This window comes from Dreissena polymorpha, chromosome 3 (genome assembly GCF_020536995.1).
Source record: "Dreissena polymorpha isolate Duluth1 chromosome 3, UMN_Dpol_1.0, whole genome shotgun sequence".
In the NCBI taxonomy this organism is placed as follows: Eukaryota; Metazoa; Mollusca; class Bivalvia; order Myida; family Dreissenidae; genus Dreissena; species Dreissena polymorpha.
Genome location: NC_068357.1, coordinates 113,344,994 through 113,417,082, shown reverse-complemented (window position 1 = coordinate 113,417,082; position 72,089 = coordinate 113,344,994). Strand labels below are relative to the sequence as shown.

General features: G+C 37.1%; 1 protein-coding gene across 1 annotated transcript; it reads right to left on the bottom strand.

Annotated features, from left to right (window-relative positions):
* Positions 1 to 20,414: 20,414 nt before the first annotated feature.
* Positions 20,415 to 68,410, bottom strand: LOC127871080 (probable ATP-dependent RNA helicase DDX56). The gene is made up of 17 exons (XM_052413734.1): positions 68,249 to 68,410; positions 62,614 to 62,775; positions 62,300 to 62,380; positions 62,048 to 62,121; positions 60,893 to 61,063; positions 47,445 to 47,535; positions 46,274 to 46,338; positions 45,164 to 45,268; positions 44,890 to 44,961; positions 43,718 to 43,828; positions 42,434 to 42,553; positions 41,467 to 41,567; positions 37,358 to 37,431; positions 35,580 to 35,669; positions 32,433 to 32,538; positions 23,668 to 23,771; positions 20,415 to 21,601 (listed from the first exon to the last, which is right to left on the bottom strand). Exons 1-17 carry the CDS (start codon positions 68,315 to 68,317, stop codon positions 21,524 to 21,526), a joined length of 1,674 nt encoding a protein of 557 aa, XP_052269694.1. The 5' UTR covers positions 68,318 to 68,410; the 3' UTR covers positions 20,415 to 21,523.
* Between the last annotated feature and the right edge of the window lie 3,679 nt (positions 68,411 to 72,089).

The following is a 72,089-nucleotide window of genomic DNA, read 5'->3' as shown; positions in this document are numbered from 1 at the left end:
GACCGTGATTTTCAAGAATCTCTAACTACGTTTAATAAATTTATAATTTAAGGAACAACACCTTTCATATCACTATACATAATAACCTCTTTGATAATAAACAACAAACGAATGTTTTTTATATCCATTTTATTTGAAGTGTGCAAAGCCAAAAATATCAAGAGGGTCCGCTATATACAGTACGGGGTCTCATATAAAATTATCACCCTTTCAGTGTTTTAAACAAGAGCTGAAATCGTTAATTTATTAAGCTTCATTAAAAGTAAGATTTATTGATATGTTTCGTGAATAATATATTCGATAAAAAATATAATAATCCTGGCAACGGAAATTTAATGGTCGGTATCTAAACAAAAGTATAATAACCAAGACCGTAGCATCAGTTCGGAGCGTTATGACCGCGAGCTACTTTCGTACAAAGTCATTCCTTATTTACTTTCATTTTTAAACCCATTTTTTGTTCTATCGTATACGAAATTCTATTCTCCTAAGCAAGATGTAGTTTTAAAAACTGAACTTTGAATATTCACGTTACACATCGGTATAAAGTACGACCATGTTTACCGTAAATTCTAAAACGGTATGATATTTGCAAAAGTTAAAGTTATAACTCGCCGGGCTGCCCATATTAGAAGTAAAACTTCATATATATGTATATATCTGAAAACTACGAAATGTAGGCTTTCTAATGATATATGATTTGTCAAAGTCGGCCGAGAAATAAAAGTAAAATTAGAAAAAAGACGTTAGTGGGTACATCAAAATGTATAACCTCGGCGCTTCGATGTACGCTAATCGATAGCTACTAGTTACGTAACAAAGTATCGACAAGGTTAAACGCGCGTGGGTAAAACATATGTGTATTTCTCGTGTTTAACTCCATTAATAACAACGGAAATATACTAAAAGTTTGTTGTTGTTTTTTTGAAAGAGGAATTAATAAGCAACAAGATAAGGTATAAACCAATAAAATCGGATTATTAGTTTTTGCATAAATTTGAATTGACTACAGTAAGGGTCAAATACTCGTTTCAACTCCTGTCAATATACGCTCCGTGACAACCAAACAAATGATAAGAGATATAGGTCACACGACGAGTTGAGTATCATCGATAACGCGTCAATGCACTTGTAATAGATTGAAATCAGCGATATCCTTTCAAGGTTATTTATAAAGAATTTGAATACTCATAACAGGGAGTAGTTGTATGACACGGCAATTAATTTTAAAAGAAAACAAAAACGTTCAAAGAAAGTTTTAAATAAGGAAAAATTGCTGATGCATTCATTGAACATCCGTATAGGTTTTGTAATTGTCAGCGAAAATAAACGCTCAATTAGTATTGGCGACACACACACACGTTTGTCTCCAATGTAGATTTCAATGTTAAAGGGCCTTTTCACGTTTTGGTAAATTGACGGAATTAAAAAAATGTTTCAAATCTTCGTTGTAGTTATGATATTTGTGAGGAAACAGTAATACTGAACATTTGCCATGCTCTATAATATCCATTATATACATCTTTTGACGATTTAAAAACCTGAAAATTATAAATCGTTGCAAAAATGTACGAGTATGCTCCAGAGTGAGATTGGTACGTCACATGGAAGAAGGAGAACGCCAAAAGATTGAATAATTTGGATAGTTCTGTTGTTGTCGTTATATTTTGTGATACTACGAGGATTGCTTATATAAAGTATAAAATACATCACTGACTGTATTACTTCGGATGGCCGAGTGGTCTAAACGATAGACTTTTACTCCAGTGGTTCGAGTGGGTCAGTGGTTCGAGCCCAGTTGAGAATTACTTTTTTATTTTATTCTTTTTTTTACTGGAGCTTTTAGATCCAATGTTTACATTTATTAATATATAGCATTTAATGACAAACTTCGATATATGACAAAATCTGTGAATATGCCCCTTTTAATTAAAGTGGTATTTTACAATCCACAGGACACAACTCCTTATTCTCGTCGAAAACACAACAACAAAATTGCTGTAGATAAACCAAGCGGTACACTCAAATTGAATCTGCAGTTACGAAGTGGATGCATTTTTGTAATATTTCCTTCCACTTCGCTGAAAGTTTGGTTTATCGACGTAAAGAGGATGAGAATCATACGACGCACTGATTAGGGCGACAGTCAACGCATTTTCTGAACATCCTCCCGTCCCTCCTATATTTAGAATATTTCTTACAGATATTCCTTAAAGCAAACAGCGCAGACCCTGATCAGACGCCGCATTATGCGGCGTCTCATCTGGGTCTACGCTGTTTGCCAAGGCCTTTTTTCTAGACGCTAGGCATAAATGGGTTAAGACCCAACACATTTCCGGTCTTGAATTTTGAATCGCTTTGCGTTCCACTGAAACAATATGTTAAAATCGATATTATTACCCTTCGTATGATGTTTTGGCAATGGTTTAATGTTTGTTTTAACGAGCGCCAGGCTATTCGGCCTTTATGACTCAGCTGCCCTTAGCTTATGTTTATTTCGGCCAACGCCTTCGCTGGGCGTTTGATACTTGTCAACTAAGATCTGAGTTAAGTATGTTCTTCAATCAAGGCTAATTGCGTAATGAAGCAAGGCCGGTCGACGATTGACATATACTGTGTAGTGCTGTAAATTGGACACATGTATATGAAACTTACAAAAGCAACGTTACCTTGCGACATGTTTGATAATCTTTGTTCTTAACTTTGAAAGTTGTTGTAAACGCATTTATAAAGTTTTAATATATATGAACACAACGGGACTAAAACTTTCGGTATTGAGAACATTTACATCAGTCCGAGCTATATCGCCTTGATGCGCTTGTGTGCAAAGACATATTTCTTGACTAAAAATCAAACATAGCTACTGCATGATGTTTATTTTTGTAATTGAATGGTATGTTTACATCATACACTGCAGTTTCTTGTGTGACTTAAACTGACCAGGGCTCAAAAAGGTTCGACTATCGATGGCTGCAATTTCGAGACAGTATATCGTATTCTACTAGTCGTCTGTGTTATGCAACAGTGTTACCCGAATTAAAGCAACATTGTGATTATTTATTTCACTCAACACCAATGTCCAGTTACTCGCAGTATAATTGATTGTCTTGAAAAGGTTCACAATAATTAAGGCATTTCATGGCCTGTAACTATCTTTTAAAAAGACCTTTCCAAATATAGACATAAAGCTTTTAGTTGCGTTCAAGCGCTGCCTCTACGTCACATTGACGACAATCGACTGGTGTAGAAATAGATCTGCTTTCCCAGAAAGTTTTTTTTATCGGAAAATCGATCCGCACCAGGCTAACTAGTCGGCAATGCCCGGGCGCCTAGGCCAGATTTAGATTTTTCTACAGACCTAAATGCCACGTACATCAACGTTATACAAATGACGTTATTTTTTTGCAATAGACAAACGTTGAATATGTTGGCTTTCGTGAAAATGTCAAAGCAATTATGTTAAAGAAAGCTGTGGTATATTTATGATTATCGAAAATCGGAGTTTTTCGATTGACATTTGATAGTTCCCTGAAATTATCGGAGAAGAAGACATATATGGTCATACGTTGTGTGTTTTTTTTTTCGTTTTATTTCAGCGAGTACATGACTTTTTGTTTACTGTATAGATAAAGGGAAGCGGACAACGACAACGAGCGAGGCATGGTATTGTAATGCGCATGGGTGGGTTAGAGGGTTAGGGTAAGGGTTAGGGTTAGGGATAGGGGTCGGGTAGATGGATAAATCGAAATTCGAGACCCTTTATGTATGAACCGGTGACTGATATATATTAGTGCATGTTTGAATCATAGGGGCACGTGATGTATGCCTCCGATTAAGTGTTTTTATGTTAAAAATGTATTCAATCTAGACAATTTTACTGTCTACATGGGAACACTGTAATAGATATATAAATGGAAAACCAAATAAACGTGTGAACAGTGTTTCTAATAAACGTTTTTAACCTAAAATTTGAAATTATTGTTAAATATATTTATAACGTTACGATAAATATGTGTAAACCAAATATGGTCAAAATTTAAGTTTTAACTTGTCAATGATTGCTCTTATCGCAATACAACATAATATTACAATGTACTTATGTTCGTCCATGTTTAAATTTGTTAGAACCTCTCAATGTAAAATTGCGCGTTATTTATTGAACATTATAAAACAATCAAATATGAGTATATAATGTAACAAGTTGGTAAATACTGTATGGGTCTTACATTGAAAATGATGTGTAGGTAAAGAACAAACAATATAGTTAAATTAAATATGTAAACTCAAATATAATCGTATACAACGAATGTCTATAAAATGGATACGTCCTTGGATATGGCCAATGACTATGAATAGCTGCTATTCGTCCTTGCAGATATGACATAACGAGCGGTTTATTTCCGGACATAACGCCCTCAATATCACAACATGACACCACCCCCGCGCAGCTAGGCTCTCAGACTGTCTGAAACTCGAGCACTTAAATCGCACAAATGCGAGATACGTCCATATATGGCAATATGCACTCTCTGCAATGACCTCCATTCGAGAGCATTTCAATCTCTCAATAAAGTTGCGAGCTCCGCATCTATTCCGCGACCCACTTTCCAGCCATCCACGCAATTGCGCTATTTCGAGCAAACAATACAATATCATTAAATCCCCGGTGGACAATTGTTCGGTTAATTTCCACTTTATGTCAGATATATCGGTCCAACAAATCGAACTGCCTCCCCCAACTCGATTTCTATTGGTCGGAAGTGCAAAAGCATCGTCGGAGGTTCCAAATGTATCGTATTGATTGCTTTTAGCAGAGCAGCTATCTTTTTTCTTTTGTCTAGTCGCCGGAACCAGCTCGGTGCTCTGAGTTTGTATTACTGAAAATGCACTTGAGGCGTATTCGGTGTTACACGGGAAAACAGGATCATGTGCATAAACCCTTAACACTTTGATACGTATTTTGGTACTTTTGAAGTCCCTTAGTAAGTTATATTAAATTAAAGACCTTTCTTACTAGATTAAAGTTATATAGGCGTCATTTCCAGCCCTGAGCTACTGATGAGCAGCAAACAGCATAAAACCTGAACAGTCAAGAGTTACAGGCTGTTCTGGTTTTATGCTGGTTGCAACGCCATTGTCACGTTGTTTCTGAGAGGGAAAGGATTAAGTGGTACTCCGGGTGGGAAACAAAACGTTGTTTCGAAGCTATCGAGACTAACACCAAGCCTACCATACGGAACTACTTTATGACCATTTAACATGAACATTTAACTTTTTAAAAGTCTGAAAATTCGGTGTTAATGACTAAAGAATTCAACAACTCGTTTGAACCTTTTGAAGCACGAAACGCACACGCAGTGGAAATCAATTTATGTCTAGCGTCTAGAAAAAAAGACATTGGCAAACAGCGTACACCCAGATGGGACGCCGCATTATGCGGCGTCTCATCAGGGTCTGCGCTGTTTGCTTTGGAATTACTGTAAGACATATTCTAAATATAGAAATAAATATACTAGACATCCCTAATTTTGGAAATAAATTGATCCAATATAGAAGGATGGGAGAGTCCACTAGGCATAAATGGGTTAAAAGGGATCAAACATATTATGTTAGCTCTAGTGCTCGGTGCTCTGAGTTTGTATTACTGAAAATGCACTTGAGGCGTATTTGGTGTTACACGGGAAAACAGGATCATGTGCATAAACCCTTTACCACTTTGATACGTATTTTGGTACATTTGAAGTCCCTTAGTAAGTTATATTAAATTAAAGACCTTTCTTACTAGATTAAAGTTATATAGGCTTCATTTCCAGCCCTGAGCTACTGATGAGCAGCAAACAGCATAAAACCTGAACAGTCAAGAGTTACAGGCTGTTCTGGTTTTATGCTGGTTGCAACGCCATTGTCACGTTGTTTCTGAGAGGGAAAGGATTAAGTGGTACTCCGGGTGGGAAACAAAACGTTGTTTCGAAGCTATCGAGACTAACACCAAGCCTACCATACGGAACTACTTTATGACCATTTAACATGAACATTTAACTTTTTTAAAGTCTGAAAATTCGGTGTTAATGACTAAAGAATTCAACAACTCGTTTAAACCTTTTAAAGCACGAAACGCACACGCAGTGGAAATCAATTTATGTCTAGCGTCTAGAAAGAAGACATTGGCAAACAGCGTACACCCAGATGGGACGCCGCATTATGCGGCGTCTCATCAGGGTCTGCGCTGTTTGCTTTGGAATTTCTGTAAGACATATTCTAAATATAGTAATAAATATACTAGACATCTCTAATTTTGGAAATAAATTGATCCAATATAGAAGGATGGGAGAGTCCACTAGGCATAAATGGGTTAAAAGGGATCAAACATATTATGTTAGCTCTAGAATTTGAACCTCCCGCAAATGTAAATAGTTTGTACTTATGACCTGTATACATAATCCTGTCTCAGACAAACATGATACTAGTTATATTTGTACAAAGTTTTGGACATGTTGTATACATAGCCTTATTTGTTTAGCTGTAAAGTATGAACCATTTAATGGTTTCAATATATACCGGGTATCCCGGACGTTTTGAACTGTATTCAATTCAAGTAATTTGGCAATAGTTGTTTTGCAAAAGTTCTTAAGCTTGTATATTTGATTTAGTAAATGAAGTGTACTGGTGTTAGACTACGCTGGCTGCTCTATACTGGTGTTAGAGTACGCTGGCTGCTCTGTACTGGTGTTCAAGGACGCTGGAAGGTCTGTATTGGTGTTCGAGGACGCTAGAAGCTCTGTACTGGTGCTAAAGGACGCTGGAAGCTCTGTACTGGTGTAAGAGGATACTGGAAGGGGTGTACTGGTGTTAGAGGACGCTGGCTTCTCTGTACCGGTGTAAGAGGACGCTGGAAGCTCTGTACTGGTGTTAGAGGACGCTGGAAGCTCTGTACTGGTGTAAGAGGACGCTGGAAGCTCTGTACTGGGGTTAGAGGACGCTGGAAGCTCTGCACTGGTGTTAGAGGGCGCTGGAAGGTCTGTACTGGCGTATATAGGACGCTGGCTTCTCTGTACTGGTGTAAGAGGACGCTGGAAGCTCTGTACTGGTGTTAGAGGACAATGGAAGCTCTGTACTGGTGTTAGAGGATGCTGGAAGATCTGTACTGGTGTTAGAGGACAATGGAAGCTCTGTACTGGTGTTAGAGGAAGCTTGAATCTCTGTACTGGTGTTAGAGGACGCTTGAAGCTCTGTACTGGTGTTAGAGGACGCTGGAAGCTCTGTACTGGTGTTAAAGGACGCTGGAAGCTCTGTTCTGGTGTTAGAGGACGCTTGAAGCTCTGTACTGGTGTTAGAGGACGCTGGAAGCTCTGTACTGGTGTTAAAGGACGCTGGAAGCTCTGTACTGGTGTTAGAGGACGCTTGAAGCTCTGTTCTGGTGTTAGAGGACGCTGGAAGCTCTGTACTGGTGTTAGAGGACGCTGGAAGCTCTGTACTGGTGTTAGAGGACGCTTGAAGCTCTATTCTGGTGTAAGAGGACGCTGGAAGCTCTGTACTGGTGTTAGAGGACGCTGGCTTCTCTGTACTGGTGTTAGAGGACGCTGGCTTCTCTGTACAGGTGTAAGAGGACGCTGGAAGCTCTGTACTGGTGTTAGAGGACGCTGGAAGCTCTGTACTGGTGTTAGAGGGCGCTGGAAGCTCTGTTCTGGTGTTAGAGGGCGCTGAAAGCTCTGTTCTGGTGTAAGAGGACGCTGGAAGCTCTGTACTGGTGTTAGAGGACGCTGGAAGCTCTGTACTTGTGTTAGAGGACGCTGGAAGCTCTGTTCTGGTGTAAGAGGACGCTGGAAGCTCTGTACTGGTGTTAGAGGACGCTGGAAGCTCTGTACTTGTTTTAGAGGACGCTGGAAGCTCTGTACTTATTTAAGAGGACGCTTGAAGCTCAAGTTGTTTACAATGGAAATTGTGGTCCGGTATCAGAGGCATATAGCAACAGCGTTGTCCTATTTAGTAACATATTGAATAAGCACAACTTTGTTTAATGAATGACCAAAATAATTCTGTATGAATATTGTAAATCTAATAGCAAACAGACATAAAACACACAGACAGACCAAACACAATAGGCCATAATTTGTGCAATAATTTGTTAATTCTCTTCAACAGATTCTGTCCAATGCAACACAACTGAAAAACACTCATTTTAGTGTCAACCGTGATTATCCACAAGAAATATCCAATGCACGCAAATCCCTGTGGCCCGAATATAAAACACTAAAAAGCCAGAACCCAGAAAGTAAAGTACGAATCGTCTTTCCAGCCAAACTCATGATTGGGAACAGAGTTATCCGTGATTATTTCCCAAATTGGAACACTGTTATGAAAGGAAGCCGTCTAAATACTACAACTATACCTCAAAATCCACCCACACAAAATTTCAACAATACTACCGGATCAGTACCACGAGTTCCGCGTGCAAATATGAGTGACGCGACACAGATGGGCTGCACAGGGGGTGCTCCGAATCACGACAATGAACAAACGTGCCGACCTTCCCTCGTCAGCGTCACAGAGCAAAACTATTCCGGTGGTCCAATAAGCAGTGACCACTCGCGATTTCCAGATACGGTGATGTCCCCAAGACCTCCCATTGAGCCAGTTCGACGGAGCAGCCCGAGCCCTCGCCGCCAACGCAGAGGACGATCACACAGTCGATCGCGTGTCCCAATAGGCCGACGGGCTAACGCACCATCTCCACAGGATCGGACCCGCATTAAGGCAACTAATCAATCACCCGCACAGGCGCTTAGTCAGTTTACCAGGCCATGGGACGAGCGCGATCCAACCACGGCCGGAAATGACCGCACACCCAACTAGGAAAATGTGAGGAACGCTACTCCGGACATAATAGCAGATTGTGCCAGTAAGCTAAAAATCGCTTCCCTTAATGTTCGGGGCCTTAAACACAGACTCAAATTCCCAGAATTTATTGACTTTATTTATAGTTATGATATAATTTGTATTACTGAGACACACTTGGATAACACTGATATTATAGATGTTCCTAACTATACATTTATAGCCAAAAACAGAACTCAAACCTACCTGCGGAAATCTGGTGGAATAGGTGTTTTCGTAAAAAATGACATTCTACATGGGACAGAAACTAAAAAATCTAATAGTGAGTATGTTTTATGGCTTAAGATTTCCAAAATTTTAACTAACACAGACGATGACATTATGTTAGGTGTGCTTTATGTTCCACCAGAAAAATCTAAATTCCTCAATGATGATGATTTTCTACAATTAGACCACGAAATAAGCATTACGTGTAGCGAATTTAAACACACAATTCTTTTAGGAGACATGAATGCCAGAACAGCCACCCTCCCCGATTTTACATGTATTGATGATTTCTGTGCAGATATACAGGGTATCGATCCCGACACCCTAAGTACACTTAACAAGTCCCATATCTTAACCAAATGTAATGTACCCCTGTCCAGAAAATCTGTGGATAAAAAAACCAATAGTAACGGATTAGCACTTGTCGATATTTGTCGTAATAACAATCTGTTTATCCTAAACGGTCGAATGGGCACGGATAAAGACACTGGTCAATTTACTTACCGGAATAGCTCAGTTATCGACTATGCCATTGCCACTGCTGAATGTTTTGTGTTTTTAACCGAGTTCGGGATAATCGAGACGGATTCGCTGTTTTCCGATGGTCACGCTATAATTAAATTTACCGTATCGAGCAAAATTAAAGTAACACCGCCACACAAGCAGAAATTGCATAAAGATAGCACAAGCGCAAAATGGAAACAAAATTTAGCGAGCAGTTTTATTAATAATATTAACGAAGAGAATATTGACCACATTAAATATCTGTGTGATGTTTGCCCTTGTGCACCATCATCGATTGATGAAATAACTAACACTATTACCGTAATGTTCCAAAATGCCGCTGCCGAAACTTTCCCCAAACAATGTTCATACAATCATGCATTTAAAAGGCCATGGTTTGGTATTAAATGTAAACAAGCACAAACTTGCTATTATGAAGCCCAAAACATATATAAATGTGAGCGGTCGTTATCAAATAAGACTTTGTTACAAAATGCTAGTAAGAATTACAAGAGAACTATGAATTATTTTAATAACCAATATAAATTTAAAAATGCACAAACATTACGTACAATGCACTCGAAGAGCCCCAAAGTATATTGGAAATATATACATAGAATTGGCGCTAAAAAATCTAAGAAATCACCGAGTTTGGATTCGCTCTATAATCATTTTAAAAACATAAATTGTAATGATAGCACCGAAAACAATGAGTTAAACTTAAGTACAAGTGAACCGGTACCGTACGACACGCTGGAATTAAACAGGCCTATCACCGAGACCGAAATTGAAGCGAATATTCAACGCCTTAAAAATTCAAAAGCAGCTGGGCCTAGTGATAACATACTAAATGAATATATAAAAAATACTAAACACATGTTTCTTGCTATTTATGTAAAGTTGTTTAACATGATACTTGATACTGGTCATATGCCTAATAGCTGGCTTGAAGGCACAATTTATGCTATCTACAAAAATAAAGGGGACCGCAGCGACCCTAATAACTATAGGCCCATAACATTATTAAGTTGTTTTGGAAAACTCTTCACGTCAATTTTAAATGAGAGACTTAACAAATTTTTGGAAACGAATGAAATTTTAAACGAAAATCAGGCAGGTTTTAGAAAAAATCACTCTTGTTTGGACCACATATTTGTTCTTCAATCTTTAATTGAAACCCTGCGCAAAAATAAAAAGAAGTTGTACTGTGCCTTTATAGATTTCTCTCAGGCTTTCGACAAAGTGTGGAGAAATGGACTCTGGTTAAAGCTGCTATCAAGCTCCGTTACAGGAAAAATATTTAATGTTATTTATAACATGTACCAAAATATCAAATCTTGTGTTTCCCTAGACCATAGCTCGTCTCCGTTCTTCCCATGCGAAAACGGCGTTCGGCAAGGTGAAAATCTTTCACCGATCCTTTTTTCTATATTTTTAAATGACCTTGAGAGCCATATTATTATACGCGAAGGTAAAGGTGTTGAAATACCTGATCCATCTAGTGCTTATCTCTGGCTGAAGCTACTTGTTTTGTTATACGCCGACGACACTATAATTCTGTCAGACGATGAAAAAGATTTTCAAAGAAGTTTAAATGCATTTGATGAATACTGCACGCAATGGAAACTCAATGCAAACACTAATAAAACAAAAATAATCATATTTGGGGCTAGAAGCATCGCGCCCTATAAATTTTACATTGGCAGAAATGAAATCGAAATTGTTAAGCAATACAAATACCTTGGTGTCATATTTTCGGCTAACGGTTCATTTCTAAGCGCACGCCAACAAAATATCGAACAAGCTAAAAAAGCAATGCATTTACTTTACATCCGTGCAAATAATTCAGATCTGCCACTAGATTTAACATTAAAACTTTTTGATCATACTATTGTACCAATACTGACATATGGCTGTGAAATATGGGGTTACGAAAATTTAGACATTATAGAACGAGTACATAGAGAATTCCTAAGAAAAATTACTATGTCACGTAAAAGTACTCCGTCATATATGCTATACGGTGAACTTGGTAGATATCCGCTACATGTCACTATTTACAGCAAAATGATAGGCTTTTGGAGTAGAACTCTTTTAGGAAATGACAATAAATATTCTAAAAAAATGTATATTAACCTTATCAACAATAACTCGCGTAACTTTAAATGGATATCTAAAATTAAACAAATATTGGATACGACAGGCAAATCGATCGTGTGGCATGAACAAAACTCGCCCAGTATGAAATCACTATCATTACAAGTTAAACGTGTACTCATTGATCAATACATTCAGCAGTGGCATGCAGACTTGAACCAATCAAACAAAGGAAAATTTTATAATTCATTTAAAAACAATTTTGAATTTGAGAATTACCTTAAGCTTCTTCCCAAATCTAAGTATGTACCTATATTAAAGCTACGCACCGCTAATCATCATTTCCCAATCGAAACTGGCAGATGGAACGGCACACCCGAACTAAATAGACTGTGCACTTTATGTAATGAAGGCTATATCGGCAATGAAGAACATTACATTTTAAACTGCACCCACTTTACTACCGCTAGAATCGATATAAATATGTTCTCAAGACCTGTTCCTACTGTTAATAAACTCAAATATATAATGACCACAGGAAATGTTGATTACCTTCATAGATTTAGTAAATTCGCTAACACCCTTTTAAGAAACATCAAATAATTCGCCCTTTATCCTAGTTGTGTGTGTCCAAACATATATAAAATTGAAGTGTAAATTGTATTGTTAATTGTTTTGTGAATTGTATTGTGAATTGTATTGTGAATTGTGTTGTAAATTTTATAGATGTTTGTTATACTTCCCATCATTTATACGAGTAAGAAAATACAACGCTATTTTGTTCCTTGCATTATCCCACTAACCATTGTTTTTCTGTTTGTTTTTTGTTGTTGTAATTTTCTGTCTATTTGTTTTTGTCTCTCGTACCTGTATTTTGACGGTACGCCGTTAACCGCGAAGCACATGTGCATTGAAATATTGTATAACTTCACATATATTGTTCCTCTTACTGCATACTTGTATGCCTGAGATGTAAATAAAGTTGTGTTCTGTTCTGTTCTGTTCTTCAATTCTAAACTGCTATCCACACAGGTTTGTGTTGGCTGTAGTACTTTTCTAGTTCACCAACATCTTTATAACTGTCAAAGTTCACAAATATCAAATCGATTCGCGATTATTGTTTGTTGTTACACCTTTTACAATCTGTTTGAAGTGATATTTCTCCATAATTGAACAAAGTTGTATTGTATGTTATACTACTCTGCCAATACCGGACTCTCTGAATACCGGAACTCTCCCGATTCCGAACGGTCGGGGCAGTCCCGTATTTTCTCCTTCTATTTCGTTGTTAAAAAAAATGTTGAATAAACCGAACTCTCTCAAAACCGGAAACCGAACGGATATCTCCGTTAATTTGGTCATTTTCAACGTAAAATACATTGAGTACACCGGACGGTCCAAATTCTCTGAGGCGTGAAAATTACAATACCTAGTCAGCACAGCGCGTGCGGTGTCACACATTTTGCTCGCGCAATCATCGATAATTCGATTAAACATACCATAAAGGTGTCAAGTCGTTACCGCGCTAAAGAAGTCCGATTTAATAATGTAAAACAAACTGTGAATGTCTATAATAGACGTGCGGAAACACCAAAAAGTAATTGACTCGATCGTTTTATTAAGCTCATGATCAACAATTTAATTACACAGTTAAAGCATGCCGTTGCGACGATCACTTTCTTGTGATCTTCTCGGGTAGTTAAAAAGATCTTATAGCCACGCTTAAATGGTTGTTTGTTTGTTTGCCAGGTTAAACTGTGAGAAATATGACCGTTTAATATCCATCCATCTGTCTGCAAATTCATTCATTGCCTGTTCTTAATTTCAAACGCATCTTCAGCATTAATAGTCTCAAATCTACAAGTCTTCTCAAATCGTTATTCGTCAAAGTTGTCTTTGAGGTTTAATTAATTCAGAGCTATTTAAAGCGAACTCGAACACGACTCACTCGACTATATGATACATGTCACGTATGTACATGTATAAAGCACCACACTCACTTTGGGATTAATTAAAACAAGTCGGTATGGAATGTTTTTTTGCTATTAATCGAATAAAAACACATTTTTGAAGAATACATAGACCTTACATGATTACAGATATCACATGGTACATGTAAATGTATATGGTTTGTTTTATTCTTATATGATTTTGTACATAATGCATACAATGTATATTTCGACAATATGCATACTCTTGGTAAACCGGAACTCTTTGAAAACAGGACGATCAGGCCGATTCCCAGACCGCCCGGTTTACAGAGAGTCTACTGGATATGTTGTACATCTATTAAGTATCAAAGCTCTGTACCAAGTATTGATGTCAGACGAAACCGTCAAAATGGGTTAACCAATAAATTGGTCCATATAAAGTCTAAGTCCAAAATAAGGCCAAGGTCAAAATGAGGTTTGGTGATGCTGGTGTGTGCAGGGTGATGAGAGACAACATCCATGCAAGTATCAAAGCTCTGTAACAAGCGGTATTGATGTCAGACGAAACGGTCAAAATGGGTAAACCAAGATTTGTGTACGGACGGACAGACATGACGAACGCGATATGCCTCCCGCACTGTAGATGTCGGGGCATACCAAAATATATCAAACAAATTAATGTTTAAAGTAAAGCTCAATGCATAGTAGTTACAAACCTTTTTTGGGTCGCAGTCGTAGATTTCGAAATCAAAACGCGAACCCTAAGGTCAAGGTCACAGGGATCAAAACTTGTATGCGCATGGAAAGGTCTTGTCCAGATACACATGTGTACCAAATATGAAAGCAATGTCTGAAGGAACACAGAAGATATAAGCCTTTTTCGAAAAGTGTGACGCCGCAAACGCCGCAGCCGACACCGCCGAAGCAAGAAACACCTATATTTGCCCTGACCATAGCCTGGCGACACAAAAATGTATTTGTATTAAGCCGAAGACAGACGCTATGGGCTTTTTTGAATGGCGGTCGCAGATTTCGAAACCTGAACGCGAACCCCAAGTTACACAGTTTCATGCGCATGAAAAGGTGTTGTCCAGATACACATGCGTACCAAATATGAAAGCAGTCTCTGACGAGAGACCCTTTTTCGAATCACGGTCGCTGATTTCGAAACCTGAACGCTGACCTCAAGTTCAAGGTCACAGGGGTCAAAAATTGTATGCGCATGGAAAGGTGCTGTCCAGATACACATGCATACCAAATATGAAAGCAATATCTGAAGGGATACAGACGTTATGATCTTTTTTCGAAAAGTGTGACGCCGCGGACGCCGCAGTCGACACCGCCGAAGCAAGAAACATCTATATGTGCCCTGACCATAGTCAGGCGACACAAAAAGGTATTTTTACTAAGCCGAAGAATATTCTTAAATCTGTAGCCTAGGAATGAACAAAGGCCCAGGTTTGTAGGATTTACGGACCCGCGTCTTCGTCGCCTATGCGAGAAAGCTGCTTCCCGCAAACTGGATCAAGCTAGTCATTGGAAAGAGAATAACAGGTTACTGCCTTTCGTTTTGTTCTATATAAGGTGAGGCTCGAAATTAATAAACGGCGAGGCTTTCCGTGACTTAAAGAGCTCTTGCGCTGTGAAAAAGGGTTAAATATACGTACGTAAAGTTTCGCACCAGATAAGACTGCATGCCCGCAAAGACGAAACCGTGACAACTGTTTCCACCTAAACAGGGTTTTCGCCAAGAGTATTCCCTTCAATGAAAAATAAAAAAAAAGCGGAAAGTGTCGTACCGGATTAGCCTGTGTGTGCTGCACAGGCGTATCTGGGAAACACTTTACGGACATGCATTAAAAGCTCCTTTTCCGAGCGCACCTCAAAGGTGCTGTTCACGAATGATCTCATCGCTGTCCTCCAAACATCGAACAAATATAGCGCAGCGTTAACTGGTTGTAGCAGTTTGTTGACTGAGAACGTACTCTCGTCACTACGGTCTAGCATTAGTTTGAGGATGAGAAGGCTCATGATATAACAGGTTGACATCAAGGATTGAGTGATGCCGTTATTTCGATGTGTTAACTGGCTGTCGCAGTTTGTAGACTGGGAACGTACTCTCGTCACTACGGTTAGGCATTAGATTGAGGATGAGAAGGCTCATGATATACAAGGTTGACATCAAGGATTGTGTGATGCCGTAACTGGCTTTCGCAGTTTGTAGACTGGGAACGTATTCTCATTCGTATTGCTCACTGTCACAGGCCCACGTAGTAACAGCTTGCCATCAAGGATTGCGCCCAAGTGCGAGTTCCGAGGTGAGTAACTTTTGTTTCGCGGTGTCCTGTATTTGACCTACTTTGCGCTGCCTGTATGTTGCTTTATCGTGCACTTTCTATGCGCTCATTAACGGAGGTCAGAGGTCACGAATTGTAACTTCCCATAAAAACGAAGAGGCACACGTTCGCGACGTACCAAAAGTATCAATTTTTTATATCTTGTTCATGTCCAACTTTTTTACCAAACATTAAAAAACCGATTTGACAGGCTGAATACGAGTTTTGTTGCATTCAACGATTCCATTATCAATGGCGGTATCTTCCAAATTATAATGCATTGGACCTTTAACAAACGCAAACGGATTCTGAAAGCACAATGCCGCGCTGCAAGCTTCAAGGATTTGTAAATCGGTCGCCGGTTGCTGTAAAAAGGCATATTCCATTAACTTGAACCAAAAATAGAGCCTGATAACTTTGGCATCCGCCTGCAACTCAAATCTCATTGGCGGATGAGATGGAACTACGTAGATGTTGCAGACGAGTTTAGATTTCGATTTCAATGATATATGCAAAGGTTTTGTTATTATCGAAAACGAAAGGTCTGGAGATATTTCTTTGTCCACGAAAGAATAATCAATGCGCGTCTGCATGGCAGAAGAAGAGTGGATATGAGATTATGGTAATGGACAATTCGTTTAAAAATTAGACGCGACACGGTATGGTCCGAGAAATATCGTCGACAAACGTGCAATGCGGCGGGTAATGAAACGTATAGAATTTAAACCGTCTGGTTATGATTACATGTCATTTCTTTTATGACTTTTTTGTCATAAAAAAAGTTTATATTTCAATTGGAAAATTGTTATACATGCTGAATTTATTAGTGTTCGCATGCACTTAAAAACATTCGTTATAACGCCAACACATGTGGTTTGCGGGGGCTATGATGACGACAAAAAAAACAAAAAAACTGTGATATTGAATTATACTCTACCCTATGTACTCAGTCTACTCATAGATAAACTTTTTCAATTCCTTGCATAAGATGTCATCAGCAAACATCCGTTTTTCTGCGAAAGCCCTATTCACGATTTACATATAAATCAATTTTGCTGGGGCTTACGTAATGGTTTCAGTGCATTAATTCGTCCGTTTTAATCCGTGTAGTAACTCGACATATGTGCTCAATTTGTGCCCATCTTCGTATTAAGGATGACTTTTTTTATTGCTGCAATTAAAGCATTGCATAATATAGATTTTTATATATTGCAACGTAAACAAATAACTGCACTTATCAAATCAAACAAAGGTTTATACATTTTCTATCGGATCCGTTTGTATGTCTAAAGATGACAAGGCGGCAAATCATTCTAGTTGTAAGCATACTGACGTTATTACTTCTGGTAACCCTGGTTCCCCGCCACGCAGGATAACACGAAAATTATAAATATTTCAGAACATGTATTACATAATTAGCTTAAATCCCTGATTTAACTTCGTCCCAACTGTTGACAGGTCTAAAGTTATTTGTGCAAGGATGCTAGTTCCGCTCGCTTGGTCATTGTCGGCTCAGGCATTACTTAAAAGTAACCCGGGTACTCAAGTATACTTCGAAATAACCGCCAGGGGTACGGAAACTATAATAAAAAGTACCCCAGAGTATGACAGGGTGCATTTTTATATATTTTCAGTACCCGAAATAAAATGTAGTATACTTACAGAGTAACAGGGGTACTTTTAAGTAGTACATTAGCCGATGATCAAATCAGCGCAAGTTCCTCGTGGAAGTGGCAGCATTGAAGTTTGGACCCTCCTTAACAGTCCAAATATAAACTCGAGGTTTCATGTGCGCACGTCTTCTTACATCGTCGGATAGCCACGTTCGACCCATTCCGTTACTCTCCATTTATCTGCCGTAAGATTACGAGCTCTTTTCACCGTTTAAGGGTGCGTCAAATCCAGTAATTTCATTGGATCTCTCATGGTTTCAGGAGGATATTTTTGACCATTGATACAACTCGTACTATAGAGACTTCCGGTTTGTTGTCAAAATTGCGTCGTCCGTAGAAATGGAATTTCGTTGTGCATGCGTATACTTTAAAATTGAGAATTTAAACGACTTTCAGAGTAAAAGTATCTATAGTCTCTTACATGGGCGCGATGTCTTTTTATGCACTCGGACAGGTGGATGTAAAAGCTTGGTGTATCAAATCGCAATTATCCAGGCGAAGCATTCTTTTTGTAAACTGCGATTTCGTTGGTCTACTGAAAGGTTACAGTTAGGGTCAAAACGGCGTGCATTGCTTATAAGTTATATTGTCCCACGGCTAATGCTGGAGAGTAACGGAATAAATTAGCCGTGGGTATCCGACGATGGTCTTCTTAGTGGAGTCATGACTTAGTGCAAATGAGGTGTTGGTAGATTGTCCTACAATGCTGACAGGTGAGCCTCCGCATTTGCATCGGGGCCGATACAAATGTAAACTAAATTAAGAAAGACATGGACACCCCAAAACAATTTCAATCGATACCAAGGAGAGTTAAACTAGACAGAAATATTCTACACACATTAATCAATGAATAGTGTATGTACATACTTGTAAATCCTGGTTATTTAAAATACGCCATTTAAAAGGCATCATTAATATGCATAATTATGATGGCTTACACTCCTCTTTTAAAAGCACAGTGCACTTAAAAGACTGCGTTCAAACAGTCTACTAATTATTCTAAAGAGTTAGACTGATGCACACGGGTGCACCCAATACAGATAAAACTTTATTTAAACAAGCTGTGAATTCGCTCTTACAGTTCTATTTTTACATGTAAGCAAATGGCCCGTGAAGACCCGCTTTTAGCAAGTTTCCAAAATAGAACGCTTAAAGCGTTTGATCTACCTACATATACAATTAAGTAAAGGTTATTTGGTGTTTGAAATATGAGTTTATTGGACAATATGCTACATTACTAAATAATTTTAACAAAAAAAACAACAACATACCCTTGTCGTTATTTTAAACGACTTTTTATATGGTCTTTTAATCTTGAAATGCATGCATGGTTTTCAAAATATTTGACGTAACATACTGCATTGCGGTTACTATAATTATTTTGTTGACATATAAAGTTGTGTGGGTGTTTCCTTAGCAACTCCCCTTTTTTAACCCCGATCGATCAAATCGCTCCTGATCAGCTATCCCTTGTCGGTCTCGGGTTGGGTTTCTAACGGTTACAATATTCTATATAATTGAACTCTCTAAAATATCATAGTTTACTCGAAGGCATGTTTTACACTTTAAACTGTTGTTCGGTTTTAATCGTTTGGAGATAGTGGTAGGGCATGAATAGGTGTTTTCTACTGAATCCCTGAAATATGATCAACTTAGAGACTATAGTAAGCATTGCACTGAAAAAGGTTTCATTCTTTCTTGGTTTGAACATGACATCTTTTTTATTGCATAATTGATTCCGCTTAGAATGGCCTTTAAGACAAGGCAGGTTATGGGTGTCTCAATGTGCAAAATGTTGCATTTATTTCGATTAAAGTTGGCGCTTTTACGTTGAATTCTATAGGGAAACTATTAAGTATATTATGACCTAAACGTATGGCTATGCTTGTAGGTCCATTCGCCTCTCTAACAGGACATGGCGTCGACGTATTGACTCCCACACCCACGAACCTTAGATTCGTCGTAATGCGCAGCAAGTGAATTCGTTAGAATAATATTAAGTGTTCGTGAATTAAAGCATATACATTGACGAACAATTTCTGCAAAAGTCAGCGTCTATGCACTAAAAGCAGGTGCTGTATAGTCGTAGAGAAGTCGAAGTGCAAACGTCAAATTCAAAATCACGGTATACCGGTGGTCGTATAAGACGCGCAAAGACCGTGGTATCAACGCAGTGAAAACGCCAAGGACATAAGACTATAGTAGGCCTCATGGCATGATGGTTGATAGTACCGGTAATTCGATTTCTAACCCTTTGAGCGCTGGAACCGGATTTTGAAGGCCTTTGCAAACAGTTTGGATCCAGATGAGACGCCACAGAACGTTGCTATTCTGATAGTATTCTTTGAAAAAAATCGAAGAAAATGCGAATTTTATAAATTCAGCAGACGACATTTTCGCAGGCGACAAATTTCCCAGCATGCAAAGGGTTAAGAAAACCACATTGGCCTTCTTACTAAGAATATTTGTTTTCCAAAAACTGTATGTTTTGATCGTAGATGCGGTGCGACTTTGAATTGGCATTACGTTCTAAGTTCTACAGATGTGTATGTTCTTAAATGACGCAAGAGTCGGTGCAAAAACGCTAAGTCGATGACCACGCAATAATATGTATGCATACCCGGAAATAACAAATGGTGCCGCAAGGAACAGATTACTTTAGATTTTTAAGTAATTCCGACTGATCAATAAACAGGTGTGTATTTACATTTCTCATTAACACATTCGCCCACGTTATGTGTTTACATAATACAGAAAGGAATACAGCACAATAACATGGGGTTCGGTTTTATTTGTGAAAGTGGTAACACTTTTCAATAGTTTTAAGGGAAACTAGAGCTTTGTCACAGACGTGACGAATACCCCCACATGCCGCATTGACACATAATATTTTGCATGTCGTCTTCACAAAAAACAGCGGACACCATGCTCAATTTTTAAAACGCACTAAGTAACTCCTTGACCTAGTTTTTGACCAAGAAAGGCCCATGTTCTAACTTGGCCTAAACATCATCTCCATGAAACTTCTGACCAAGTTTGGTGAAGATCGGATGTAAACTACTTGAATAAGAGAGCGGACACCATGCTGAAAGTTTAAAACACACTAAGTGACCCCGTGACCTAGTTTTTGACCCGGCAAGGCCCATGTTCGAACTTGGCCTAGACATCATGCAGATACAACTTCTGACCAAGTTTGATGAAGATCGGATGAAAACTACTTGAATTAGAGAGCGGACACCATGCTGAATGTTAAAAAATGCACTAAGTGACCCCGTGAACTAGTTTTTGACCAGGCAAGGCCCATGTTCGAACTTGGTCTTAAGATCATCTACATACAACTTCTGACCAAGTTTGGTGAAGATCGGATGAAAACTACTTGAATTAGAGAGCGGACACCATGCTGAATGTTAAAAAACACACTAAGTGACCCCGTGACCTAGTTTTTGACCAGGCAAGGCCCATGTTCGAACTTGGCCTAGACACCATGTAGATACAACTTCTGACCAATTTTGGTGAAGATCGGATGAAAACTACTTGAATTAGAGAGCTGACAACATGCTGAATGTTTAAAACGCACTAAGTGACCCCGTGACCTATTTTTCGACCCGACAAGGCCCATGTTCGAACTTGGCCTAAACATCATGTAGATACAACTTCTGACCAAGTTTGGTGAAGATCGGAGGAAAAGTACTTGAATTAGAGAGCAGACACTTAATACGGACCAACAGAAAGACCGACGGACCGACTGACAAGTTCACTCCTACATACCCCCCTAAACTTATTTTGTGGGGGTATAAAAAAACATGAATGACTTCCTCTAAAGGCATACTTAAACAAAATGAGTTATTATAACAAACAACAAATACATGCAAAATGTCTCTTATTTTTCCTTTTTTCTTTTCTTGTTCGCACTAAGCCCTTTGAACTGAAAACTCTTCAAAGGATCTGCCTGTCGCTTCTGAAACAGTATACAGCACTCAATTATGCTCAACATACTATACAATACTACATACAGGTTTTATCACAGTTGATATGTAGTACTGCTCATGATTGGAAGAATGCCTTTCAAAACAATGGCATTTTAAGGTATCAACAATGAACATTTGATATTAATGGCATAAAAGACTGATTCCTATACAGGTATGGACACAAATGGTATAAACAGATTTGACAAATTTTTTACATAGGCCTAAAATCTATTGATAAAAACAGGTATCTATGTAATTGATATTTACAGGCTTCAGTACAACTTATTCTAAATAGTATATCCACAAGAGCTGTCATAGGACAGCGCGCTCGACTATTCGAGTGCTTGACATTTTAACGTAAGCCATCATGAGGAAATTGTTCATATTCAATTATTTATTAGACGATCTTTCACAAATAAAAAAAGGAAAAAAAATTGGTGTGGGGGGGGGGGGGTTGAGAGGGGGTATAATGTGGGGTGTGGTAATTTATTAGACCATCTTTCAAAAATAAAAAAAGGCCCCAAAAAATTTTTTTTTTGGGGGGGGGGTAGGGGGGGGGGGTGAGAGAGGGGTATAATGTGGGATGTAGTAATTTATAAGATGATGTTTAAAAAAAAAAAATGGGGGGGGGGGTAGGGGGGAGTAGGGGGTAGTCTGCTCTTGTTAATAGGTTGGGGTGATGTTGGTAAACAAGTATGAAAATATGAAAGCAATATGTCAATGGACAATGAAAATTAATGGGGTAGTACGAAAACTTTAACATTTGCTGCATATTCTAAGTGGAAAAGGGGCCATAATTATGACAAAATGCTTGATAGAGTTGTCTGCTCTTGTTTATAGGTTGGGGTCATGTTGGTAAACAGTATGCATAATATGAAAGCAATATGTCAAGGGACAAAGAAAATATTTGGGGTAGTACGAAAACTTTAACATTTGCACGCTAACGCTAACGCAGACACTCACGCCGACGCCGGGGTGAATAGGATAGCTCCACTATATATATTTCATATATAATAGTCGAGCTAAAAATGGATGTCAACCTGCTTGAATCTGATCAACAAGAATTATGTAACAGGCTTTCACTCCTGATAAGTTTTATTGTAAATTTGAATGAAGAACTTTTATCCTAGATTGCTGTCATTCTGCTGTAATTAGGCCCTATTTAGCTGTATTATTCAAACAAATGTAACATATTACTACTATCATGATGGTGGCCAGTCAGCCATTTTGAGCATATAAATGATAGAAAAGTGTCACATGCTACCACTACCAAGATGGCCGCCAGTCAGCTATTTTGAGCTTACTCGTTGAGAAATGTCACATGCTAGCACTACTAACATGGCCACCAGTCAGCCTAATTTAGCTTAATTATTAAAAAATGCCACACCCTTCTTACATTCTACTTATGAATAGGAGGCTGAAAAAGTTTCATGTAAATCCACAAAATAAAGGGCAAGGAATGCCAACAAACATGGTGACTCATGTAAACCCCCCTTGGAACTTTATTGGTAAGGATATACAAGGCTAAATAATCCAGTCAACAACAGGATTACAATGCCATTTGCCTCTTTCTGTTCATTAAGTATGACAAAACAAGAGGTTGCCATGCAATATTGTCCCCTACCGGTGAAACCTCACCATTGTCAGATTTTTTTTAATTTGTTGCCATAGCAACCAGAATTCTTGACATAGGAACAAAATAAAAAGACGTGCATAATCTCCATATTGCTATCTATCCATGTTTCAAGTTTCATGACAAATATGAAGAACTTTTAAAGTTATCGCAGGAATCCAGAAAAGTGTGACAGACAGACAGAGCGCACACCATAAGTTCCCTCCGGTTTCAACGGTAGGGGACAATAAAAGATGTCTTAGAATATTTAGGCGTCTAGCATAAATTTTTAGGGGGCTGAGGAATCCTGTGCCCAATCAAATTTACAACCCTGGAGTAACATCTTCCTTACATCTACTAAAACCCTTTGACAACAACACAGGCAGAGCAATAAATGAGAGTCTGAATTAAACATGACATAAATGTTCAACCCACTGAACCTACTTTGTACTTCAACTGCCCCTCGGAAGGACCTCGTTTTCTGGCATTGCCTCGCCGTGTCTTCACACCCTTTCCTTTACCAGCCAAGTTTTGCAAGGTTGGAGGAACTACAAAAAGCAAGTTGTTACTAGTATATAAATGTGGATTTATGGAAGGCGAGAATTAAACAAGAGCACCGCATAACGGGTGTCACGCTCGGCTACGGGTGCAGTTTTGAATAAATGAAAGCTTGTCATATTTTTTTTATTTTTTTTTAGAGGTCACAGTGACCTTGACCTTTGACCTAGTGACCCCAAAATGGGTGTGGCATGAAGACCTCATCAAGGTGCATCTACATATGAAGTTTCAAAGTTGTAGGTGGAAGCACTTTGATTTTAGAGCCAATGTTAAGGTTTTAGCACGACGCGGACGGTGGACGACACGACACGACGAGCTGGCTATGACAATACCTCGGGTTTTCTCCGAAAACGCCGAGCTAAAAACCGAGCTAAAAAAAAAAGGGAAAACAAGAGATGTATTCGTCAGAAATACAATGCCCCCTATTGCGCCGCTTTAATTGTTTAAATATTTTTTTACCTTTGACCCTGAAGGATGACCTTGACCTTGAACTTCCACCACTCAAAATGTGCAGCTAGATACACATGTATGCCAAATATCAAGTTGCTATCTTCAATATTATTGCAAAAGTTATGGCCAAAGTTAAAGTTTTTTCCGGACGGACGGACCGACGGACATACTGACAGACGGACAGTTCAACTGCTATATGCCACCCTACCGGGGGCATAAAAATAATAATTTCATATCTGGTAAAGCAATCTTTGGCAGACACAACCGGTTACTATTCCATCCATGAAAATGGTTTAACAATCCTCAAATTACAATTACCCTATAATGGTTAATATTATATGTCACAAATACAGATTTACAAAACATATCACTACATTTCCATTTCCAATTTATCACCTGAGCTTACAATTGGTTTCAGTTGAGTGAACCCATTTCCATTACAGATTCATTAGTATGTAAAATATTTCAATCCATAGACCTCACTCGTAATCTATCTTACATAATGGTTCAGGACTGAATAAGCGATTAAATGTTGTTGTGTTTCTTCTCACGCTGAACACTTTCAACTAACAATTTAACCCATTTATGCCTAGTGGACTCTCCCATCCTTCTAAATTGGATCAAATTATTTCCAAAATTAGGGATGTCTAGTATATTTATTTCTATATTTAGAATATTTCTTACAGAAATTCCTTCAAGCAAACAGCGCAGACCCTGATGAGACGCCGCACCATGTGGCATCTCATCTGGGTCTACGCTGTTTGCCAAGGTCTTTTTTCTAGACGCAAGGCATAAATGGGTTTATATGTGTTACCCTATAATGAGTTAGTCATTTAAAATTAATATCATAAATAGCAATTACAGTACTGTTGCACACCATTATAAGATAATTTGTATGGCATAACAATGGCGTAGATTTTTGTCATATTCTAATATTTACGAGCAAACGCGAGATTGGCTTTTGGCAGCTCATGAGAACTACTTTGTGCTTGCGTTGTTGCCGGAACCTAATTGTGTTTATGTATTTGTTCCATACCTGGATTGCGTTGTTGCCGGAACCCAATTGTGTTTATGTATTTGTTTGATACCTGGAGGGTAAATTGTAGTGTACTTAAGAGTACCCAGGGTACTTCTAAGTAGTACTCAAGCTGACAATGACCAATCAAAAATAAGTATGTCACTGACATTAAAATAAACCTGTGTCCAAAAATGTTCCCATAAAAAGTATTATGACTTTAAATTGCTTTACTAGAAAAACTTATGAACTCTAAAAAAGGTTGTATTTCTCCCAAGAGTTAGAGCAGATGCTTTTTCATTGGTGGAGATATTTATATGAATAAAAAACAAGTTTTCAAAGTTTTAATTCAATGCCTTTGATAGCAGAAATGATATTGGACTTAATACAATTATATAATCCAGAATTTGTTAGTTCCTAAGGGAAAAACAATCTCAATTGAAAGTCAATATAGTTAAAGGATTGCTATTCCTTGTTATACAACCGGACACACTATCCCACATTAAGTTGGATTGCATAAACCTCCTTTATGGGTGCATCCCTTGATGGGCAAAACAAAATAATTTATTTCAACCTTCTAGGCAATCAACAAAGGATTATTTAATGAGTATGAGTTTTTCAAGCACACTAGAGTGTTTCACTCTCAATTTATGATCAAAATACAAAGTTGAAAACAATCATAAGGTACGGTTTTGCAAGCAGGCTAGAGTATTTTAAATGCCCCTTGAAAGTCATCATAAGATTAAATAAAAACAAGAAAGTTCATTCTTACATGAATCTGTATTTGATAAACATGCACGCCAACAACTGGTCCTCAATAGTCCATTTGGCTTACAGTGAATTGGGAATATGCAATAATTTAAGAATCTTATTTTTAAAGTGGAAAAGTAAGATAATCACCTTAATCTTCAATCATTTATTTCAATGACAATCTAAAGCTTTGTCACAGATGTGACCAATACCCCCACATGCCGCATTGACACAGAATATTTTGCATGTTGTCTTCACAAAAATCAGCAGACACAATGCTCAATGTTTAAAACGCACTAAGTGACACCATGACCTAGTTTTTGACCCGGCATGACCCATATTCAAACTTGGCCTAGACATCAACTAGATACAACTTCTTACCAAGTTTGGTGGAGATTGGATGAAAACAACTTGAATTAGAGAGCGGACACTTAATATGGACCGACCGACTTACCGACAGACCGACAAGCTGACTCCTATATACCCCCTTAAACTTCGTTTGTGGGGGTATAAAAAGCACAGATTTATGTTAAAAAGTCATAACAAATCAACAACTGATTTTTGCCAAAATGTTTAAACCCTTATGCACAATCAAGTTTGCCTTGAAATAGTCCATCAAGGTCAATGTCACGTGTGGTTTGGTTCTAAGGGTGAAGGCCATAAGCAACAAAACGTACAAGTATTAAAAGGAAGCAACGGGTGTTGGTGGTAGACAAAACTGTAATATCTATTTAACTCTTTACCACTTAGATACGTATTTTGACGTGTTTGTAGTCCCTTTAAAGGTTTAATTCAAATAAAGTCATTTTTTAATAGATTTGAGTTTTAAAGGCTTCATTTCCAACCCGTAAATACTGATGAGCAGCAAAAAGCATAAAACCTGAACAAACTCGCAGGCTGTTCTGGTTTTATGCTGTCTGCACATAGCCATTTCGCAGGCTGTTCTGGTTTTATGCTGTCTGCACATAGCCATTTCGCTTTGCCTCTCAGTGGCAAAAGGTTAAACTGTCACACATTCACAAAAGAAAGACAGACAGACGAAATGTCAGCGTGAGTATAAAAACTTGTCTAGATTTGTGGACCAGCAGACTACCAACTGACAATAACAGCATTATTGCTACCAATTCCCCACAAAAGTTATGAGACCTGGTGGGGAAGCAAACACGTGATCTTAAAATTTGAGGTCCAGTGCTCTAACGAACTGAGCTAGCCGAATCATATTAATATGTTTTGTTGTCATAGAAACTGAATCAGGATTAAGTTTCATAAGATCAAAAAGGTTACTTTTTGAATGAATATTACCAGTTAACACGGGTGAACAAACGTAAATGTCGACTGCATGACTTGAGTCATGTCATTAAACTTTTATTAAACATAATAACAAATTAAACTGCTAAACATGAGCTTCTTATAGTAAATAGACACTAGTAAGTGAAGTTATTAGAAACAAATGAAATTCAATCTCAATTTGATTGTCTTCAATGGCAAAATATTTATAAAATAACAGATGTTACATGTTTGTGTACTGAGAAGATGAATATCTTGAATAACAGATGTTACCTGTTTGTGTACTTGAATGTTATGATGAATAACTTGATTGTAAAAAAACATTCATCTTTAATCATCACAAAAAATAGTCTGTCTGTTCAGATTTCACATTACTTTTACTTACCACAAAACAACTCTCAGTAAACAAATGAGAACTCACACACCTTCTCTGCAAGATTGGCAAATCTCAGCAGCTTTACAGTACAGACAAAATTGAAAAAAACAAACAAACAGATGTGTTTGTGAGAAACACAATGCCCCCTATATATGTATATCTGGAATAAGCAACTTTTTGGAAAACCCCACTAATCTGCTGGTACAAATAAAAATGACCCATTTATATTCCTTTCAAAATCACACACCTTATCAACCGTTATTATTTAAAGTAAGCTATCATTGGTTGATTTAATGGACCAGCGTTGTTTGTACAGGGGGTGATTAGTGGGTTTTTCTAAACTCATGCTTTCCCGGCAACAGTCTATTACGCCGCTTTGAAATAAAATTTCAATATATCATATGGCAGGTTTAAAAATTATCTCCCTTTTAAAGCTTATTACTTCCCTTGGATGGTATTTTTTTACTTGTGACCTTGAAGGATGACCTTGACCTTTCACCACTAAAAATGTGCAGCTTCATGAGATACACATGCATGCCAAATATCAAGTTGCTATCTTCAATATTGCAAAAGTTATGGCCAATATCAAAGTTTTTTGGACGGGCGCACAGATGGACAGACTGACGGACAGTTCAACTGCTATATGCCACCCTACCGGGGGCATAAAAAGACATGAAGTTATAGAAAGTGTAAATTAAACAATGGCAAAGATTTGTTATTTTAAACGTTAAATGATTTTTACTTTTATGAGGAACAGTGCCTGCAAGTTTTCATGTTCAACATTAAAAATAGAAAGGGAACTCCTACAGATAAGTTTTGATAAACAGACAGGCAGAAAGATGGACAGAAGTCTATGGAAATTCCACAAGTAGTCCCTTTAGGCCAGCATTTTTTTATTATTTGTTTTACGGGAGCGCCTGACCCTATTTTTCGACAAATACAAATAAAAATTAAAGTCACTTTCGTTTTTTTATGTACATTTCACCCGCCGACTTGGAATTTTATCCAAAACTAGAAAAAAAAATTGCGCAGATTGCCGAAAGTGTTGTTCAAAATTTGTTATAATACGGGTTGTTTCGTTGTGCCAAGTCAACTTGTAAAGCGTCAGCGATTTTCATTGGCTATTGCAGCCAATACCACACGCTATTAGCCAATCAGTGAGTATTAAACAAATGATTTTCATATTGCATTTCCGAAATGGCGGACATTAACAACAATGAGACAAATGTAGCATATTTTAAAATCAAATTAATTAAAAACGGAGCAGAAACAATTTCAATTAGAAAAGTTAATCTTCAGAACACCATTGTTGAAATCATGCCCATATTATGTGATACGAAATCAAAAATAATTAGAGTTTTTGCAAATGATGAAGAGGTGTCACAATCGATAACTTTCAGTGTGTTAAAAAGTTTTGGGTAGGTTTAATAAATATGCATATTTATTAAAATGTAGATCCTGTAATATTTTTATAGATAAAAATCAACATCCTGAAAATGTCCAAGAAGTACTACTTTACGTTTCTTTATAATGAACATGAGGACCGAACAACAAGTACATGCATCAATATTCCCATTCCCCACCCACCCATATATATTCTTTATTTAGAAAAAAAAGTATGCAACACAGCTTCTGAAGAAAATAACATTGGGTCCGGATGTTCGTATGTCCGTCAAAGTCACAAGAAAGTTTTAATTATTTTTCTTGACACAGTAGCAAATTAACATGCTTATTTTTCTTCATTAACTTAAAACAAAACATTTTTTCCATGTATTAAACTGTATAACTTTTTTTATATCAACAGTTTAACCATTTTTCAGGTAACTTTGACCAAGTTACGTCCCTTTGTTTGGATCAGTTCATTTTATTGAATTTCTCCAGAGAAACCAAAGTTTTGACTTTCAAAATGTCATGAAAAAGTAAATGGAATTTATTTCTTAATTATTTGATCATTTTTGTAAATCAGAAATACATCTTAATGTATTTTTCAAAAATGAGTTATTATTTAGCCGAAATATGATGTTCTATCAACTGTACATAATGTTTTCATACTGCAGGATTTGTATTGCAAGGAAGGCAAGTATTAAAATTTATCACACTTCAGGCTCTGTTGATAAATGTGCTCAATTGGCTCTATGTATGTGTTCCAAGGGTTATAATTATCTTCACATTTATATAGCTCTCTCTGTTAATTATATATCCAAGAAAATGTCATTGCCGATTCTCCTTAAAATAATACAGACAACACATTCCATAGTAATTTTTTCATTAGAACTTAAACTGTGAATAAGAGAGGAACAAAATAATATGTGCAAAAGTTTACACCATTTTATTTTGACAATACTGTGAGTCTTTTACGAAATTATTAAAATAAAATACTATTTTAAAAATATACAATTACATAGCTCAAAAGTTGTTTTCTATATATAATTAAATGTTGCGAGTAAAGTATATACAGTCAGCAGAGTAATTCTACTAGAACAATTTAAATCCTTGCTACATGTACTATTTAATTCTTTATACGGCTTTCACTTAAGAAAATGTTCAATGAAATAAATCAAGGTTTGTAGGTATATTGTGTCTTTTACCTCAATATTTTGTTGGGGCTAATGTGAAGCCAATGGACATGATACAAAAACTAAGGAGATTACCACCATACAATGTCACATACAAAATAATTATCACCTAACCCATGCCTTTTGAGAGAATAAGATTGTTTAAGCTCTTTATTATATAAGTAAATATTAATCATGTGAAACAAGGACGGGTTATTGTTTACTCCAAATGAATGATTTGATCACACCTAGAAGAAGAAAACACTAACATGTTACACACCAAATATTGAACCCTGACCCTTGCGGTTTCTGCGTTGTTAGGGATTATCAAATACATTAATCTATATAAATCAGTTGACCCCTGAATCGCAAACAGTTTTGACCACGGAGACATGCTTTGAGGAAACTTAGCAAAGAACCACTATATGGTTGGCATGCAACGTAACAAACGAATGGGCCTTGCGGTTTCAGAGAATGATCATATGATTTATATTTATAAGCAAAACAGTAACCCCTAGGGAGGGCAAATTTTCTGCATGACTTGAACAAACTTCAAAGAGAACCTCATAACGATGTTACACACCAAATATTGTAGTCATGCCCCTTGTATTCACTTTACATATATAAACACTATAACTCTCTCTAAATATAAAATTAAATGCAGCACATGTTTTTATAAGTCTATAGCTCTCAATTTCTTAAATGAAATATTCACATTTTATGTACTAGAACTTTCACTACACGAAGTTTGGATCAAGATCAATTCAAGTGCAGTCTGATCAGGATCCAAAGTGTTCGCTTAACATCTTTAGAAGTACTGACTGAATGACAATTATGTTTAACATTTTGGATTCTGATCAGACTGCTCTTTTGGAGCCAAAATGGTCGCAATCGCCCTAAGGTCCAATTTCCTGTTATGTGGCTCATTTTTTTCTCATGATTGAGAATTATCATGATATAAAGCAAGTCTGTTGTATATTAAAGAGTTTTTTTAGTGTGCATATTACACCCATGGATGAAAGTTACAAAGTTGGTTGTTATTTAAAGCTATTAAACAATGTAAAAAGTTTTCAAGTCTTTTTTATTAAAGTCAAATGCATGCTATATTTGTTATAAACATACATATGATATACACTCAACAAAAGTTCAACGATCACTAGAATACACTACACACCTGGCGTGTTTAATAGTCTCTATTGAAGCAATATAGTATAATAAATGCGAAAGGTGCTTTTACCTATAAATATATATAAAACAAGGGCTGTTTGTAAAACATGCATGCCCCCCTATATGGGCTATAAGTTGTAGTAGCAGCCATTGTGTGAATACGTTTTTTGTCACTGTGAACAATGGTGGTGGTGAAGGTGGTGGTGGTGGTGTTGGTGGTGGTGACGCTAACGTAGCATTACAATAACAATACTTAAAAATGATCAAATGGGAAAAGGTAACCTAGCACTGGCAGTAAATATGGGGCTCATTTACAGGTCATATTTGGAATCTCTGCTGTAAAATGAGATTTTAAATGAATTTAAGGGAGGCAAATGCTGTAACAAAAAGAACATGCATAAACGGTAGTTGTTTCCCTTGTTTGAACCATGCTAAATCCTTAAAATGCCTATTTCCAGTAACTATGACCTTCACCTGTGACCTTGACCTTCGACCTAGTGACCTCAAAATCAATAGGGGTCATCTGCGAGTCATGATCAATGTACCTATGAAGTTTCATGATCCTAGGCCCAAGCGTTCTTCAGTTATCGTCTGACAACCACCTGGTGGACGGACCGACCGACCGACAGACAGACAGACAGACATGAGCAAAGCAATATATCCCCTCTTCTTCTAAGGGGGGCATAAATATGTTTACTACATGTATTATTATAAAAAGCTTCTACAACAGTGTAATGAGATATATATAAAACACGTAAAGGTTAATGCAAGTATACATAAGGTTAAATTGGCTGAATTTTAAATTTTCAAAAATATTTTTTTTTTATTGGTATAGACAGTTTTATTTTTATTTTTTTGGTAGACTGCTCACTTTTCATGCTTTTATCTTTATTTATCCCCCCCTGACTCAATTTTTTTGAAAAATTTCCCGTAAAACAAATAAAATAAAAATGCTGGCATTAATAGGTACCAGGAGGTAAAATGAGCCCTTAACTTCAAGATTTAAGCTCATTTGGACCACTCTAAAACAGTCTTAAAGAACGACACTTACTCAAATAGTCTGGCACATTTTTCATGTGAGGCTGTGATTTCACTGTGTGAAGATTCTTGTCGTGTCGTAGTATCTGCAGGTCACGAGGATTCTCATCAAAATGGGACTGAAAACAACAGGAAGCAAGGGCTGTATAAAAAACAGGTATACATCCTCAAGGCAAGATCAAAAGAGAAGCATCATGCCATATCCTGTATCCTGGAGATCAACGTGGATGCCCACACTGGTCTGGAGCAACACCTGCAGCCTATGGCATAAGATCCATTATGCATCTTGCTGGTCATTATTTAAAAAAATGAATTCATTTCTGTACACATTGAGTAAAAATAAGGTCCAACAACCATCTTTTGTGCATTTTGTTTAGTTTGAAGGAGGCTGCAAAACCAGTCCATGCTCCATTGTTCATACAAACAATAATTGATCCTGTGTAACAGACACAAAAATGAAAGAAGCAAATTGAATTAATATCCCCTGCATTCTCCTCATTTATATCTATACACCTTTGAAGTTTCATGTTGCCATCTTATATAGTTTCTGAGTTATTGCCCTAAAATATTTGTGACAGACGGAAGGACAGGCAATGCCAAATCTATGTCCCTCTGCCCTGGCAAAGAATAATAATGTGAACAAAATATGATTACCGTAACTGAATAGTGTAAAAGTACCACAAATCCTTCAAATATATACCGATAATTATTACACAGTAACATAATTCTAGAATATATATGCTACTCTTTTCAAGTGAAGCAGAGATACTTATGTACTTAAATGAAGTGTCTGCAAAATATAGTTGTCTATGGGAGACAACTCTAATAAGCTCTCAAAATTAGTGAAAATTACTAAGGAACCTTATTTCTGATATTTGTTTACCATCAAATCTTGCTTTAAGCTTTTTGTCACCTATTCCCATATATTTGTATGAACTTCATTATGAAGTATATTTGGTAATCAATACTGCTAAAAACATGCGCATCTGCAGTATACATGTTCTAATAACAATTCATAAAATATTTACAAACATTTCTGTTCAATGCTATATGTAAATGTAAGTTCAATTTGACAATTATTATGACAACATTATTTCTGCAAATATTTACGGCAAGTTATGTTAGCAATTTTCAGCACAGGCATTTTGTTTTTGCAAAAATATTTTAAACAAATCTGTAAATGATATTCAAGACCCCATTCCCGTAGATATACATGGGCAGAATCGTAAGAAAACGTGTTTTTATTGAGGATATCACTGAAAATCAGGTTGAAATCGGTTGAAAACAAACAATATAGTGATTTTTATTTTGGGTCGAGTACAGTAATGTACAAAAACGACCCAATTAATATTCATGATTTGACACATTAATTCAAACATAAACAAACAAAATTGCTGGTACGGGCGAATTTAGCGGAGAAAAGGTAAGAACAAATGCAAATACATCTGTTACAGATGGAAACTGAGTTGGAACGCTACGTTTTTGCTAAATCTATGTATGTATCTTCCATATGCTAATAATGTTTAGTGAAAGCTAAATATAGATATAATTTGCATATAAGAGACGCTGCAATGATTTTCGCCTATTGCATGTATTCATGATCATTTATATATTATTTTATCGATTCAAAACCAATTTTGACCAGGTTTTCTATGTCAACCTCGATAAAAATATATTTCAATGAATTTATGTAAAGTTTATTTTTCGCTTTATGATTTATATGCAAAACAATGATCTATTCCGCGAACGAGGACTTTAATAGATTATAACTTTGACTGATTTTGCGATATTATCAATGGACTTCACATTTCTTTGATAGTTCTTATGGTGCACAAGTTTCTATAACACTTGTAGCCTAAAATGGATTGTCGGGGACTAGTTCACAGATTATTTGTTGTTGCTGTTTTTCCTATATAAAAAATGGCATAAATTGTATGAACTAAACAATCAAGTTCTTTGAATTGATAAACCCCGCCAAATAAAGCTTGTTTATGGATCAGTTCAATTCCCTTGATATACTGTAGAATCATTAAGTGTAGGGTAATAATTAATAGGTGATCATTAAGTGAAGGGTAATTGTTTTTATGAATTGCAATTCACCTCATTGATATCTACACAGAATTATCTCTTACTGACCTTTTCTTTCAAAAATATCTCTAACTGACCTTGTCTTAAAGCAATATCTCTTACTGACCTTGACTCTTTGTTAAATCTCTAACTGACCATGGGTTTCTGTAATTTTTCTTACTGACCTTAAGTTTCATCAACATCTCTGACATTCTCTTTAAATATTATCTCCAACTGACCTTGATGTTCAGCTATATATTTGACAGTCCCTGACTTTCAGCAATATCTCTTACTGACCTTGACTTAAAGAAATGTCTCTAACTGATCTGAACGTTCAGCAATATATTTGACAGTCCCTGACTTTCAGCAATATCTCTTACTGACCTTGACTTACAGAAATATCTCTAACTGATCTGAACGTTCAGCAATATATTTGACAGTCCCTGACTTTCAGCAATATCTCTTACTGACCTTGACTTACAGAAATATCTCTAACTGATCTGAACGTTCAGCAATATATTTGACAGTCCCTGACTTTCAGCAATATCTCTTACTGAACTTGACTTACACAAAGACCTATAGATTACAATTACTATTGTAATCTATAGGTCTTTGACTTACAGAAATATTTCTAACTGATCTGAACGTTCAGCAATATCTCTAACTGCATTGACTTTCAGAAATATCTCTGACATTCTCTTTGAGCAATATCTCTGACATTCTCTTTGAGCAATATCTCTTAGTTACTTTGAGTTTCTCCAAAATATCTAACTGACCTTTAAATTCTGAGCCTGCATTAACCAACCAATTCTTAGACTTAGGAATAAAGAATAGACTTAGTCCTACAAATACATACCTCAGACTGTGAATATATCTATTGGAAAAATGGTTCTTAAGTCATAAACACATTATTCTAATTAAAGAATGTTGCAATTATGTGTATTAAATAACAGGCTAGACTTCACTTCTTAAAAATCTTACCAATTGCAGTTTTGAGAACATCCTTGATTCTTAGACTTAGGTCTAAGATTAGGTTGGGGCAAAAGAATATTTTTTTTACTGACCTTGACTTTCAGTCACATTTCTAACTGACCTTGAGTTTCTGTGAGTTGAGCATCTCTTGCTTGATCTCCTTCAGTCGGGCCTCTCTGATTGCGACTCGAGTCACAGCTGCCATGGCATCCTGAAAATAAATTACACAGCACTATATTATAATTAATATCTGTAAATGCTAACAATCAACGAATACTCTGTAAAATAAAATGCAAAAAGTCAATGAATACTGTAAAATAAAGTTGAACCATAAAAATATCAGTGTTGCTTGTACCAATAGCCAAATTTTCAATGCTAGATTTGGTCTGGTAACATTGATTTAACATGATTCAAAATGCTTGTGTATATTTTTTTAGGGACAATATATTCCATGTCAATTTCCTGCTACGATATCCAAACATTTACTTGCAAGCGTGAGATTTGTTATGTCTTCGTCAGAAGCATGATGTTGTTCTCATGAATAAACATTATTTTATTAAAGCTCCCTAGCTCAAAATAAACAAATACTTAGTAAAATAAAGTTAACCCATAAAAATCATGGTTCCCTACAGCAATAGCCAAAATGTCAACACAAGATTTGGTCTGGTAACATTGATTTAACGAGATACAATATGCTCGTTTTTCTTATAAACACAGTTGAATTTCAGACTTTGATGATGGCAGCTGCAGATTTCTGGGATGGCTTGCATAAATTATGCAAATTAATGCAAACCAAATGAATCTGATCCTGATTCGAGAGCATTGGTAAAACGATACTTAAAAGATTACATCATGAAACAATTTTAAGATGCTAAAAAGTTGCTAATGTTTGTATTTAACATTTTTACATCAATGTTATTTGTTTAGGGTCTTCCTATTGTTATTAACCTTCATATGGCACTTTTTGTTGTAAGTTTTTATATAGCATAATATTCTTTTTTGTGCAGTGTCTACGGATCTTTAAATAAGGAGAACCATCCTGTTTACCAGTAATGCATTTTAAAGTACCGGTATAGTCACAATATAAAGGGGAACCATCTAGATGATTCTATTTATGAGTAATGCATTTTATAGTATAGTCACAATATAAAGGGGCAATATCCTGTTTATGAGTAATGCATTTATAGTATAGTCAAAATATAAAGGGGAACCATCCTGTTTATGAGTAATGCATTTTATAGTATAGTCACAATATAAAAGGGAACCATCCTGTTTATGAGTAATGCATTTTATAGTATAGTCACAATATAAAGGGGCACCATCCTGTTTATGAGTAATGCATTTTATAGTATAGTCACAATATAAAAGGGAACCATCCTGTTTATGAGTAATGCATTTTTATAGTATAGTCACAATATAAAGGGGAACCATCCTGTTTATGAGTAATGCATTTTATAGTATAGTCACAATATAAAAGGGAACCATCCTGTTTATGAGTAATGCATTTTATAGTATAGTCACAATATAAAGGGGAACCATCTTATTTATGAGTAATGCATTTTAAAGTATCGTCACAATATAAAGAGTATCTGTGCAGGGGGCATGGGGTTATTTGGCCATGGATTTTACATTAAGCAATTTATTATATAAGAGAGTAAAGAGCATATATACTATATGTTAACTAACATAATACAGGGTTAATAAATAAATAAGTTTGATTCAATAATTGGAATGCCTATCAAGTAATGTGAATAGCTCAGTAGATAATGGAAAAACTATGAAAGTGAGTTAACTTAATTGAAGTAGAACCACAACACATAACAGGCCAGTCGATGAGCACAATTAATATTTTTATGATATTTTAACATTTTTAGACACAATTTGTATACAGCTTCTTACCTTTGCTCTATACCGGAATCCTTCAATTTCATCCATTTTAAACTGGTATGGTTTGAACACTGCTGTGTCCTGACCTGATGATGTATAGAAAAAAGCAATGGTGAATATTAGCACATCAAATCATGAGAAAGAATGTGATCTTATTTTGGCTATCAGTTAAAAGGTATTAAAATGCTTTTCTATGTAAAATATCATAGGTAAACAATCACTTGATGTCCACGTAAATTAATTTAATAGATGGATTAATAAATTAGTTAGCACATAATAAGAAACTTACAATTGTGCACAAATTACCTGTCTTATTAGGCAAGTTTTAACATGAAATACATAAGTGTGTCAACTGGATACAATTTAAATAAACTGTATTGTATGACAGATAACGAAAAAAAAGAAGATGATTGACAATGTTTTATCCATTTAGAAAGCTAGCAATGTATTGTTTGATGAACAAGTCTTTAAAAAAATCCTCTACTGTTAACAGTGATTGTCAGAGTTTTTAGTAGGTAGGCAGTCCGCGCAGGGTAATCAGAGAAATACTTTCCGCCTTAACTAGATTTTTGCTAAGAAAAAACTTTCTTTAAACAAAAATATCATAAAAGCGGAAAGTGTCGTCCCTGATTATCCTGCGCAGTCTGCACAGACTAATCTGGGACGACACTTTACGCACAGGCATTAAACCCCCTTTTCACAGAGCACGGCATATATATATATAACCATTAAGTGCACCAGGACTGGGTAGGAAAAGAAGTAAAATCATAAAATGAAACAAGAGGGCCAAGATGGCCCTAGTTCGCTCACCTGAGAGGAGTCGGTTCGTTCAATCGTTACCAAACGTCAAACCTGGTCAAGTTTCATCATTATTGAACCAAAACTCTGGCATATGGAGTGATTTTGTTTTTGTAAGATTTGACCTGGTGACCTATATTTTGAGTAGACCCCCCTTACCAAACATCAAACTTTGCTTACACAAATATATATTATGACCAAGATTCATAAAATCCAAAACAAAATTGTGAACTCTAGAGTGTTTACAATGATTTTGTATAATATAATGAAAATTTGGACAATCTTAGGGCAATAATTATGGCATTAATTATGTGATATATATAAAACCAATCTTTTCACCAAGTTTCATGATGATTGGGCAAAAAATGTGACTTCTATAGTGTTCAAAAGCTTTTTTTACTATATAAATATAACAAAAATGCCCCCCCCCCCCCCTGGCAGCCATGTTTTTTAACTGACCGGAACCATTTTCAAACTCAACTCTCATATCAAGGAAACAAATGTTCTGACCAAATTTCATGAAAATTGGGCCAAAAATATGACTTCTAGAGTGTTCACATGATTTCACTATATACATATAGCAAAAAATTCCCCGCCCACTGGTGGCCATGTTTTTTCACCGATCTGGATCATTGTCGAACTCGTCCGAGATATCAATAAAATCAATGTTTTGACCATTTTTCATGATGATTGGGCAAAAATTGTGACTTCTAGAGTGTTTACAAGGTTTCTCTATAGCCAAATAAGGAAAACTGCCCCGCCCACTGGCGGCATTGTTTTTCAACAGACTGGAACCACTTTTGAACTTAACCAACATATCATTAAGACAAACATTTTGACAAAGTTACATGAAGATTGGGCATGAAATGTGACTTCTACAGTGTTTACAAGTTTTTTCTTTTTTTTGACCTAGTGACCTAGTTTTTGACCCGGCACGACCCAGTTTCAAACTCGACCGAGATTTAATTGGAACAAAGCTTATGACCAAGTTTCATGAAGATGTGACAAAAAATGTGGCCTCTAGAGTGTTAACAAACCACATGTGGACGACGGACGACAAACGGCGGACAAAGACCGGTCACAAAAGCTCACCTGAGCAATCAGGTTAGCTAATAAAAATCAAAAAATAAAATAAGTAAAACAATTTACAATACACTGCACCCAGAGGATCTTAATTGCAGTGCATCTTAATTAAAAACAAGAGCTGTGTTCGTGAAACACAATGCCTCCTACTGTGCCGCTTTGAAGCCATATATTTTACCTTTGACCTTGAAGGATGACCTTGACCTTTCACCACTCAAAATGTGCAGCTCCATGAGATACGCATGCATGCCAAATATCGAGTTGCTATCTTTAATATTGCAAAATTTGACCCTTGACCTTGAAGGATGACCTTAACCTTTCACCACTCAAAATGTGCAGCTCCATGAGATACACATGCATGCCAAATATCAAGTTGCTATCTTCAATATTGCAAAATTTTGACCTTGACCTTGAAGGATGACCTTGACTTTGACCTTTCACCACTCAAAATCTGCAGCTCTATGTGATACACATGCATGCCAAATATCGAGTTGCTATCTTCAATATTGCAAAATTTGACCTTTGACCTTGACCTTAAAGGATGACCTTGACCTTTCACCACTCAAAATGTGCAGCTCCATGAGATACCCATGCATGCCAAATATCGAGTTGCTATCTTCAATATTGCAAAATTTGACCTTTGACCTTGAAGGATGACCTTGACCTTTCACCACTAAAAATGTGCAGCTCCATGAGATATGCATGAATGCCGAATATCAAGTTGCTATATTCAATATTGCAAAATTTGACCTTTGACCTTGAAGGATGACCTTGACCTTTCACCACTCAAAATGTGTCGCTCAATGAGATACACATGCATGCCAAACATCAAGTTACTATCTTCAATATTGCAAAATTTGACCTTTGACCTTTCACTTTGAAGGATGACCATGACCCTAACCTTTCACCACTCAAAATGTGCAGCTCCATGAGATACACATGCATGCCAAATATCAAGTTGCTATCTTCAATATTCCAAAAGTTATGGGCAATGTTAAAGTTTTCGGACAGACAAACAAACGGACAGACGGACGAACAGACTGACTGACGAACAGACAGACGGACAGTTCACAAACTATATGCCACCCTTCAGAGGCATAAAAAGGTTATGGCAAAAGTTAAAGTTTTCAGACGGATAGACAGACAGATACCATATATTTGACCTTTGACCTTGAAGGATGACCTTGACCTTCCATCTTTCAAAATGTGCAGCTCCATGAGATACACATGCATGCCAAATATCAAGTTGCTATCTTCAATATTGAAAAAGTGATTGCCAATGTTAAAGTTTTCGGACAGATGACATACGCCATATATTTGACATTTGACCTTGAAGGATGACCTTGACCTTCACTTTTCACCACTCAAAATGTTCAGCTCTTGAGATACACATGCATGCCAAATATCAAGTTGCTATCTTGAATATTGAAAAAGTTATGGCCAATGTTAAAGTTTTCGGACAGACGGACAGACTGACTGACTGACGGACAGTTCAACTGCTATATGCCACCCTACCGGGGGCATAAAAATTTTGATTCATTTTGGTGAAGTCTACATATTTTGCCACAAAGAGTATGGATATTTTGTATTTTAACACTATTTAATACAACTTATAGACAAATTCTTGACCAGATATATAAACCTTTGAATGTATTTGGCAGACAGAAATGTTTAACAAATATGGGCAAAAAAGTTTTGTAATATGCCCTTTTTGCCTTTTTTGTTTTGTTTCTTGCTCAAGATATTTGAGGTTAAATTCTATCTAACAACTGATCAATTTGTAGTGGACAAAAGCATTCTCCATTCATTCAAACCACAACCATGCGGTCATTGCCAAATCAAACAAAATGCATACGCTCTTTTGAATAAAATGGTTTGAGCACTGAACACATCATAGTGCAAAGATAGGATTACATTACATATTACTTTAAATATGTGTTGTGTTCTGAGAAAACTGGGCATAATGCATGTGCGAAAAGTGTCGTCCCAGATTAGCCTGTGCGGTCCGCACAGGCTTATCGGGGACAACACTTTCCGCTATTATGGTATTTTTTGTTTAAAGAAAGTCCCTTTTAACCGAAAATCTAGTTTAAGCGGAAAGGGTTGTCCCAGATTAGCCTGTGCGGATTGCACAGGCTAATCTGGGATGACACTTTACGCACATGCATTATGCCCAGTTTTCTCACAACAAGACACATGTGATTAAGGTTTGTGGAAGCGCCCATCTGGTCTGCTTTTACCATCTTTTCCGGCTAATTCTGCCTCCACCCTCTCCAGAAGTGGCATTTCTTTCAGCGAGATGAACGACAGGGCAGTGCCTTTGTTATCCCCTCTTGCAGTTCTGAATGGTTGTCGTGCAAGAAGAAATATAGTAAACATGAAAGAATATGAATTATTAATCAGCACCAGAATTTGAAATAAATCATTAACAAGAGATGTGTTCGTCAGAAACACAATGCCCCCCTATTGCGCTGCTTTGATTTTTTTTTTGATTTTTTTTTTTTGACCTTTGACCTTGACCTTCCACCACTCAAAATGTGCAGCTTCATGAGAACGCCGCTTTGAAATATTTATTTTTTTTACCTTTGACCTTGAAGGATGACCTTGACCTTCCACCACTCAAAATGTGCAGCTTCATGAGATACACATGCATGCCAAATATCAAGTTGCTATCTTCAATATTGCAAAAGTTATGGCCAACATTAAAGTTTTTTTTTCGTACTGACGGACAGACTGACATACTGACTGACACACTGACGGAAAGTTCAAGTGCTATATGCCACCCTACCGGGGGCATACAAATTTACTATATAACTTAGATCATAAAAAAAATTAGTGACTGCAATTTGTTTTCAGTAATTTACAAAGGTAGTTACTACCATCTATATTTAATCATTTACCAAGGTAGAGACTGCAATTTAAATTGAATATTTCCAAATTTAGTGACCAAATGGCACAATGAAAATTCAATCATTAACAAAGGTAATGGCCCCATTTTAGGTTCCACCATTTACATTTGTACCTAACACCATGTACATTCAATCATTAACATCAGTTGTTTAAAATAGAGTGGATTTAAGGGATTTGAAATAAATCTGTCAGACTTCAACATTTATACAAGCCAAACTTTAGTAAAAGAAAATATTGTATTCTTCAGTTGGAGCTAAAATCAGCAGCCAGTCAATTTATCTCGTGCATCAACCATACCTGCCCACCCTGTGTATGTAGGCTTGTACACTGGTAGGGAAGTCAAAGTTGATCACATTGGACACGTTCTGAAAATCTAGCCCTCTTGACACCCCAAATTCCTGGTCCTTCTTCCGTTGTCTTAAAAAAAAACATCTTCATAGATTATTTGATGTTCCATCACTAGTGAAAATATCATTAAAATGACCACCCATAGAAGGGTAATTACACTAAAATCAACAATTTAGCTCCATATCATCCATGTCCTTTTGATCATCATTACTTTCAAGTTTGGACAACTGGTATTTGGTTAAACACACTTTATTGAAACTGAAATCTTGTTTAAAACAATTTGGATATTTTTAATTTTGATTTTGTAAAAAAATGACAACCAGACCCTAGACACAATCATGTGACAAACAAGATGTCAACGTCTATGAAGTGACAGGTATTTTTTGCTGTTTTATACCCTTTATTACTTGCATTTATGGTTAAAATGCTGCTCACTTTCCAGTCATATCGGCAAGCGATTGATTAGCGTTTATATGGTTAAAATATTCGCTCTGTATGTCAACTTTACGCCCTGTGAAATTTCTTAGACTGTCACAAAACAGCTTCTGCTAAGAATATTTGCGGCAAGTTAATTAAGATTAAGAGCCAATATAAATACAAAATAAACGCCTATCACTGTTTTGCTGATATGGCTGGAAAGGAAGCAGCATTTCAACAATTGAGCCACGTTCTGAGAAAACTGGGCTTAATGCATGTGCGTAGTGTCATCCCAGATTAGCCTGTGCAGTCTGCACAGTCTAATCAGGGACGACACTTTACGCTTTATGACTATTTATACATGTAATAAACGGTACACAACAGCAAAAAGTATCTGCCTCTGCACGGATGTTGCCATCTTGTTTGTCACGTTATTAACCCCTCTAGGGCCCTGTCATCTCAAAGATCTCACAACATATGTAAGTTATGACTAAATTTATAGATCACAACAAACTGACAATAATGATCAATATGTTTCTCAAATAAATCAAGATGTGTTTGTGAAACACTATGTGCCCGTATATATTTGACCTTGAAGGATTACCTTGACCTTTCAAGACTCAAAATGTGCAGCTCCATGAGATACACATGCATGCCAAATATCAAGTTGCAATCTTCAATATTGCAAAAGTAATGGCAAATGTTAAAGTTTGACGCAAACGAACCAACAAACAAACAGGGCAAAAACAATATGTAGACTGGAGGACGTAAATACTTAGTAACACCAAGCAGTGTATTGTCGTTTAAAACCCTCACCGCTTCTGCGTGTCATCTTGGGGCCTGTTTTGAGGGTCGATCAGCAAGTTCTCATCACTGGCAATGATGTACTCATACAGACCATCGTTGAACTGGCTTACAATATGGCACCTGCAAACGAAGAGTCTGCGTTTACTATTACTGCGCTAACCAGATGTGATTTGTTAGCGTTACAAAGAGCAAAAATAGCCATTTGCTACTTAATTCTTTGAATGGCTTCTAAATTCTCAAATCGTTTACTAAAACAGGGTGCAGGATAAAGTGACTTTGTGGGGTTCACATTTGAACGTTAATGGATGTAAACACACCGGTAAGTGCAGCTTTTTTTTTTTTAATAACTTTATTTTTTTAAGAATTTCAACTAGTTAAATTTTAAAGCTGTTTATGGCAATATCAAGTACATAAGTATTACTTTATTTAATAAGCCTGTGTTTGGCCAAAATTTTGAAGTGTACCTGATTCATTTACACCGTTATGTTGCATGCAAGTGTACCTGATTCATTTACACCGTTATGTTGCATGCAACGTGTACCTGATTCATTTACACCGTTATGTTGCATGCAAGTGTACCTGATTCATTTACACCGTTATGTTGCATGCAACGTGTACCTGATTCATTTACACCGTTATGTTGCATGCAACGTGTACCTGATTCATTTACACTGTTATGTTGCATGCAACGTGTACCTGATTCATTTACACCGTTATGTTGCATGCAAGTGTACCTGATTCATTTACACAGTTATGTTGCATGCAACGTGAAATTTTGGCACTGATGTAAGATGTATTCAAGGATTGATTCTTAAATCTTAAGATATCAATTCAACACAATCTGCAAGAAAAACTGTCTTTTATGCACTAAAGATTTTTGCAAATCTATTCCAATAACTTGAGATATTTGCTAAGTGCAGTTCTTAACGGTGTGTTTACATTCTGTCCAGCCCACGTTAAAACAGCAGGGAACACCATTGATCATGCACCCTGTAAAATCTATGTTATTTATTTAGAATAAAGAAGATGATCACACTTTCTGAGCTAACATGTTGGCTAAACTTACACTTTCTTCTTTTGAAAACCATCTCAAATTTATGATCCACATCCGGCTCAAAATTCTTTACTGAACCGAGTTTGATAAATACAACCTCTCTATGTAAAGACTGAGTTAAAAATACCTTGAATTAACAGGAAGTTCAGAGTTCAAAACACAGGCCGGTATTCCAAACTGTTCTAAAAATAGCCGTAACCTGCAAAAATAACAAATAAATGTACATTACACAAACTAAATCAGCTGACTTTTTAACTCATTTGTTCATAACACCGGAAGCTTTAACGTAAGACATACTCAGTTTTAACTATATCAACAGTACATGTAAATCTATATACCAGGCATATTTTTACTTTCTTATGTCATTATTATTATTCAATTTTTATTTTTCAAAAACTTACTTGTAGCATCTGTCAACATTATTCACAAAGAGGAGAGTTTTGCCTCTGACCAGTCTAAGCTTGAACAAAGCGTAGATCAATGCAAACTTGTCTTCATCTGGGCATCTAAAATCAGATGAAACACTTTACCTGGCACTTGTTGTGTTTGTTAGAAGGCCACTCCATGAAATTAAGATCTTGCCAAAATAATATTCACAGTGATTAATAATTTAAAGAAAAAACAACCATCGATATGAAAGACAATTATATCCAAGGTAATCCACACTAACATAATGCCTTTGTGTTTGATATCAAAATACTCCCCTACTGAAAGTGCATTACACTGTGTACAGGGCTGACTCTTGACATTGCCTGTAAAATGCTGATGACGTTAAGCTAAATCGAGGCCGTTAACTTCCTTTAGGTAATTTAGGAAGGATTACATCAAATTATTTATACCCTTCATGCCCAGTGTCTGCATTGTTTTTTTCAGTGATGTATTTTCATGAGCCAACACAGGACAGATTGAATACAATTAATAATGACATGTGATAAACTACTTAAAGAATTTCTTTGCTTTTAATAGAGACAATAACAAGATATTTGGTTGCTTTGTCATATCTGAACTGGTTAATGGGCATGTGATAAACAGGGCCCACCTTCTGTTCTGACTACCCAACCCTGATTTGTTGGCAAATTGTCGCAGTCATATGTTACAAACACATTGGAAACAGACCAATGCACATTCTTTTTAATATCTCATCTGTAACTGACCAACCATCTTCCTTTTTCTTCGAAAATCAGAAATCCAAGAATGTACTTGTCAACCATTTAGCCCAAAGCTTTTGAAGCACTTAGGCTATAATAATAATTGTAACCCTTTACCACTTAGATACGTACTTTGGTGCATTTGTAGTCCCATAGAAAGTTAAATTTCATTAAAGACCTTTCTTACTAGATTCTAGTTATAAAGGTTTCATTTTGCAACTGTTATATACTGAAAGTGAGTAACAGCAAACAGCATTAAACCTGGACAGACTGCGAGTTACTCACAGGCTGTTCTGGTTTTATCAGTTTGCTCATAGCCTTTTTTCTCTTTGTGGGAAAGGGTTAAATTACACTAAAACTTACTTTATGTGGTACTGCGTGAGTTGAGATGTCTGGGGCAACTGACTCTCTGTCAGTTTTAATATCACCTACAATATATACATTATATCTAATAGTACAACAATGTTGTTGATTTCTATTAATTTAGTTATACACATGTATGTGTGTGATACTTTTAAGTACAGAAAACATTGATTCGCTTCATCATGTTTCCTATTATAACTTGAAAGCATAACAAGAAAAAATAAGAAACCTAGTTTGTATGGAAAAGAAATCTTAAAACCATCTTACAGTCAGTCTTCGAACAAGTCAATGCCTGATTGACTAAAGTGTTACTGCCAAGGCATCCAGACAATTTATCATGCTTTCCAAAGAATCTAAAAAATACTTAAATAAAGATATTTAGTATTGTATGATACATAAAGAATACCTATTGATTTAAGTGACATATCATATGTCGCTTACCAAGTATCTCAAGAAATTGTTTGCTATTTATTTGGGTACGATAACATACAGTTTTATCATTCTTTCCACTATTTTTACAATGGAATTAAAATCACTTGGAAAAGTTTCAGGCACTTTTTTATTACATGATGACCTGACCAAAAATTAACGCCATTACTTCAAAGTTTTGAGTCAGATATTTTAGTTACTGTTTTAAATCGCTAAAAACAACAACAAAAATAATTAATTTCAAAATGTCAATAACATATTTAGCACAATGATTAAATATGAGCTGCACTCTGATAAAACGGGGCTTAATGCAAGTGCATAAAGCACAGGCTAATCAGAGACCTAACATTCCAGCTAACTTAACTTACGAAAAGAATAGACGTTCTTTAAATACAAAATACCATACGGAGTGCGCAGGCTTATCTGGGACGACACTTTCAGCACATGCCAGTCTCCCAGAGCTAGACTCATTCATATACATTAACCCTTTACCACTTAGATACCTATTTTCTGCATTCGTAATCCTTTAGAAAGTGAGACATTTAAGTAAAAACCTTTCTTACTAAATTCAAGTTCTAAAGACTTAATTTCCAACCCTTAGTTAGTGATGAGCAGCAAACAGTATAAAACCTGAACAGACTGCGAGTTGCTCGCAGGCTGTTCTGGTTTTATGCTGGTTGCAAAAGCCATTTTCACTTTGCTCTTATGGGGGAAAGGGTTAGGGTATAAGTATGACACTTACAGCATTATGAAGGACCATCTTCTTCAGTGCACGAACATCATCCCCGAGAGTGGCTGACATCAGAAAAGCCTGGTAGATCTTTGGCATCTGACTGCAGTAAAAAGAACAAGGCATGCTTAGGAATTTTCAGTTAGATATGCAGTGATTTTTCCACAACTTTGGGCATGGGTCAGGTTCCTCTGAATAGGGAACAAGAGGGCCAAGATGGCCCTAGTTCGCTCACCTCAGAGGAGTCGGTTCATGCAATCTTTACCAAACGTTAAACTTGACCTAGATATTGTCCAGACAAACATCCTGGTCAAGTTTCATCATCATTGAATCAAAACTCTGGTGTATGGAGTGTTTACGAGGTTTTTGTAAGATTTGACCTGGTGACCTATATTTTGACCCCTCATGACCAAACATCAAACTTTGCTTACAAAAATAAATATTATGACCAAGATTCATAAAATCTGGAAAAAAATGTGACCTCTAGAGTGTTTACAAGGATTTTGTATAATATAAGGACAATTTAGACAATCTAAGGGCAATAATTATGGCATTTACAGTCAAATCCAAACTAGGCATATTTGTACAGGACGGTAGGTCCTGTAAAATTGGAAAAAATACAGGACCTTCTCTGTTTTAACAAGACCTACCGGCTACAGAATATAAATGTAAAATAAATTTTCATTGCTGGGATCAAGGTGTTTATGATATAAGAACATTTGCCAAAATGAAAGTAGTCGATACTTGTTTACCTAAGCTACACTTAGAGCGCATGTCAGATAGGAGTCTGGTCAATACGGCCTAATCCGACGACGGCTTCGATAAATGAAAACCAGCTTTTTTGCACGCATGGACATTGACAGCCAAGATAATAACGGTTCGAATGACAATGATCATTATTATACATTACTTTTGCTATTACAACCACACAAATTGATACCTGTATCATTTAATAATCAGATTTATGATTATCTTGTTAAGCGACTAGGCCGCCATGGATTTGGACCGTCCTGACCGGCATTTGTAAGATGCACAAAAATGGACCAATCAGGTGCCCTCCGAAAATTCTGTCAGCAGAAAGAGCATTAACACGGAAAAGCACGTGTTTAAAGACGCTATCGCTATTTTTGCAACTCAGAAAACTTTCAGAGCCGTAAACAAACCTATACAAACCAACAAATTCATTCTCTTTTTTTTTACGGACAATATCCGTCCTGTAAATTTGACCGACAGGCCAGACCTTACATAATTTTACAGGACATGTCCGTCGGTCCGGCCACGTTTGGCTGAGACTGCTTTTGTTATGTGATTTTGCTCATTATCAAACTTGACTGAGATCTTGTGGCAATATTATAGCTTCTCAGCAACTTTGATAAAGAATTCTTGAGAAATGTGAATGCTATAGTATTAACAAATCAAATGTGGACGGACGGACGGACGAAGGACAAAGACCAATCCTAAAATCTCACCTGAGCAATCAGGTGAGCTAAAAAGTGTGTGTTTTTTTACGATCTGAGCCGTTTTCCAACTTGTCCGAGATATCAATAAAAACAATGTATTGACTAAGTTTCACGATGATAAGGCAAAAAATGTGACTTCTCGAGTGTTCACAAGGTTTCTCTATAGTCATATAAGGAAAACTTCCCCATCCCCCCTGGCGGCCATGTTTTTGAGCGATCTAGACCATTTTAGAACTCATCTGAGATATAATTAAAACCAATCTTTTCACCAAGTTTCATGATGATTGGGCACAAAATGTGACTTCTAGAGTGTTCACAAGCTTTTTTACTATATAAATATAAGAAAAATGCGCGCCCCCCCTGGCAGCCATGTTTTTCTTGTCCGAGGTATCAATAGAACCCATATTTTGACCAAGTTTCATGATGATTGGGCAAAAAATGTGACTTGACTGTTCACAAGCCTTTTTTACTAAATAAATATATGGAAAATTGCCCCCCCCCCCCCCTGGCAGCCATGTTTTTCACCGGACCAGAACCATTTTTGAACTTAAGTCACGTACCTAGAAAACAAATGTTCTGACCAAATTTCATGAAGATTGGACCAAAAATGTGACTTCTAGAGTGTTCACATGTTTTCACTATATGCATATAGCGAAAACTTCCCCACCCACTGGCGGCCATGTTTTTTCACCGATCTGGACCATACTCGAACTCGAGATATCAATAAAACCAATGTTTTGACCAAGTTTCATGATGATTGGGCAAAAATTTTGACTTCTAGGGTGTTTACAAGGTTTCCCTATAGCCAAATAAGGAAAACTGCCCCGCCCACTGGCAGTCATGTTTTTCAATGGACCAGAACCACTTTTGCACTCAACCAACTTATTATTAAGAAAAACATTTTAACAAAGTTACATGAAGATTGGGCATAAAATGTGACTTCTACAGTGTTTACAAGGTTTTTCTTTTTTTTTGACTTTGAGACCTAGTTTTTGACCCAGCATGACCCAGTTTCGAACTTGATCGAGGTATCATTGGGACAAATCTTCTGACCAAGTTTCATGAAGATCGACAAGAAATGTGGCCTTAAGAGTGTTTACAACCAAATGTGGAAGGACGGACGACGGACGGACCGACGTACGATGGACAAAGACCGATCACAAAAGCTCACCTGAGCAATCAGGTGAGCTAAAAATCGCGTCATCTCGACTAAATTTGGGAAATTAGTGTTCTGGTGTTTTTTTTTGCTAAAAAATACTTAAAAGTTGAGAATAGAAGTGATTTCAATAGAACATTTATTCAGGTTTAAATGATAGAACTGGATAGGAGATGACCTATATGTTGAGACTTACTTGACAAAAACTGTTTAGTCCCATTTGGAAATATTTTATACTTTTTTTCCGTTGGAAATGGGTCCCCGTAACGACCCAAATTTGAATGAAAAAAAACAATTTTTTTAAATAAAATTCATTTTAATTATTAAATACTTACCTGTTATCGTATGCTTATACTTTCCAAGGGGAAATAACTCATCCGGAATTTTAACTGGGAATCCGCCACCTCAATACCGTAATACAGGCCAGGTTAAATATAGTGCAATGCAACCTAGCCAAAAATCGGTAACCAACCCTCAATATTCTTTCAATATATATACAAAAATATTAATCGAATAGCGGGGTGGGAGGTGGGACTTACCGATAACAGGTAAGTATTTAATAATTAAAATGAATTTTATTTAAAAAATTTGTTTTAATGTCATAAATACTGACCTGTTATCGTATGCTGATTTTGCAGCTGCGGTGGGAAGGTTCATATATATTTTCCCAACACAGTAGAACCCATAAACAGGGTTATCAGCTAATGATATCAAGTAATCTTCGTTAAAACGGTATTAATTATGACTTCTCGGACAGAGTAATATGTCTATGTCGTAAAGAAGACACTACCGTTAGTGAAACCACAACAAGCCCAAACGTATACAAATTGTATTGTTGGCACTTCAGAAAACGAAGATAAAAAGATGACAAGGTGGTCGGATTTCTCCAGTAAACAGCTTAGAGCACGTCAAAAAGTGCCCACAAAACAGACAGAGCTCTTAATTCATGCGGTCAGATCCTAAAAAGGAATGAATCCTTAGATAGGATAAGATTAACTTTCCTTAGTGGAGGTCTAACCCCGAGAAATAGAAGCCGCAGACACATCTCCCCCCCCCTTTTTTGGGGAAATGAAGAGTGTCTTTGAGAACCTCGAATGGACTTCTGACTAACACTGCTGAGATAGAACTTCAAAGCCCTGATTGCCCAAAGAAGTTTATCCTCATCTTCATGACTACCAGTTTAAGAAAACTTGGAAACTTGAAGGTAGAAGCCATATAGAGGACTTGATATTAAGCAAGGAATCCTGGCTGACACAACAAAGTGAAAACGACAATAGATCCAACTGGAATTGGTCGTATTCAACAGAAAAAGCATGAATTTCACTTCTCCGTATGGTAAAAGCCATAATAAGAAGGAAAACCGTCTTAAAATTATATTGGAACTGTTAATAAGCCTGATGAAAAAAGGTTCATAGGGAGCTCATTAAGCATCCCAACATGTTACACAAGTCAAAACCGCTTAAGAAGGTAAAGGAACGAAAAACATAGTGTTGACGTTCCATAGTTTGGATCAGTTCCAAAATAGGTAAGACAGCACAGAGTTGCGATAACTTACACAAAACAAGGTATACGAAAGCATAATCTCTATCCTTTGATGAAGAAAAGAACACATTTCTTATCATCAAGAAAAAGATGAGAAAAACCTCTATGTATCTAGCAGAGTGATTAAGGTAATAACTATGCTCTCAATTACCCAGTAAAAAATGAATTTCCATAGAACCTTTATACAGTTCTGATGGAATTATCCTTGCACAAGTAACAAGGATTGAAACTCTAACAGAAAAACGTTCTTCTGTAGAGATAACTAAAAGTTATTAATGGCCAGACATGAAGTGGCACATGTTTGGATCAGTAAAAATATGTCTCAGTGAGATATGATATTTGACCTGTAAAGAAGTTTCCTGAAAATAATTGTACAGGAGACTTAAAAGGTCGTAGAACCATAATCCCATGGTTCATTAAGTATATTTCATGAAATTATGGCAAAAACTCACCAAGAAGGCAAGATATTCCAGTTTATGTCAATGGACGAATGTATAACAATCGCACACCCTGCTGGATCGATTTCTGTGAACTGCATTGTTGACGTTGTTCAGCATACCGGTATACACTGCGATATACGATCGCATAACGCTAATAACTAGTGTTTGATGATAAACAACATTCTTTGATATACTATGTACACCATGCAACTCGTCTGCAACTTCACTGCCGCGCATGCGCAATTACATTATTGAACCCAACGGAAAAATAATTCGAAAGAAAGAACTGCAGGACAAAACGTCCAACAGGGCGTTGAGACGAACTGGTATGAGAAAGACGATAGAGAAAATTTGTTGTTCTTGCAAAGAACGAATAAGTTCCTGATTTCCAGTTACAAGGAGTGATAATATGATCACCTCTGTGTCTGTAAGTAAACCACGACCGACGTGTGATAGTTGAAACCATCACAAAGGAATCGTGAAAATGTGTTGTAAATGAAAAACAGCTAAAAAGAATTTTTGCTTTTCAAGATTTAGATGTGCAGGTGATATTCGTTACGATACCACATAATTGAGAAAATCAAGATACGTTGTTCTATGTGATCGTCCATAACCGTATCTGCTCACATCTGTATAAGATGTAAGGAAGGTTGTGGTACAATAAACTATATTCTTGCCAAGATAATCTTCTAGTCTAGACACCACTGAATAGTGGTAAATAATGACAAAAAGATGGAAATCTGTGTCATTAAATAATCCCGAGATTAATACAATTATCTTAAAAATAAAGCTGAAACGGACGTAAGAAAAGACGTCTCAGCAGAAGGACCGGTGACCGGACCGGTAAATACCGACCGGTGACCGGAACCATTTGTCAAGGATGGGTGGGCAAAGAAACCACGGCAAGCCGAACTTTCCCACTCCAAACACACTTGAAAATTGGTAGAATAGGACAGTGTCACTTATAAGTTTATGACCTATCTACAGAATATAGCCTCTTCTTGAACCAATAACAGGCGCCTTTAAAATCCTGGATAATACAGGTCGCGAAGTCATCGATTTGCGAAGTACGGAAATATGATTGATAGTGGTACCTCCGGAATCGGAGGTGTGATGGCAGAAAAAGGTGAAAACCCTAGGGGTAACCTTAAGCGGGTCCACGCTTGCCGGTAGAATGCATGGAAGTCTTAAATTCTGACTTGATTAATCCATTTACTTCAAGACTTCTAACCAGGACGAATTCCGAAAGGAATACGACCAGTTATAGGAAGACGGCCTGTTATGGCCAGAAGTGTAATAGAAGAATAACTTTAAGATGAGGTCCCTCCAGATCCTAGGATCTAAGATCTGAGTTCAATAGGTCCTAAGCCATCTACAAGACTGTAGCCGCTATGCGGTCAATCTGATAGGCAATCCTATGTATCAGAACTCTTGTTGATTCCAGTAGCTTGAAAATATGCACTGCCGTAGGAGCAATAGAAAAGCAGAAGTCGATACAAATGTCGTCTTGCTAATCCTGCTAGCGTCATTAATGTGTCCCAACTGTTCCATGACACTGACTGCAAAGTCTGTAGCCGACAGGTAAAGGCGGTTAAAACAATTCATCCTTCGGGTCTCGAACATAAATTAATAGAGGTCAAATAGTAATGTTCGACCTCAATGCTAGTCTCCGAGCCCACTTCAGCCGATCTATCTGCAAGACCAGTAGTCTGCATGTAGCCGGTTGAGATAGAAGTACAAATAACAGATATAGCATGATTTGGTAACCGTCGCCAGTAGAACATCAGTATTGAAAAACACAAAAAGTCATGTAGATTGTTGAATCCATAAAATAGAGTATTCAATACAATCATAGCCAGGGGTATACAACTATGTAATGTAGACGATACCCGTGATACTAAAAATTGACCGATGAAAACACAGTGGAATACCGGTAATTGGTAAGTGGTGACCGAACCGGACCGGTCAATGACCGGTAACTGTAGCCCGGTGAACGGACCAGTCATAATATGACCGGTGACGTTACCAGTTAAAGACCGAAAAATGGTGGAATCCATATGGTCTGTAATCAATGTCAAGCACTGCTCGGAAAAGAAGATCATGCCAAAAAATCCAATCCGATGGCGATGAGACATCACTTATTCTGACCGGTGATCAGTGATCGGTGATATGACCGATGAATGGTGACCGATGTCCGGTGATCGGGACCGGTATAATATAACTGCGTCAGAATGGAAATATCTGGTGCAGAAGAATGACCATCCACGAAGTCATCTGATAATGTTAACCGGAAAACAACGGTAGATTATCAGTATTAATAGGCATAAGTGTCCTTGTAGTCGTAGTGGAGAAAAGAACAGCTTATCCCGAAGCCTGAATGTTAAACGAACTAGTGTTCGTATACAACTACGGCTCGGTGACTGCAACATGTGTGGATGCCATAAGAAGAACCATCACACGTGGAATGGAGACATGATATTCCTAAAGGAACAAGAGCACCGCCTTGCGGGTGCAGACCGCTCATCTATTTTCTTTTTAAAGGTAAAGGGACTCTCATTTTCAATCACAAAGGAGGGAGGAGTGGAGTGAAGAGGGGTGTATAGTGTGGGGTTGTCGACATTTATATACATTAAAAAAATCGGGGGGGAGAGGGGGGGGGGGGGGCGATGGGGGGGGGGGGGTTTGGGTGCGATGGTTGGACTGTATTTCAAACATAACCGTTTTAAAAAAAAATGGGGGTGGGGGGGTATAGTGTGAGGGTGTGGTGGTAATTTGTGAGATGATCTTAAAAAAAAAAAAAAAAAAAAAAAAAAAAAAATCAAAAAAAAAAATTGGGGGGGGGGGTGGGGTGGGGGGGTGTGGGGTGGGGGGGGGGGGTGGGGGTATAGTGTGAGGGTGTGGTGGTCATTTGTGAGATGATCTTAAAAAAAAAAAAAAAAAAAAAAAAATAGGGGGGGGGGGGAGGGGGGAGGGGGGGGAGGGCACGGGGGATGGTTTGGGTGGAGTCTATTGTGGTATGTCAGGTAAGAGTAGTTTCATCAAATCTAATCATAAATAAAGAAGTTATGGCAATTTTAGCAAAATTTAATAATTTGACCTTGAGAGTCAAGGTCATTCAAAGGTCAAAGTAAAATTCAAGTTGCCAGGTACAGTAACCTCATGATAGCATGTATGTATTTGAAGTTTGAAAGCAATAGCCTTGATACTTAAGAAGTAAAGTGGATCGAAACACAAAATTTAACCATATATTAAAAGTTACTAAGTCAAAAAAGGGCCATAATTCCGTAACAATGACAACCAGAGTTATGCAACTTGTCCTTTTACTGTACCCTTATGATAGTTTGTGAGTGTTCCAAGTATGAAAGCAATATCTATAATACTTTAGGGGTAAAGTGGACCAAAACATAAATCTTAACCAAATTTTCAATTTTCTAAGTATAAAGGGCCCATAATTCCGTCCAAATGCCAGTCAGAGTTACATAACTTTGCCTGCACGGTCCCCTTATGATAGTTCATAAATCTTGCAAGTATGAAAGCAATAGCTTTGATACTGTAGGAATAAAGTGGACCTAAACACAAAACTTAATCAAATTTTCAATTTTCTAAGTATAAAAAGGGCACATAATTCTGTCAAAATGCCAGTCAGAGTTACATTACTTTGCCTGCACAGTCCCCTTATGATAGTTAGTAAGTGTTGCAAGTATGAAAGCAATAGCTTTGATGCTTAAGGAATAAAATGGACCTAAACACAAAACTTAACCAAAATTGTCAATTTTCTAAGTATAAAAAGGGCACATAATTCTGTCAAAATGCATGCCAGAGTTATCTAACTTTGCCTGCCCAGTCCCCTCATGATAGTAAGTAAGTGTACCAAGTTTGAATGCAATAGCATTGATACTTACTGAGAAAAGTGGAACTAAACGCAAAACTTAACCAAAATTTTCAATTTTTTAAGTATAAAAAGGGCACATAATTCTGTCAAAATGCACGCCAGAGTTATCTAACTTTGCCTGCCCAGTCCCCTCATGATAGTAAGTAAGTGTACCAAGTTTGAATGCAATAGCATTGATACTTTCTGAGAAAAGTGGACCTAAACGCAAAACTTAACCGGACGCCGACGCCAACGCCAACGCCAACGCCAACGCCAACGCCAACGCCGACGCCAAGGTGATGACAATAGCTCATAATTTTTTTTCAAAAAATAGATGAGCTAATAAAATGGAGAACGTTGATATGACCAGTAGGTTCATTAACGCCTACGTGAGAAGTGGCGACATCCATATAACTTCGATGCCGAAATATTGTTCGGCTACGCTGGAAATATTGTCTTCTACAATATTGTCTCCGTGAGCATTGACATGATCGCTTACGAGCGTATCAACGGCGAGAACTGCTCAATGAAGGAGAGGTATGTTCGATAACTATCCAGTGGTGCTCAATGCAGTCCGCTGATGTCTACGTGAAGGTTGACGACGTCCTCGTTTCCTGCGATGTCGAGATCTGGATCGGCCGAGATGTGGATCGGCTGCGATGAGACCGAGATCTTCTAGAATAACGCCTCTGTGAGTGACGACGTGATCGCTTACGAGAGCCGCGACGATGAGAACTGCTCGACGAAGAAGAGCGTGTCCGATGTCTAATCCTTGATGTAGACGATGTATTCAACGAAGAATAGGAGAATAATTCAATGAAGAAGACCGAGTTCTTCTTCTTGACCGGTGACTGGTGTTATCGGTGGCAGGCCTAACTGATGACTGTTGACCGGTGACCGGAGCGGTGATCAATGACCGGACCGGTGACCGGACCGTTGACATGACCGGACCGGTGACATGACCGGACCGGTGACATGACCGGTGACATGACCGGTGATCAATAACCGGACCGGTGACCGGACCGGTGACATTACCAGTGACCGGACCAGTGACATGACCGGTGACATGACCGGTGACCGGACCGGTGATCAATGACCGGACCGGTGACCGGACCGGACCGGTGACATGACCGGTGACATGACCGATGACCGGACCGGACCGGTGATCAATGACCGGACCGGTGACCGGACCGGCCGGTCAGACGTCGATCAATGGTCCGTGATCAACGTCCCTGGTGACGTACCGGTCATATCATGACCAGTGTTGTCACCGGATAATGACCGTATGGCGGATGCCAAATGGTCCGGCATTGGTCGATGTCCTTGACCAATGCCATCGGGCAAAGACCAGCTGACGGGTGTCGCCATATGGTCTGATGTTGACCGACTGTCTAAGAGACTTAGCATAGTACGGTCGCGATCGTGCCCGATACCCGGTGACTGATACTGCAACTATCATCCATGATCTGCGAAGTCACCGGGTATTTATCCACTCTTGTTTCTGCGACCATCATGTAGTCGAATATATGAAAAACAAGAGCAAAGCATATTCAACCATAAACTGGTCACAGACCAGATTATCATACGGCACATAAAATCATTATTTGACCATAATGAAAATTATAATAATACTGCCGTAGATCATAAGTTAAACAAAAGTTTAATTCAAAACAGATGAAAAATAAAATGACGATCAATTAGATTGTCATACAGAACGTTAAAATCATTATTGCACACAATGGCAAATGATAAACAATCTGTCAATAGAAGAACACGCTTTGCACGATCTCGTAACACATTAGAAGAACATGCTTTGCACGTTCTAGCAATGTATTAGAAGAGCACGTTTTGCACGTGGTCGTTCGCGCCTGAAAACACCCAGCATGGTAGAAATAAACCATTGTTCGATAAAAACAAGCATGGCTTACCTTTTACAAATGAAACAAAATCCATTAAATCCACACAAATTAATCCGAATGAGAAATAAAAAGATAAATAACACAATTTATCTATTCAAAACCCCAATCAACCAAGTGAAAAACAATATTCTAATTCAGAGCCGTAAAAGACACGTATACACCTGGTTGATCCGGAAAGAATATTGAGGGTTGGTTACCGATTTTTGGCTAGGTTGCATTGCACTATGTTTAACCTGGCCTGTATTACGGTATTGAGGTGGCGGATTCCCAGTTAAAATTCCGGATGAGTTATTTCCCCTTGGAAAGTATAAGCATACGATAACAGGTCAGTATTTATGACATAAAAACACACTGATATAAGTAGCATTCGGGAAAAAACAGGCTTAATGCGTGTGTGTAAAGTTTGCGCAGGCTAATTAGGGATGACACTTTCAGCTTATATAAAAAATGTTTAAAGGAACAAAACAAATCAGTTGAGGCAGAAAGTGTGGTCCCTGAATAACCAGCGCAGACTGCACAGGCAAATCTGGGACAATACTTGATTCACGATCATCAAGTGTTTGTTTTTCCCAGATTGCAACTCATATCATATTTTCAATTGCCGAATTTAATCAAATTAACTCTTTACCAATGGAACCACTAAGATACTCTTAATGACCTTTTTAAAAAGATAAAGTTTTAAATGTTTAATTTCCAAACCTAAGATTCTGATGAGCATCAAACAGCTTAAAACTTTAACAGCCTGCAAGTAAGTCGCAGGCTGTTTCAATTGAATGCTGCTAGCATATAGCCATTTTCATTTTGCATCAGAGCAGAAAAGGGTAAAAGTATATGCATACAGCTTAAGGCACATATATGTACGATGCCAAACATGAGAATGTAAGAATGGTGGCTTACATGTTATTATTCGTGAGGGAAATATGAACCATATTTGAAATATAAAAAGACTCGGGAACAACTAAGTTAAGTGTTGTTTCATGCATGATAAACAAGTTCACATGTACAACTTAACATCATAGAGAATAATGCATGAGGAAAATATACACAAAAGTGAACTTTTAGCTGCAACTAAAGGAGTGAAACCTTACTATTCAAATTGGTTCTTTATTTATTTCAAGGAATCAAGTTTGATTGTTTTTTGTTATATAATCAATGTGTAGTTTGTCATAAAGATGGCAATTGTGAATCCAGTAAAATACACCATCTTCTTTCTTGTGAAACAAGAGGGCCTGAAAGGCCTTAAGTCGCTCACCTTAGAAACAAGATATAATTGGGACAAATCTTCTGACCAAGATTTATGAAGATCGAAAAATAAATGTGGCCTCTAGAGTGTTAACAAGGTTTTACTATAGCCATATAAGGAAAAATGCCCTGCCCCCTGGCAGCCATGTTTTTCAACCAACCGGCATCATTTTTAAATTCGTCCAAGAGGATTGTCAGAATGAATCTTCTGACCAAGTTTCATGAAGATCGGACAGTAAATGTGGCCTCTAAAGTGTTAACAAGATTTTACTATAGCCATATAAGGAAAAATGCCCCGCCCCTTGGCAGCCATGTTTTTCAAGCAAAAATTATTATTTTCGAACTCATCCAAGATATCATTGGGACCAATCTTCTGACCAAATTTCATGAAGATCAATAAATGTGGCCTCTTGAGTGTTAACAAGGTTTAACTAAAGCCAAATATAGCCATATAAGGAAAAATGCCCCGCCCCTGGTGGCCATGTTTTTAAAGCAACTAAAACCATTTTCGAAATCATCCAAGACATCATTAAGACAAATCTTCTGACCAAGTTTCATGATGATCGGAAAATAAATGTGGCCTCTAGAGTGTTAACAAGGTTTTACTATAGCCATATACACATGTAAGGAAAAATGCCCCGCCCCCGTGGTGGCCATGTTTTTCAACCAACCGACATCATATTCGAATTCATCCAAGATATTATTGGGATTAATCTTTTGACCAAGTTTCATGAAGATTGGACAATTAATGTGGCCTCTAGAGTATTAACAAGATTTTACTATAGCCATACATAGCCATATAAGGAAAAATGCCCCGCCCCTTGGCAGCCATGTTTTTCAAGCAAAGATTACCATTTTTGAACTCATCCAAGATATCATTAAGACAAATCTTCTGAGCAAGTTTCATGAAGATCGGAACATAAATATGGCCTCTAGCGTGTTAACAAGGTTTTACTATAGCCATATAAGGAAATATGCCCCGCCCCCTGGCGGCCATGTTTTTCAACCAACTGGCATCGTTTTTGAGCTCGTTCAAGATATTATTGGGATGAATCTTCTGACCAAGTTTCATGAAGATCAGACAATAAATGTGGCCTCTAGAGTGTTAACAAGGTTTTACTATAGCCATATATATAGCCATATAAGGAAAAATGCCCCGCCCCTTTGCAGCCATGTTTTTCAAGCAAACATAACCATTTTCGAACTCAATCGTCATATCCAGAAAACACATGTTCTGACCAAATTTCATGAAGATTGGACCAAAAATGTGACTTCTAGAATGTTCACATGTTTTCACTATATACATAAAGAGAAAACTGCCCCGCCCCCTGGCGGCCATGTTTTTTCACCGATCTGGACCATTTTGGAACTCGTTCGAGATATCAATGATACCAATGTTTTTACCAAGTTTCATGATGATTGGGCAAAAATTGTGACTTCTAGAGTGTTCACAAGGTTTCTCTATAGCCATATAAGGAATACTGCCCCGCCCCCTGGCGGCCATGTTTTTCAACGGACCGGATCCATTTTTGAACTCAACCAACATATCATTTAGACAAACATTTTGACAAAGTTACATGAAGATTGGGCATCAAATGTGACTTCTACAGTGTTCACAAGGTTTATCTTTTTTTTTACCTAGTTTTTGACCCAGCATGACCCAGTTTCGAATTCAGTCGAGGTATCAATGTTCACAAGGCAAAATGTTGACGCCGCACGACGGACGACGGACAAAAGGCGATCACAAAAGCTCACCATGAGAACCTTGTGCTCAGGTGCGCTAATAATTGGGGGGAAATAATGAACTACACCACCTAAACTCTCACTCACCCAAGTATTGCTTTCACGTTGTCTTCGTATCCAAATGAGAACATGAGATCAGCTTCATCAATGACTATCATCTCTAGGGACTCACGGATATTCAGGTTCCCTGCCTGTAGGTGGGCAAGCACTCGGCTCGGTGTGCCGACAACAATGTCTGGCTTTTCAGATAGCATCGGTCTGAAATGTAGTGTGAATGTCTGATGTGCATAAAATGTCCTCCCAAGTTAATAATCAGGGATGACACTTAACCCCTACACACAACTCGGCGTGCCCATAACTATGCCTGAACATTTGTCTGATATATGGTGTAGAAAGTCTGATGAGCACCTCACTCTGGAAAAACAAGGTTAAATACATGTTTGCAAAGTGTCATCCCAGATAAGCCAGTTAAGTCCACACAGGCTTATCAGGGACAGCACTTTACGTCATAACTGGATTGTGCATTTAAAAAGACTTCCTTTTCAAAAAAAGTCCATAACATCGGAAGTATGGTACTTGCTTAGCCTATGCAGATTTAACAAGCTATGCTGGGACAGATGTACACATGCATTTAACCCCATTTTCCCTGAGCAAGACACAAATGTTGGGTTGTTTAGTTTAAACAACTTTGTTTAAGATAAAGTGTACCCAAAGACCAAGGGATATTACAATTAGATAATCTAGATTCCTTTTCCTGGGTAGAGACCGTACTTGGTGCCTTAAGAGAAGATCATGAGAGGGCTCTAACAGTGGTTATCAAACGTACGACCTCTGAATCGCTAGACAGGTACTATAACCTCTATGCAACAGAGACATTCAACATTATGTTCTTTTCTTTGTGATTACAACTTATATTGCTCTCAGTCTTCTTTTCCCAGAACATTAATTTGAATTGTCAATGTGTAGAAAACTAGTAATTATCGAAAGGTGTGCACCCAATTGACATGATATGTTGTTAAGTACTGTTTCTTTTACGTTTAAGATGCCAACTTTTCTTTTTATGCAGTTTTCTGAGCTACACAAATTGTATATGACAATCAATAGTCAATGCTTCCCTTGAAGATTTAACGACAATTTCCATGTGCAGTTAGCTTTTCTAGCATAAAAAAGGATTTGTATTAAATGCATTTGAAGTTGAATAATAACATTTATATAATTATTATTAACTTGAATCACAAATACCTTTGTGTTGGTAGAGGCACTTGAGGAGAGACATCAACACACTTCACTTCACGGGAACAGCAGGACGTTAGTTCCTGTTTATTAGTTCAAATCAATCTTTCATATTCAATGTTGGATAGAATAAAAATATTTATTTTTTTCATGAATATCAGCTTAGCGATTAAATAAATACTACCAGAAATGAGTTTATTTCCTTACTGGATAAATAATTATGTACCACAATAGCCCATTTTTGTGACTGACAAATATTACCAATATATTCTTGTATGCCTGGCTGCACAATTCTTTAGTAGGGGTCAGAATAAGTGCTTTCACACATTGCTCAATTGCAGTCTGAAACAAAAATGTCACTATATAACGGTAGATTAATAATGTCTATGTACATAATTGTCATATCACATTTTACCAAGAAAGCAAGCTAAGAAAAAATGTAACTCAACTTGTTAGAAGTAATTTGTATAAAAACAATTATAAAATTATTACAAGTTTACTGCAGAAGTCATTTAAACAACCACCTATAGATATTAATGGCAGTGCTATTAAGTTTTATGGCATAAGTTGCTCACCTGTTTGGATGTCAATACTTTCTGAATTATTGGCACTGAGAATGCACCAGTCTTTCCAGACCCTGTTCTAGCTTGTGCCAAAATGTCTTTGCCTTCTAATGCGAGAGGTATGGCCCTCTCCTGTATGGGTGTAGGTGATGACCAACCAAGTTTTGATATTGCCTGAAATTTGAATTCACAACTGATTTGTGCAACTTCAGATCTTTAACTTAAATACAGCATACCATGTCACACTATTTAAAAAAAGTAACATACTTTTGGAAGCAAACTGACCAACTAAGTTTTGATATATGCTGAAATTCAGATTCTCAACTGATAAGTACAACTTTTTCTAATTCCCAAAGCAAAACAATACTTGTGGTAACAACATCTAGAAGAGTCAAACATTACACTTAATGTAAATGTCTTGGTACATTTAGGCAATATAAGTGATAACATTGCATGTATTCAAAAACATAAAATAATAGCTTTAGAAAAAATTCTATATTAAAAACATATGCAAGAATTTTATATTCACACACTTGAACTTAAAATAAAAATGTGTATTGTATGACACTATGTGTGACCACATCGTGATGATAACACACATAAACATACATTTTGTTACTTAATTTAGGTAGCACACATATTTATAAGGCAGTGGCTAGTCGTACGGCCCCGTACGGCTAGACACGAGGCTAGCCGTACGGCTCTGTACGTATAACATTTCCTATGGAGATTGTCTAGCCGTACGGCTTATAAAGTATAGAATTGTCATTCAGCGCTTTTAATCAGTAATAAGTTTGTTTAAGCTCATAAAAGTTAATGAATTCTTCATCTGTTACAGCTTCCTTTCATGTAATACGGTTGCTTATTTGATTCTTTAATTTGTCGACGTTCCTAAGTAATGTGTGAAAAACAGTTTTAATGAGTTGCGGCATCGATATTGTGAAATTCAATGACGGCAGCCGTCAAAGGTAGTTCTCAGAAATTGAGTTACACAAATAATTTAATTCGGTTTCTAATTTGATTCTTTATTTAGTCGACGTTCCTATGTAAGGCGTGAAAACATTTTTTTAATTAGTTGCTGCATTGATATTATGAAATTCAATGACGGCAGCCGTCAAAGGTAGTTCTCAGAAATTGAGTTACACAAATAATTTAATTATCCTTTAGACAATTGATAAATAGATGGTTTCATACAAACAATATATCAGTTGACTGAAAATTATCATTGTCTCCTTCGGTTTGAGCGAACCGTGTCATATTAATGAATATATCGATGGATTTAATGAAGTTTGTGTATGGTGTGATTTCTAGTGCATCGCGCATGACGGTTCTTTAAAGTGACATGATTTAAGATTTAAGCAACTTAATTTGTCATACATGCGAACAACAAAGACACGGATAAGCCCGTGTATTCACACTGTCTAATCAGCGTCTTTGTTGCCGCTACATCATTACTAGAAATTACACATCAAAAAGCATGCAATCATTGTCGTTCCGATGATTTATTTGTTTGCATAGTCGAAATTACATGTCGAGAAATTCTGCCTCATATTGTGAAAATAGGGTATATAACTTCGTGTTGTATATGCTTTTGTCAAGTGCTTTTAGTGTTATCTGAAAGCAATAAAATCATATTTAATTATTTTCATTCCAGGGCTTTCCTTAGACCTCAAATCTCAAGAGTCAAGGACTCTTGGGGCCATATTTTCAAGAGTCAAAATCAAATTTCTGCGAGTCCTAATGATAACGCAGGAGAGTCAATGATTTTTTGCAATTTTAGCAAATTACTGAGATATAATATATAACAAGGGACAAAATTGTCACAAAAACAGGTTTTCATTGTGAAAAAAAAATCTGATAAAGGGAGAAAACTCAAACTGAACTTTTAAAATGACCAAAAAAAATTAACCCCCTTTGTAAGTTTTTTTTTTTTTTAATCTATTTTTAGTCGTGGCGACCTTGACATTGGAGATATTGACGTGATTCTTTCGTGGGACACACCGTCCCATGATGGTGAACAAATGTGCCAAATGATTTTAAAATCTCACAATGAATGACATAGTTATGGCCAGGACAAGCTCATTTATGGCCATTTTTGACCTTTGAACTCAAAGTGTGACCTTGACCTTGGAGATATCGACGTAATTATTTCGCGCGACACACCGTCCAATGATGGTGAACAAATGTGCCAAATGATTTTAAAATCTGACGATGAACGACATAGTTATGGCTCGGACAAGCTCATTTATGGCCATTTTTGACCTTTGAACTCAAAGTGTGACCTTGACCTTGGAGATATCGACGTAATTATTTCGCGCGACACACCGTCCAATGATGGTGAACAAATGTGCCAAATGATTTTAAAATCTGACAATGAACGACATAGTTATGGCCCGGACAAGCTTATTCCGCCAGCCCGCCAGCCAGCCAGCCCGCCCGCATTCGCCAATCTAATAACCAGTTTTTTCCTTCGGAAAACCTGGTTAAAAAGCAACAAATAAAAAAATACATGTATGTTAACATTTATTTCTTACATTTTACTGTCACTACAACACTTTGCATTTAAACACAATATTTCAATGATTAATAAATACTAAACATGTTTTCTAATACAACATTAACTTCATGTATACAGCAGAGTAATATGCCATATGTTCTTCTTTCGCACGTTTGGGGGTGTTAGGAGCACTGTCATTTAGATCTAAAGTACGCTTTGTCGTTGGCGTCTTACACACACTTTCAGAGTTACTACCGATTCCGAATTCGAAAAGGTTTCTCTGTGACATTTTCCGAATGCACAAGCACAATTACACTTTGCACAATTACACTTTATCCAATAACTTTGTTTGACCGTCGTTTCGCGTGGCTATTAAATTAAGAATGAAATACAAAATGTGAAAAAAAACAACATTTCCGCTGGCTATCACAAAAAAAAACAAGGGACAAAATTGTCACAAAACCAGGTTTTCATTGTGAAAAAAAATCTGATAAAGGGAGAAAACTCAAACTGAACTTTTAAATGAACAAACAAAATTAACCCCCTTTGTAAGTTTTTTTTTTTTTAAATCTATTTTTAGTCGTGGCGACCTTGACATTGGAGATATTGACGTGATTCTTTCGTGCGACACACCGTCCCATGATGGTGAACAAATGTGCCAAATGATTTTAAAATCTCACAATGAATGACATAGTTATGGCCAGGACAAGCTCATTGATGGCTATTTTGGACCTTTGAACTCAAAGTGTGACCTTGACCTTGGAGATATCGACGTAATTATTTCGCGCGACACACCGTCCAATGATGGTGAACAAATGTGCCAAATGATTTTAAAATCTGACAATGAACGACATAGTTATGGCCCGGACAAGCTTGTTCCGCCAGCCCGCCAGCCCGCCAGCCAGCCAGCCAGCCCGCCAGCCAGCCAGCCAGCCAGCCCGCCCGCATTCGCCAATCTAATAACCAGTTTTTTCCTTCGGAAAACCTGGTTAAAAACCATACGGGTGGTACCTTAACACAAAAGCCTATATAAATCGGTAAACTATAAAAGGAAATTATTTCTACTCGCCGATAAAGGTGCCTCCGTATTTAATCCCATCAAAAATTCCGACGCCCTTTAATTATTTCATGTGCCATCTTCACTGAAGACGTGCGACAAACACGCCGTTTTCTATGCCTTCTCAAATGGTCAATAATAACGCCTACATGTATTTTGTAATCAATTAGCTCATGCAAAAATTGTCACTTTGCCACAAGGCCAGTTGTATCGGTTCTATAGTTATTTTTAGCAACTTTGATGCAAAGCGTGTAATTTGACGTTGTAGACAGTACATATGCCAGCATAACTTTCGCGCGTCTTTGAACTGAGCAATCATGAAGTGAAACAGTTATGGGTGCATTCAGCTTTGGAAACACATTCTGCCATACTCTGGAAATATCTCAAAATATGCTTTACGGTGTTATGTGGATATGGATGTAATTATTTTATATTGAATATTATTAAAACTGACGCGGATGAGTCCATTCTGTTTTGGTGGGTTTATAGTTCTTCTTAAATGCTCTGAGCTTTTATGAGTACATACGTACAGCTCAGAGGGTCAATAGCTGGGAGTTGGATTATTGCAACTAGGTGGGTTTAATACACGTCTTTTCCGCAAACAGCTGATAACAAACGCTATGATAAATAATGGAAAGTTAATACACGCGTCATCGAACCAGCAGTGTTTTAATTGGTCAATACTAGATTTCTTAATTAACCAAACTCCGCCTACTGTGGTTGGACTTGTGCTTCGATGATTGGAAACGGGCGTTAACGATTAGCGTGTACTAAATGAGATACTCCGCCCCGAACCAATTATCGCTTAGTCTTAACAACTTTTGATCTCGTTGACGCAAGTCGGTATATTCCCCCGGGTCAAATGTGACGCATGACGTAATTTTCTCAAGAGTCAAAAAGGGGTCTTCTGTAATTTTCAAGGGTCAAAACCCGGGAGCTCGGGTCAAAGGAAAGCCCTGCATTCTATAATACTTTTTTTTAAATTTCTGTCAATTTACGTTTCCCATTCTCTTTTATCGTTTTATCCTTTTTACATAAAGTTTCCTTTCATTTCTTTTGTTATACACTTTTCTCATTGTGATGTCGCAATTTTCATTTACTTAGTTAAGATTATTTACTATATAATTATTTTATACATTTGATATTTGCATGTACAATGCGTATTTATATACTCCATAGCTGTGATTTCTTTTGATTGCTGTAATTGTTGTTTGGCACAATAAATTTACATTTTCTTATCTCCCTTGTTTACACCATTTATATACTATGCACGAATCAGATTTTCAACCACGACAAAACATAAACCAGACTGTAAATTCTGTGACGACGACTACAGGAGCTAGTCTAAAAGCTAGAAATTTTGGAATCTGCACGTAGATCAATAATTAATCAATATATATTTATGTGTCATAACAGCAGTTCGGCTAGACAATCTCCATAGGAAAGGTTATATGTACAGAGCCGTACGGCTAGCCTTGTGTCTAGCCGTACGGGACAGTATGGCTAACCTCTTGTCTAGCAGTACGGGGCCTTACGACTAGCCACTGCCTTTTTATAAATGATAAAAGTAAAATGACCACTCACAAAACACAAATGGTTATGGAAGTAGGGATTGAAACCATGTCAACTAGAAGAGAAGACAGTCTACTAACTCCTTGCTAAGCAGATGGCTGGGCACCTAAAAGTGTGTATTTTAATGTTTTTAGGTACTTCTGTGCTTGATGCTGCATTACATGTTGACACAGAGTGTGTTTAAACACTCTGACCAAAATTATCTTACAAGACTCATGAATGTTGGGTTGAATTTTGATTTAATATCCAGATATTTAATTGTTAGTGGAAGATTTCAATTTTAGTGAGGTCTTACATTGTGTGGGGATGCCAGAGTACCTGAAAGAAACCCAACATGTCATGTATAATGACCACAAGCCAAGCCCACAATGGCCCGGGAACATGGATTGAAGCGCGAGAGAGGCGCGTGTACCAATCACTGCGCCAACAGGACTGCCAGCACCAACATTTATTTTTGTCGCGAAATTATAGTGCAAACTTAAATAAATCATAAAAACTTATCATATTAAAATCGCAAATACCTTAAGCAAGCGATCATCAAGACCCATTTCATGAAACTCAACTTGTTTAGTGTCATCATCGTCTTCCATTTAAAAATAAATCGATGAACTATACAAAAATCTTGTAATCCTCGTTGTTTTGACCGGAAGAGAATATATTTTTGTAAACAAACCGGTCGTCTTTCAATCCGGCAAACTATTTATCGATATTCTTCTTCTTCTTCTTTTAGTACAGCACTCCTTCTAAATAAAGGATTTTGTGCCGGCGCCTATTAGTTAAGGGGTGAAAACTGTACAAAGGTGATCAGTTGGGTGTTAGTTTAAAATTATTTACAAGGTAAGTGTTTACAGGCGGATGAGGGGGACAATTGCGGCCACATGAGTAAGGGTTTTGAATACTTCTACTGTGGCTGCCTCATGTATGTGGGGGGGGGAGGGGGGGGGGGGGGGGTAGTAATTTCCATAGCATTACTGATCTTGGGTATAATGAGAATTTATGAGTCTTTTGAAGTTTGTATGTGTGCAAAACAATGGTAACTGCCGAGTCTGGATCGGCGGTCGACAGGAACAAGGAGATTATCTGGAGGAGTGATGGCAACTATGTGGTGGATAATTTTATATAACATGATAAGACGAAATTTTGTTCTGCGTGTTTCAAGAGTGGACCTATTAAGGGTGTCATCATATTAGTTACTTAGCTGGTGTTGTGATATCTGTTTGTTACGAATCTGGCCGCACGCCTTGCCTTTGTACTTTTTCAGTTGATTTATTTGAGCTTTTTATGTGGGTCCCAGACACTGGAGGAATATTCTAGTTTAAGTCTAACTATTCTTTTGTAAGCATGATTTTTATCTTTTGATGAACTAATTTTAAGGTTACGACAAAGAAATACTAATGCCTGGTTTGCATTGTTAGTCATTGAGTTATTATGTTTATCCCATTGGAGGTTACTTTGGAGTGTGAGACCTAGATATTTTGCATGATTTTTCTTTTCTAGGATGTGATAATGTAATTTATATGAGAAGGTTATGGGGTTTCTTTTTGTGTTATGCTGAGAATTTTGCATTTTTATGTCCCCCACTATAGTAGTTGGGGACATATTGTTTTTGCCCTGTCTGTTGGTTGGTCTGTTGGTTGGTTGGTCTGTTGGTTGGTTTGCGCCAACTTTAACATTTGCAATAACTTTTGCAATATTGAAGATAGCAACTTGATATTTGGCATGCACATGTATGTCACGGAGCTGCACATTTTTAGTGGTGAAAGGTCAAGGTCAAGGTCATCCTTCAAGGTCAAAGGTCAAATATGTGGGTCAAAATTGCTCATTTAATGTACACTTTTGCAGTATTTCAATATTCAAGATAGCAACTTGATATTTGGCATGCATGTGTATCTCATGGAGCTGCACATTTTGAGTGGTGAAAGGTCAAGGTCAAGGTCATCCTTCAAGGTCAGAGGTCAAAATTATGTGGACAAAATCGCTCATTTTATGAGTACTTTTGCAATATTGAAGATAGCAACTTGATATTTGGCATGCATGTGTATCTCAAGGAGCTGCACATTTTGAGTGGTGAAAGGTCAAGGTCATCCTTCAAGGTCAGAGGTCAAATATATGTGGCCCAAATCGCTTATTTTATGAATACTTTTGCAATATTGAAGATAGCAACTTGATATTTGGCATGCATGTGTATCTCATTGAGCTGCACATTTTGAGTGGTGAAAGGTCAAGGTCAAGGTCATCCTTCAAGGTCAAATAAATGGGTCAAAATTGCTCATGTAATGTCACTTCTGCAATATTGAAGCTAGCAATTTTATATTTGAAATGCATGTGTATCTCATGGAGCTGCACATTTTGAGTGGTGAAGGGTCAAGGTCAAGGTGATCATTCAAGGTCAAACGTCATATAGGGGGACATTGTGTTTCACAAACACATCTAGTTCATAGTGAAATTTCATCAACCAGTCCTGCGCCCATCGACAAGCAGCTTCAATATCTAGTTGGTGGTTCTGGGCGTCGGTGTGTGTGTGTGTGTGTGTGTGTGTGTGTGCGTGCGTGCGTGCGTGAGTGCGTGTGTGTGTGTGTGTGTGTGTGTGTGTGTGTGTGTGTGTGTGTGTGTGTGTGTGTGTGTGAGTTTGTAAAACCTACCAACCGGGGAAAATCGTATGAATACACACCAACAAACCGGGGAACACCTACCAACCGGGGAATTCCCCGGTTGGTTTTAGGCGAAAATCTCTGATCTACGTGTATGAAATACCAAACTGTCAATTTAAATTAGAAATCCAACGCCTTCCCCGATTAGCGGGTTTGTGGCATGCACAAAATGTACACAAATCTTGACCATATTACAAACGAGTGTGTATCCAGGCTTATAACAGTTCCCCGGTTGCGCTGTTTAAAAATCATACACTCGGTATTTACAGAGACGTAGATAATCTACGTCTCTGGTATTTATATCATTTAGTGAAAGTAAGTTGGAAAAATGGAGTTTCGACCGAACAAACGCATTAAACTAAGGTAAGTTTTTTAATTATGTTTAAAATTTTTAATTACTATTAAAAAGCGCTTTTATGTAAACGTTAAAGTAATACTGGAAGACGAATTCTAAAGATCGATTTATATAAATATCATTTGATTACAAAGCTTGTTTTACGGTACATATTTCACGAATATATTTTATAAATATACGTTAAACAAAGTAGAGCTCTAGGCAGTTTTTAGCTCAACTATATATATATATATATATATATATATATATATAGTGGAGCTATCCTACTCACCCCGGCGTCGGCGTTAGCGTGAGCGTTAGCGTGAGCGTGAGTGTTGGAATGTTAAAGTTTGCGTACCACCTCAAATAATGTCTATGTCCCTTTACATATTGCTTTTATATTTTAAATACTTCTTTACGAACATGACCCCAATCTATAAACAAGAGCAGACAACTGTAACAAGCATCTGGTAAGAATTATGCATATTATTGATAAATCTTTGTTAAAGTTTACGTACCACTTCAAATATTTTCTATGTCCCTTGACATATTGCTTTTATATTTTGCATACTTCTTAACTAACATGACCCCAATCTATAAACAAGAGCAGACAACTGTAACAAGCATTTTGTAAGAATTATGGCCCCTTTTTTCCACTTAAAATATGCATTTTATTGATAAATCTTTGTTAAAGTTTACTTACCACCTCAAATATTTTCTACGTCCCTTGACATATTGCTTTTATATTTTGCATACTTCTTTACCAACATGACCCCAATCTATAAACAAGAGCAGACAACTGTAACAAGCATTTTGTAAGAATTCTGGCCCCTTTTTTCACTAAGAATATGCATATTATTGGTTATTCTATGTTAAAGTTTGGGTATCACCTTAAATATTTTCTTTGTCCCTTGACATATTGCTTTCATATTTTGCATACTTCTTTACCAACATAACCCCAATCTATAAACAAGAGCAGACTACTGTAAACAGCATTTTGTAAGAATTATGGCCCCTTTTTCCACTTCGAATATGCATATTATTAATAATTCTTTGTTAAAGTTTGCGTACCACCTCAAATATTTTAATTTTCCATTGACATATTGCTTTCATATTTTGCATACCTTTTGACCAACATGACCCCAATCTATAAACAAGAGCAGACAACTGTAACAAGCATTTTGTAAGAACTATGGCCCTTTTTCCACTTAGTAACTTTGAATGTTTTGTTAAAGTTTGTGTTTACATCGACTTTACTTCTAAAGTATCAAGGCTATTGTTTTCAAACTTCAAATACTCTCTTACTATCATGAGGGTACTGTACCTGGCAAGTTGAATTTTACCTTGACCTTTGACCTTGAATCTGAAGGTCAAATT

Excerpts from the sequence above, each read along its gene's own strand:
- LOC127871080 (XM_052413734.1), bottom strand. The coding sequence starts at position 68,317 with ATGGAAGACGATGATGACACTAAACAAGTTGAGTTTCATGAAATGGGT. Across the intron at positions 45,269-46,273 it reads CTCACGCAGTACCACATAAA|ATGCCCAGATGAAGACAAGT; the intron begins GTAAGTTTTAGT and ends ATCTGATTTTAG. Across the intron at positions 44,962-45,163 it reads AATGTTGACAGATGCTACAA|GTTACGGCTATTTTTAGAAC; the intron begins GTAAGTTTTTGA and ends TTATTTTTGCAG.